This window comes from Pristis pectinata, chromosome 16 (genome assembly GCF_009764475.1).
Source record: "Pristis pectinata isolate sPriPec2 chromosome 16, sPriPec2.1.pri, whole genome shotgun sequence".
NCBI classification, from domain to species: Eukaryota; Metazoa; Chordata; class Chondrichthyes; order Rhinopristiformes; family Pristidae; genus Pristis; species Pristis pectinata.
In genome coordinates, this window is record NC_067420.1 from 27290837 (window position 1) to 27362925 (window position 72089).

Sequence of the window (72089 nt, forward strand, 5' to 3'; positions counted from 1 at the left end):
AGGTTACTAATATATTATATCACCCTTTTTCAAAATGTTTCCATATTTAGGTTTGTCTTCTCTAATCATGTATTGTCTCATTTGGTATGACCAACAAATAACCTTTTAAGCTTCAAATTTGTGTAGGTTTTAATCACCCTTAATAGAAGAATTTTATAAAATACTTACTGGATTTTAATAAGTTACAACTTGGACTATGCAATTCTTTTTATTCCAGAAGAAATTTTTAGAAATTGAAAACATGTGAATTGCTTCAGTGAACATATGTCAAAATTTTTATAAACACTGCATTTCTAATAATGAATATAGTTAAAATTTAGCAAGATTATTATGTCAGACATCAGTTACAGATTGTGTAATCTGTGTTCAGGCCAAATAACCCTCGTCTCTAAACTTCTTAGGTTTGCTAAATGTCAGAGTGATGCGCAGCTAATATAACACAAATCAAACATCCAATATACCATATCAGCATCAAAAAAAATGATCGTGATTACATATCATAAAATTCAAGAAATTTCCTACTACTATATAGCATCTGGATCATCCTAACATCTGCCTATTTATTTTCTTTGTACTGTTTTTCTTTCATAATGAAGAGTATGCAATAATTAAATCTGTTATAATTGACAGTATATGATGCAAAACCTCTCCCAGTTTCCTGTTTAAATACCCCAGCTTTCAGCTTCAGCAACTATCCAACATTTCAGTGGTTGTTTCTTCAAACATTGCCTCTTATTGAAAGCTATCATTTAAGTATTAGACATATACAAGTGATACTGAAAAATGTCTGGCTTCTAACACACACTAAACCATTCATTAATCAAGTTAGCATGATACCACTAAGGGGCAGGTGATATAATATATTGGCAGCAAAAACATAATTTTCTGTATTACCGCAGCAGCTATATTCAATATATGATATTTATATGTGTGGTGTTTTTCTTTCATGAGTAGTGAGAAACTTTTAAAGCTTTTTTTATATCTGGTTTATTAACATCATAGGTCTATGAAAATAACAAATATTCATCCCATTTCCATAGATAAATGAATAGCAGTGCTGGTTTTGCCCTGACTGCTTCTTATATGTACTGTATGTGAAAGGCTGTATGTATAATTGAGGATGTAATCAATATCTTTCTTGGGTCTTGGCAGTTCGATCAGCTGAAACATAACAGCTAGTGATTGTGTATACTGCTTTATTTAGTGGAAATAAGCTGTGGGGTAAAATGTCTCCTCTTTGTGTACTTGTAATCAGTTTCGTACTATGTGGTTTGATGTTATTTAGCACACATGACTGAGTGCTTGTTCACCTAAATGATTTAGAAACTGTACATTCAACAGATAACTTAGTTGAGAAATAATTGTTGACGTCATTAAGATGTTGCTTGGTTTCAAACGTCATGTGTGCTAAAACAAAGATTATTATATGACAGCTGCTGAGTTTTTAAACAACTTTCTATCATTCTTGCTCTTTTCTCAGCTGCTGAGTAATAGTCTTTTTTAATAGAATTAAAAGGATGGAATGATGTGTTTCATGATGTACATAGTTATTTGGTGCCACCTTGTAATATTGTTTCTTTTAAAAATAAGTCAAAAAAGTAATTGGGCTTGAAACTTTGTATATTATGAACTTTTTTGTACATTTTTATTTTGCTGCAACACAAAAACCAAAATCATTAAAATAAATTATGCCATAACCATTTTTAGTAGTTCTGATTGCATTGTCTAGCACAAAAGCACAGCAGAAAATAAGACATGAACTCAATGGCTAGAACCCTACATAATAAGTAATGTGAAGAATATTTGCATATCTATTTGGATAAATATTGAATAATATATAAAATTGTTCATAAATCTTGGATCCCTGCAATGTTATACTATTGGGTAGCTCTGGCAATCAAGTATGTATCCTATGTACTTATCTACTATATCAGAGTGAGAGATGAGTGCTAATCTATGGACCGTGTCAAATATTGTACATTCAGGTTGATAGAGGTTTTGCTCTCATTCTTCAACATTTTTCCCAGTGTTGCAAAATACTAACTTTCCCATACTGTTTATTATCTAAACCAGCCCCTTATTGCACCTTTATGCTACAGTCATTCTTAATAAGATTATCATTTGTTTCAGAATATAAAATATATCTATTATTGAAGAGGATAATTACTGGTCCATTTTTCCCCTCTACAGGTCCTCTCCAAGCATTTGACACTTAAGAATCCAATTTAAATATAATTATAAACAGCTGTAAAGAAAGGAGCTCATCATAGCATTTATCCTGGCAAAATCTGAACATTGTTTTGGGAGTAAACTGAAAAATATCCTAATGGAATGCAATTTCTAATCCTCTTACTTTTATGCTTTCCACTAAATAATATAAATGGGTTAAGTGCATTTTTTCTTAATCACGACCTTGATAGCTTTTGTTTTAGATGTAGTAGACAGGAATTTCTTTCCTTATCAGCTATTTTAATTTCTTCCATCTATGTCTATCATATTCATTTAACATTCAATCGAGTACAACTTCATTTTTCTCCTAACCTGTTTCCATTGACATTTTAAATCTTGTAGCCTTCCTGTTATTTCCTTTAATAATTTTCACATTTCTTTCATATCTTGTATGTGTTTAATCCTTAACCTCTAAATTAGAAAGTTAGTTGCAAAGGGGAACAAACAGGAGAGTGAGATTTGACAAGTTGGATGATCTAATGAAAAGCACAGTTTGTTCTAAGCCATATACCAGTTTATGGATTTAAAAGTATTAGCATTTATACACTTCACGAATCCCAAATGCCTCTACAATGAATGGAGTACTCTCCATCACAACACTAACTACACATTATGGCTAGTGTGGACAGAGCAAGATCCCAAAATATCTGGAAAACATCACCAGAGAGGAAATGGTTAACATTTCAGATTGATAACCTTTCATAAGTCTAATGCTTCGTATTTTTTTTGTTTTATTTCAGGCTTGCAGCATCTACACTTTCACTTTTCAATACCTGTCTAAATAATCTATTTTCTGAAGTTTAAGGGTTACCGATTGGCCAGAAAACCTGGGCCATTCTCAGCATATCAATCACTGCCTTCAGCTCTTTTGTTCCCACCTATGAGGGTAGAGCCTCCTTTTAATCACTCATCTGAAAGATGGCAACTCAACAATACTACATGAAGTTAGATGAGTTAGATGCTCAAGTCTCCAGAATGGGACTTTAAGGTACAACCATATAGCACAGCAGCAAGAGTGTTCCAATTGGCTCAAGGCTGGCAACTTTTTAACAAGTACATCAAGTTGCCTCTATTTATCACAAATAACATTGTAAAAGAACACCTCACTCTTTGGGTCAGAAACGAATAATGATATGATGAAATAATAAAATAGGATGGAATAAGAAAGCACGAGGCAAAGTTCTTAAAATATGCCAATGTGGTATGAAGTCTCTACTGTTAGTGCTGAACTTCAGGATTTAAAGGATGCAGAGTTTCAATTTAGACAAAAAAAAGTGAAGAATGAGCATGAAAATAAGATGAGAGGACAACAAAGGAGGGGAAAAGTGTTCCTAGGTGAAGGATTTTGATGAACTGAGAGATTGGGTATGAGTGGTGGTTGACAGGGCTCGGATGATTTACAGGAGAAGATTCAGGAGGCAGACTTCTGTCTGACTTATGTGTGTAAGATGAAGCACAGGAACAGTAAATACAGTCTGAAAAAGTCAAGTCTGGAGGCAGCAAGAATACATATCAAGGTTTTGGAAGGAGATGTAGTGAGATGGGGTCAGAGGCTATTGATACTTTAAATGTGGATAAAACCTTGCAGCGGTATTCCAAGGCCGGCAGAACACTTAAAATATTTAGTTAAGAAGTTTAAGCAATCCTACAAACTAATATTATATTAAAGTATTTGAGGAAACCAAACAAGATAATTTTGATTGGGAATAAAAACAGAAATGCTGGAAATAATCAGCAGGCTTCTGATGAAAAGCGATTGACTGAAAATGTTAACTTTTTCTCTCTCCACAGATCCCACTGGACCTCCTGAATGTTTCCAGCATTTTTGTTTTGATGTCAGGTTTCCAGCATCTGCAGTTTTGTTTTACTTTTCAATTATAGGTTTCATTCGTGCTAAACTATGGAAAGTTTTGGATTATTTATGACCTTGTATCACTTTGACAATTGAACACAGCTGTTGATATGAAGAATGGTGAGTGGAGAGAGAAAACTGGCTGTTATTAGCATGGGAATAAAAGTTGATTACATGTTTACAGATAATGGATAGATAACAACTATATGAAATGACCATGCTTTAAAGCACAACAAAAATCATTGTGTTTGTGCAGTTGTGAAATCTCACAAATCTGTCCTTGAAAAATAACACAAGATTTGAGCAAAAGTGTATTGAAACCATGCTAAATGTAATGCCGGATTTGGGTTTAGACCAGTATTTGGCAGATTCTTATTATTTTTGTAGACCAAGTTCCCAGTTATAAGAAGGATAACACAGAATCCTATCAAGGAGCTACAGACTCTGTTCTTCATTCATCTAATGAAATTGCTAAGTTGCAAGGATCTTTTTTCACATGGATTGTGATTAGAACATGAAAGGTTTTGACCATTTGAAAAGCAAGTGTCAAAGAAAACTATAAAAGCGTACAGATGAAACATAGGGAAATGGGATCAGAGTAGTTAGTTCCATCAGGTCTGGCAACCTGTGCATCAATCTAGTCAACTTTTATTGCAGCGGAAAAGGTGTTTACCAATAGTCACAAAATTGAAGATTTTACTGACCAAATATTGGTGTGCAAGTAATGTGCATTGTTTTACATTAAATAGTCAGAATTACTCTCTGGTTAATAAAGGATGCTTTTGTTGCTGCCTATTGTAAGGTTAAAGGTGAAAATCTCCCAATGACATATGATTGTGGGAATTTTTCGTTTACAAACCATGACCAGTATACCCTCTGGAGATGATGAGGGATAGAACTCTCCCCTTGGTTTGTGCACTAATTGCCTGAAATAGTTGAGTATTCTCATGGAATTCCACTTTAAATCATATTTTCAAAGGTAGAAGATAACGTGCATAAACCACCATATCAATCATTCTGCATGTGTTCGCAGTCTAACTTTTAATCTGGAATGTCAAAACAACTGGTCATTGCTCTTTAGGACACTTGAGCCCTGGTGATGTGGAGTTCTAAGGGAGTGATTGTATCTCTCAAACATCATAAAACTGAGGCTATATTCAACATGACAAAGATGGAAATGTGGAAATGCACTTAACAGATTTCAGGAAGTCCTGTGATATAGTAGCGCAAGGGAAATCAATATTGATAACAGAAATTTGGAGTTTGGGACAGCGTATTGAGCTGAATTAATAATTGTTTAGAAGGGAGAAAACTGTAGGTTTTGGACAGGACAGATATTTTTATGGAAAAGCTATAAATAGAGATTTTGAAAAAAAGATCAGCAGCGATACTTCAGTGTTCATGTGTAGAGAACTTTAAAGGTGGCACAGAAAATTGAAGAGGTAGTTAAACAAACTTATAGTTTGAGGAATAGAATATAAAAACAAAAGTTCAAGCTTGAACCTTGTGATCTAGGCTTAGGTCTCTGCTGGAGTATTTTAGAAATTTCAGGTAATATATAAAAGGTACAGAGAGGGTTTTCTAGGATTTTAATGGAGATGATGTCACTGAAAGGTGAGCAGACTTGAGGAGCCTTGTGGTCCACTGTTGGTCCTTTCTCTCACATTCTTGTGAGGAGCAACAGAAATGATAAGAGGCTAAAAAATTTATGAATTTATCACTATTTATTGTTTTGTTATGGGTAATCCAAATCTCAGAAGTATACAGAAAGGCATGGATCACTACTGCCAGTAGACCGTGAGCTTTGTGCAAGTTTTGGTTTAGATCTTCAAACAATCTTTTTCATTGTGGCTGTCCTGGCAGACTGAAGATGATGGTAAATTTCATCATCAATGTGTGCCTTCCTTGAAAGATGGCTCCTGATATAAAGGAAGTAGACAGCATATTCTAGGGTCTCATTGTTATGAACCAGCAACAAAAGAAACACACTGAGTCATGATTCAGTATTAAAAACTACTTTATTAATCACTACTTATGATAATAAGAAAAATAAAAGTAAAAGTATTAGTATGTTAGAAGTAAAAATGTTAAACCTTGAACATTAACCCCAAAAACTAAACTCTTTGTGTGTGTGTGTGTGTGGCAAAGTCCCAAACTCCAAGTCCAGGAATGGTTCTTAAAGTTCAGTTCAGCAAGCCGTAAGGTGAAACATGAGCAAAGGCTTCTTCAACAACCACCGTTGTCTGAAGATAAGACGTAGATGTAGAGAACATAGAGAGAGTAATTATGAAATCCAAATGTTCCACGATGGAACCCAAACGACACCTCAGTGTTTACTCGGTAGTGACTTCCTCACCCTGAAAAGCATCCAACTTGTGGTCGTCCACACAAATACCTGTTTCCTTCTACAGGTCAGCAACAAAGTGAACTCCTCCGGATTACTTCCAATTTCCATACGTGGATTGTAGTAACAGACCCAGTTATTGTTTCTCATCCATTAATAGAGAAACTAGCATATATATATATCTCTCTATCTCTCTCTATCTCTCTCTATCTCTCTCTATCTCTCTCTATCTCTCTCTCTCTCTCTCTCTCTATCTCTCTCTATCTCTCTCTATCTCTCTCTCTCTCTCTCTCTCTCTCTCTCTCTCTCTCTCTCTCTCTCTCTCTCTCTCTCTCTCTCTCTCTCACTGACTCCTACTCCTCTTTAACAACGTCATTACGTCCTTTATCTTCTGTTGATGTAAGCACGCCACACACACACAATACTACTATATCTTAAAGGGACATTCACCAAGTCCGTAACACCTCCCACCTAAAAAGAATTTTTTTCCAAAAAAAATTTAACCACGCATACAGTTAGTAGTGTTAATAATTATCATGCTACACAATTACAGAATATCAGATTAGTAAAGATACATGTTTCCCATTTAACATCGGGAAAGACAATCAGTGATCACGTTATCTTTGCCTTTAATGTGAGTTATCATGAGATCAAACTCTTGCAAAATTAAACTCCAGTTTAACAGCCTTCTGTTCTTGTTTTTGACTCGGCTCAGAAACACCAATGGGTTATGATCTGTATACACAGTCAATGGTTTCTGAGCAGTGCAAACATATACACTGAAATGTTGCAAGGCTAAAAAAAGCGACAGTAATTCTTTCTCTATGGTGGAATAATTCTTTTGATGCTCATTAAATTTCTTTGAAAAGTAAACTACAGGATGGTCAATATCATCAAGGTCACCCTTCTGCAACAACACAGCTCCTGCAGCTTCATCACTGGCATCTACTGCTAACGAAAATGGCTTTTCAAAGTCAGGTGATTTGAGCACAGGATGGTAGCATAAAATGGCTTTCAGCTTCTCAAATGCTTCTTGACAAGGATTTGTCCAAACAAACTTTACTCGCTTTTTCAGAAGATTAGTTAGGGGAAGAGCTACATCAGCAAAATTTTTACAAAATTTTTGATAATATCCAACCATTCCCAAAAATCTTTTAACAGTTCTCATACCCATGGGAACAGGGAACTCAGATATTGCTTGAACTTTTGCCTGAACAGGAGCTTGCTTGCCTTGACCTACAACATAACCAAGATACGTCACAGGGGCATGGCCAAATTCACTTTTAGCCAAGTTAACTGTAAGGTTAGCATCAGAAAGTCTTTCAAACAACCTTCCTAACGCAGAGGTGTGATCCTCCCATGTATCATTCCCAGTCACTAAGTCGTCAATATAGGCATCTGTATGTTTTAACCCATGAATCACTGAATTAATCATTCTTTGAAATGTTGCCGGAGCATTTTTCATTCCAAATGGCAAAACATTATATTCATACAATCCAGAAGGGGTTACAAAGGCAGAAATCTCCCTTCCTCTATCTGTTAATGGAACCCTTTTAATAGGTAAATTTTTGTAAGAAATTTAGCCTTTCCCACTCTGTCTATGCAATCATCCACCCTAGGAATAGGGTAAGCATCTGACTTCGTTACAGCATTCACTTTCCTGTAATCTGTGCAAAATCTAACAGTTCCATCAGGTTGAGGCACAATAACACAGGGCAAACTCCAGTTTGAAGCGGAACGTCTAATAATATCACTTTCTAACCTATATTCAATTTCCTGGTCAACAAGTTTACTCTTTTCCACATTCATTCGATATGGTTGTTGTTTGATTGGTTTTGCATCCCCAACATCAACATCATGAGTAATTATCGACGCTCTGTTTGGAACATATGGGAACAGATTTTTAAATTTTAAAACTAATTCTCTCATCTGTTGTTTTTGCAAAACTTGTAAATGGTCCAACTTTGTTTCAAGGTTCTCCAGGATATTTTGTTTTTTTAGTTTCGATGGAACAATATTTGGTCTAAATTGGCCTTCCTCATTATCAACATCAGGCATTCTAGAAACAACCTTCATATTATCCACCATGGCCACAACTGAATCTCTCTCATAATAAGGCTTCAGCATGTTTACATGACAGAGTTGTGTTTTCTTGCATCTATCTGGTGTTTTGATTACATATGTCAAATCAGTTACACGGAATTCAATAATATATGGTCCAGAAAAACGAGATTGTTTCCCAGGTAGAGGTCTAAAACTAGAGGGTATAGGTTTAAGGTGAGAGTGATGAGGTTTAAAAGGATCTAAGGGCTAAATTTTTCACACAGAGTAATTAGTATCTGGAATGAACTGCCAGAGGAGCTGATGGAGGCAAGAACAGTACCAACATTTATGAGCCATCTAGACAGGTACTTGAATTAGCAAAGCATAGAGGGATATGAAATTAATGCAGCCAAGTGGAATTAGTGTAGATAGACATTGGTGGGGCACTGTGGTCGGCATGGACTGGTTGGCCCAAAGGGCCTGTGTCCATGCTGTATTGCTCTATGACTCTATAACACAATGGTTGGAACAGATGCAGTAGGCTGAAGGGCCTATTTATATGCTGCAAAATTCTGTGACTTAATGAGTGCTGTCCCTGAGCCTCTGATACCAGGTCTGTGTAGATCTGCTCACATGTTTAGGCTTTATGTCAGATTTTAAGTTATCAAAAGGCTTCAAGATTTTAATGACATTATTGTGATGCAGAATTATGTGTATGTAGCCTAAAACGTTCAAGAAACTATGTTTAAAGCAGGGTGGGAAGAATTGATCAAGAAATGATATGGTAAATTTTCAAGTATGATTTAACTGCAAGATCATTCTATTCTTGCCAGACTGGTTAGGTTAAAATTACCTGCAAGGTTCCTGTGCACTCTTTAAATCAAGTGATATATTTTATTGATATTCTAAACAGTATCAGAATATCCAGCATGATGGCTCACTTCAATTGGCTCCAGGGTTAGATGTAAGTAAATAGATTGATCTGCTATGCCAATGCAATTTGTCTGCATTTATGTGTACCACAAATTTCAGGACTGCACCAGCTATTACACTGAGTTGCAAATATACCTGCAAATATTTGGTGGACACAAGACAGATGGTCAATTGAGACTGACCTGATGTTGTAACTAGGCAACAGGACCCCCACATGCTAGTAGTCATGTAATGTTTTGGTAGAGGTAGAGGTAGAAGTGGTTTCTAACTGTACTGCTTAACACTGTGGAACCAACATAACTCCATTGCCAAACAAGAGCTCCCTGCCCCACAGTGTTCCAAATTTAAAAATCATTCAAAGCTGACTTACTTAAAGTGAAGGGGACAGGGAATAGCTAATTCCAGATTTTTCCTTCAGCTCTGTAAGTGACTGGTTGTCTTAGCTACCATTTTGAAAGACAGACTTTCTGCCTTGGTGTGGGAGCTGTGTTCCTTCAAGTTCTCCTGAGACAGCACCTTCCAAACCCACAATCTCTAAAAGGACAAGGACATCAAAAGCATGAGGAACACCACCATCTGGATGTTTCCCTCCAAGCCACACCATCCTGACTTGGAAACATATCACTGTTCCTTCATCGTCGCTGGGTCAAGATCCTGGAACTCTCACCCTAACAGCATTGTGGGTGTACCCACACCTCAAGGACTGCAGCGGTTCAGGAAGGCAGCTTACCACCACCTTTTCAAGGGCAACTAAGAATGTGCAACTAAATACTGGTTCAGCCTGCAAAGCCCGTGTCCCTTCAATGAATATTTAAAAAAAGGTGCTAGAGAATATAGATCATTCCAGCATGAAATGCACCAACAATTTGGGAATAGTTTTTTATTGTTAAGCATATGATGTTGCCAGTGCGTATTCTCCCTGATGGTTGATAATCCAACTAATTTGTTCTAAGCAACATTTAAAACAAAATGAATACAAATGATTTCAATGAGTCTAACCATAAAAAAAATTATAAACAACAGAAAGTCACTCCCAGGCAAAGTAGGAAAAAAACTCAAATTGGAGAGCAGGAAAACTGATCAAAATTAGCAGAGAAAATAAATGTCTTCTTCTGAAATTCTGTTCTTGTGCATACTCAAAATACTTAATGGCTAGAGCTCTCGTTAATCATGCCTTAAAATCAGGGAAGCTTCCTGTCATCTCGTCTCTAAAGCTGCACATACTTTGAAATTTACTTCAAAGCAATGCTAATGGAGGCATGTAGTCTGTGACTAACCTTGACCTCAGGAGGATATAGCCATGTGTCTCTTGGGCCTGACCCTGCATGAAGCCGAATTCTTAACTGCTTGAACACTTTTATGTAAAAGTATTCATGTATTTGGAGGATGCAGATAATCCTGGCCATATTCTAAAATTTTAATCGGGGAGAGAATTTAGCATGGGTTTGAGCACACATGGGTAGATTTCTCCCCAGGGCAGAAAAATTGCAGTTGCAACTGGCAGTATAAATGAGGTACAGCCTGACTAGAGCTGACAGCTGCAGTTTAATGTATCATCAGTTTTATAATCCCTTTGCAACCTGGCTGATTTAGTGAACAGCCTCTTGCTCCTTAGATTTGTTATTTTCTGTGTTTTTTTTTACTTTAAGCTTTAAGAATACTTAACTACATCTCTTGGTTAAAAATCCAATTTTATTACTTTCCTCTCCTAAAGTGACTTTTAGGAGCACTTGAGGTTCTCCCATGTGGATCACATTCAGTTCTCAAATGGATTAGGAAGCATATCGAGACTCCAATTGTAGCCCTACCTAGTAATACTGCAACTTATTCACCAAATGAAAGTTGGAAACAGTAAAGCAGTTTTAAAATAAGGAGATAAATGCAGGATGTGAAAGAAAACAACTCAGTATTTCAGTCTTAAAGCAACTAAATTAACTAATGAACATCAATAGATTATAGAAATTTATATTGGGAGCTGACTACTAAGTAAGATGAGGAAAAAGATATGCACTTCATATATTCTCCAAGGCAATAATTGAGTGATCTTTGAATTTCCAACAGAATATTAATTGCCTTTTTTAATGATTGTTCAGTCTTCATTAATACAGGCATGTATATTTGTATCCTGTATGTTGAATCATGCTAATATGTAGGCATAAAGTCAACTAATTGATTATGCTTTGGATGATAATGTTATCTGCTGAGTATACAATGGCTATAACCATCACAAAAAGCTACATTAATTGTTTCTAGAGGGACTGCAGATGATATCAACATTTTTTTATCTGCCACAGCAAACTGTATATCATCTTATAGAAATAATTCATTTGACCGGAGAAATTCTCCCACAGGAAGTATCTAAAATCTGCCATTTATTTTCAGCCTCCCAAAAGATCTGATATATCCTGCATCAAATTTCAAGATCATTTAAATTCTGAGAAGTGCTTATCCACCCTGTGACAGGGAACTCACAAAAATGCACAGCTACTCGCTGCATGCCCATATTTTGAGCTTCCATTGACAAGTAGGGCAATCACTGCACTAAAGAGAAGGATCATCAATTACTTTTAGGTCTGAAGTTGTCGTGTTGAATGAGCCCAAAGACTGGCTGACTTGGAGGACTTTTATTGAACAATCAAGCAAAGGTTGCCTTTTCTAATTCAAATATGGATGCTTTAGTAGTGGTCCAGCTACCACCCCCCACCCCTGCCCTGCTCCCACCACCACCACCACCCACAAAAAAGACCAGGAGTTGCAGGAGAAGGGATGAAGACTGAAGGAGAAGAGAGGGACTTATCTACCCCCCTCCACCCCCAGAGTCTTCTGAGAACTGTTCCCTCACCATCAATTCTCCAAGGAGCAATTCATCCAAGAGCTCCAGCCACACACCTTTGCCTAAACTATTCTACCTGTGCACCTAACAATCAACGTGGGCCTGAATTACTTGCTTCGGGTTCATTCCACACCTGATACATGCCATACTTCCCACCTTGTAGCTCACCACCGCATTATTGCAACTAGAAAGAGGGATTCCGTGAGAAAGAGAAATCATCAATGCTTAACCCCTGCCCTAAGAGGATATAGTAGCATTAGAGGCAGTCCAAAGGAGATTCACCAGGCTAATAGCAACAAGCAATCAGCTGGAGGAACTCAGCAGGTCAAGCAGAATCTGAGGGGGTGAAGAAATTGTTGATTTTTCGAGTCAAAAGCCTGCATCGGGCAGAGTGGAGAGGAAGAAAGCCAATATAAAGAGGAGAGGCAAAGTGCTGAGATGGGCCAGTGAGTGATTGGTAGACTGAGGAGAGGTGAAGGATGACAGGCAGATGGAGCCAGGGAGCAGTGGAGTTGGAAGATAGAGGCAGATGGATGATAGATGGAAGCAGACGAACTTATTAGTATTTATTTCTAGATTAGATTAGATTAGATTAATTTATTGTCATATATACCAGGGTGCAATGAAAATCCTTGTTTGCATGAAGCTCACAGAGTAAACTATACATGTTAATAATAAATATAACAAAAAATAAAATGAAAAGCACAGTTGTATTTGGTTGCTAGTGATTGGTGAACAAATTCTTGTGCATGGTCCAAGAAAACAGTTTAGACCTTGACTTTTCTAAGTGTGAAATGGTACATTGATCTTCCATATTATTTTACCATTGTCAGCACCATTCATTAAATTTCATACAATTGATACAATATTTACTACTATTTAAAAATAAAAAAATGTAAAGAGGAAATACATGTACGTGCAAATAAATTCGTAATTCACAACAGTGAGACTATAATAAGTATACTATATTGTTATGACAAATTTTCTTCAACTGAATTATTAAAGCCATTTTTTAAAACATTATGTTTGAGCCTGGGAGAATTGTCACAGAAATCTGCTTGTAAACTAGTAACCTTGCTCCTTAAAAATGCAAATTCTAATTATTGTATCCATTATTCTATTGTCCTTCTAATTAAACTGTAGCCTATTATTACTGTTGGTTAACACTGAGATACTAAATCTAGAGCTAATAGGGTAATTGAGATCTGCAAATGCACTCTGTTGTGCGATCTGGACTAATGGCGCGTCCTGTAGATCAAAGAATTTGTCAGCAAAGTTGGTAAGTAGCATTATACAGCAAACCACCTCCAAGATTTTCTGATTACATGACTGAGTTAATTTTCCTTTCAAAAGGTTTTCCTTCATCTGCACTGCTTGGTGACCATTTCTAATCTCAGAATTATGACATTAAATTAACATGGTCATCATCAAATCATTAGCCTTGATTACACTAATGTGCTTCATATGAGAAAGTTAGGAAATGGTCCCAGAAGGTTAATAAAGCATTTTACCTTCAGTTTCTTTTTGATTGTTCCCTTTGAATTAAATCATTCTTTCCAATGAGCCTACCCATATCCATTCTTGAAGTGTGACTTATAGGTTGATATACATTGGTGGAATGCATGAGTTTTATGTAATTGTAGCATTTCATACCCCTGTTGGGATAGAAAACGCTGAAAGTTTCTCACATCTTTCATTTTTTGATAGAGCAATTGAGGTTAATGAGGCCAATGTCTAAACTGCAGACTCTTCACAGATGGAGCAGGAGGTAGCTGGAAGGGATGGGTGAGTAGATTGTGAAATGATCCGCTCCTTCCACTGAGCAGTCGTGGAGTTGTAGGATATGGGCCAGAAATTCCCAAAAGTCAATGAGGATGTTTCTTTAAGTACACACTTGAAAGTTTTTCTTCTGCTTGGTAATCTATTCCCACGACAGCGCTCACAATAGAATGTCCATTTCGGGATTCTCAGATTGAGCATGCAAACAATGAGAACTGCCCCGTGTAGCAGCATCGAGTAACCAGGGCCTTGGTGCTGGGGATGTTGCTCTGGGAGAGGATGCTGATGTTGGCTCATTCTTTCCTTCCGGTGATTTTCCAAGCAAAACTGGCACTACACACCCATCTGAGTGCATCCACTGCAATCCCCATTTGATGTTCCAGTGAGAGATGAAAGAGCAGCTTTCCACACCACTGAGGATGCATCTAAATATTCATCATCTTTGAGGCCCAAACAGAAATTTGAGAAATCTCCTGTCTGCAACCACCCATGCAAAAAAAAATATACAGAGGTATATTGCACATGAGGATGCAAAATCCAATCAAAGTATTTTTTCTTTGGCTGTCCAAGCCTTATTTCCAGCCTGGACCTTAGCTGAGCACAGTAAATCCTGTCATTAGAAGAAGACACCTGGTCTGACTACGTGTACAGATCCTAGCAAGTCCTACTAAAGCCCAAGATGTATGAGCTCCAACATTTACTATCTGTGTACCCTCCTATGTTAATGAATGTGATCGGCAGTGAGGAGAGGTTATGCCACCAACAAATTATTGCAGACACTTCAGAACAGGGCTGGAATATGGCTTTACTGACCACTCCAATGGACATTTGCTGAAGCTTCAGACTTCCAAATCTTTGGCCCCATACTAATCAGATCAATGGAGCTTTATTATTATGTCCTGTACTGGCTTTCTGAAAGACAATCCACTTACTTCCCCCTGACAGTTCTCTGTATCTTTAGAATTTCTTTTGCAAATAATAATTCCTTTTAAAGGGGTGTTTTGGATTCTGTTGCTACCACTTTATTCTAAAAACCCTAAATACTAAATAATCAGGAAATTCCTATCTCCAGATTTTTGGTGATGACCATAAATTTATACCTTGCAGTTACAGAATCACCTGCTAATTAAAAAGATCCTTACAAATTGCCTTATCAAAACATTTCAGAATTTGTACTTTAGTTTGGTCTCTTTTTCACCCTGCTCAGGAATGACAGGAAACCCCACCCCTCTTTACTTCTCATCCCTCAGACCATTTGAGTGAATCTCTTCTGTAACTTCAGCACAAGGCTCCTCAAGTGTGTTCCACCATTGAATTAGATCATAATTCAATTATAACTCAATCCATTAATGACTGATTGCTGTATATTCTTTTATACTCCAACTTAATAAATATCCACTTATCTATTGATAAGCTTCACAAAAACTAGACATCATATTTCTAACTATAAGGTAAATAATGGCTTACCTGGATTTAGAATTACCGTATTGTATAATGCCCTTATTATAGAATCGAGATCAAACATATTTTTGTTTAACAGCTTTATTGGCATCTCCCGTCACTTTTCACACCTGAACTCTAAAGTCCTGCTGCTTCTCAATTCTGTCTAAAAGTTTACCATTTCATTATATTTCCTCTTATTATTCCTGTCAAAATGCATCACTTCAAATTTTTTAACATTAGGTTTCTATGTTACCCATCCACCAATCTGAGTGTCTCCTAAACGTACAAACTGTCATCCCCACAGTTAAACATTCTCATGATCTTTCTATATCTCCATTTTAATATTACAGCCTTAAACCCAAATGCAGCTTATTTATGTAGATCAAGAAGAACATTTGACATTATTTTGATGCTTTAGATCATTACCACAGTAAGATGTGAAAAATTTTTTCAACTATTAGTCTCTGTCTTCTACTCTTTAATGAACTTCCTATCTGTGCTGCTGAGTTAAAGGGGTGATCATTTAAAACTGAGTTGCATAGACATTTCTTCTCAAAGAGGGCGATAAATCACTGGAACTCTCTACCCTAAATGGTTTGTGGAGGCTAGATCATTGGAGTTATTTAAAGAGGAAGCAGATAATTTTTTGAAAACTTGAGGAATTCGGAGCTATAGGAACTGGCACAGAAGAAGAATTGAAACCTGGGGTAGATTCGTGATAATCATATTGAATAGCAGAGCAGGCTTGACGAGCCAGGTGGTCTCCTCCTGCTCCTGTATTTGGGTGTCCATGTGTGTTCTTAACGTCTTTCATTCCTTTCCTATTTGCTCAGCTTGCTCACCTGCAATTGTGCATTCTGAATCACTATTTTCATCACATTCAGTGTTAATTTCAAGAATAATAATTTAAATGGACAAAAGGCAGGTTCTAGGGAATGCATATGGAATGTTTGAAATAGTAAATGACCAATCTTTAATTTTATTGGTCAATTAATAACCAAGGGACAATTTATAGCCCCCTTTCCATGCACCCAGATGTGAAAAATTTTTTCAACTATTAGTCTCTGTCTTCTACTCTTTAATGAACTTCCTATCTGTGCTGCTGAGTTAAAGGGGTGATCATTTAAAACTGAGTTGCATAGACATTTCTTCTCAAAGAGGGTGATAAATCACTGGAACTCTCTACCCTAAATGGTTTGTGGAGGCTAGATCATTGGAGTTATTTAAAGAGGAAGCAAGCTTGTCACCAAACTCCGAATTAGCAGGTTCAGCAGCATATGTGGAGAGAGAAATAGAGTTAATGTTTCAAATTTGTGATTTTCTTTACAGAAATTGAGGTAACACCCAAAATCAATGTAAGGAGATGAATGGCTTTGGGTTCCTGAGTAGAGAGTTAGATACCCAATTATCATATTTGGATCAGCAAGGCCAAACCTGCTGTGTCCTGGACCAGATTGGAAAGGCTCTGTGTGCCACCAGGGCCTGATGACAATTAATTGTTTCATGTGGTGGGCCAGGACAAGCACTGTCCAGAATTAGCACTTTTAAGCAATGGTTTTAACAAAAATTAAAACAAATCTCAGTAATTATTTTTACGCTAAGATGCCAGTGTTAGTAAGTAGAGAAAAGAATTTTGAATAAGACCAAATTTATTGAGCTCAAGATAAATATTGAGCTCACCAAAGTTTTCCATCACAATGTAGGTTATTAACTATGAAATTGAAAGGATCTCTGAAATGCTATATTAATATCTGTCAAGTTAATGTAATAACTTTGCTGAGAAAGTAGCTGGTATTGGAAGTCATTTCCTGCTGCACTTAGGTGTCATAGTAATGGAACAATACCAATTAGTCAACAGGAGGTACTGAAAGAACACATCCAGAGGAAGTGACTTCAAATCCTTTCTGGTGATGTGAGGAAATCAATTCAGCCTTTAAGAAAGGGCTAAAATTAACCACAATATTTTCTGAAATATTGTTAATCTCACAAAAAAATCAGCTTCATGTCAAAATCAAAATATATTGTTGGACATTTCAATCAAAGTAGGCATGGAGGTTGTATAATTACTAGATTTTAATAGGCTGATGTATATTGTTATCAGTCCCTGGAGAGGAAGAGCTGTTAAAAGTTTACTTATTTGGTGGAGTCTACCAAGAGTTTCCTGCATGTAACAGCACTAGAACAAAACAAGAAACTTGTAGGACTGACGTGAAAGCACAATGGATGTAGAGATCAAGAAAGGGAAGAAGGTAAGAGTTTTCATAATTTGATATAAATGAGAAATACATGCATGAACATGCTATAACGTCAAATCTTTTAAATCCATTATATGGCAGATACAATGCAGACACACCCACTGTTTCCTTTAGGGAAGCTTATATCCATAAAGCTTCTTTAAATCTTGTTCAGAATTCTGGATGAACAAATATTATTTTTGCAGATAAAATGTATCAATGATTTTTGCTGAAATATTATAGCTTTTCCACCAGCAGGATAAAATTCTGACATAGCTGCAGACCAAAGTGTGTGTGGGTCTTTTTCTAGTCAATGAATTTTAGGGCATTGTTAAGCCATGGCTGAGATTTGTGTTCGTAGCAATGTAATAACTTGGTTTAAGTAGTCTATTTATTCTGTTTTCGAATTTATTCTGGGCTGCAAAAGTTTGTGTGTCATTCATACATTTTCTCAGGACTGTAGCGGGCAGAGATAATAGTGATTGGAGTTAAGTAGTACAGTTTTCTGGTGAAGCTTCTTTGTTAAAATGGAGATCAATTATTGTGTGTTCAATCTGTTGTCCTTTGTATTTGTTCATTCAATGTGTATTGTAAGTTTATGCAATTTTTTAAGGATAAAAGAAGAGTTTCCACTGGATAAGATTTCTAACATTTCTTTCTTGTCTAAATGAAAGATTGTAACTGGATGGCTTGGCTTAAAGTAAATAACATGTCAATGCTGCTATAAACCCATGGCTCCTGGATTTGTTTTAACCGTCCATCATCCCAGAAGACTCTGTCACTTAACATGGGAGGCAAGCTTATGATTACGTACCACCACTAATTAATATGAAGTGTGTTTTACTGGCTTTGATCTATTATTACTTTTCTTTTAGATTTAAAATTCCTCCATTTGTAGGGTGTTGCTGTGGAGTCCAGCATACAGTCGATAAGAGCTTTCTATCAAACATTTTAGGATAAGATCTGTATTTTGTACTACTAGTACTTCTATTTTAAAATATTAGCGCCCATTGTAGGAAAGGAAGGGAAAAGCTGTTTGAGAGTGCCCAAGGGATATGCCCAAGCTTGCAATGTGGAAATAGAAGGCAATATTAATTTATTTATTCTTAAACAGAGCTGATGGCCAGTGCAACTAGACTGTAAAACACACAAATGCTATTAATACTAAAGTAAGCTTTAGATGTCTACAGTCAGCTGAGGAACATTTTGTATGATTCACAGTCCACATACTTGTATAGACACTAGCCAGGTCTGCCTCCTAATAGAAAAACAAAATTAAGAAATCATTACATAGCAAATTTATGGTTTATCTATTGAGATGTCTAGAAGACACTGGCCCTTGGTGTGTCAGTAACATGAGAAGGAGAGTTTATCTATTGAGAATCAAACATTATCAAATCTCCCATCTATGTAAGAACATAAACCAAACAGTGATGTCTGTCCACTTGCATTGCTTCGGGCTAGCTTGACTGCAAAGCAGAACACTGATCAATGGGAAATAAAAGCAAAACCCAAGAAAAGTAAACATTTGGAGGTCTGGATTGTCCGACAAAATGTAAGCTCAACATGATAGTCAACAAGCAAGAGAATATTGGTTTCCATAGTACATAGAAAGTTAAAGTAAATAATAAGTTACTTGGCATATAAAATCTTCAGGACTATTAATTAAATATGGGATACCTAGGTTGTTCCTATTAGACAGGAAGAACTAGCATTTGTATAGTACTCTTTGTGACCTCAGAATATTACAAAGCATACTTTTCATTAGTAGTCACTGTTATGATGAAGGAAAGCAGACACTTCAAGGTTTCCCTGCCACTGGTATGCACTGTCCTCATAAGTATCAGAGCCCATTGTCTGAAATTGAATTTCACTCTTTCTTTGTTACATACAGCAGTAATCAGATACCCCACAAATCAAGAACTGTCCAAAAATATGTTAGAAACGGTACTAGGTGGTTTAGAGTCAGGATAATGCACTAAAATATACAGCTTTGTGAAAAGGTCCTAACCTCTACTTTTGCCATAGTGATCACTGGGAAAGTCATTGAACCTTGAAGGAACTCTCCCTGTGACAGACACAGACCAGTTGCATAAACAGTTGCCATGGAGTTGAGGGAAAATCCAGGGAAGGGGCACAATAACCTTCTGAGGGTGTAGGTACCCATGGGTAATCTTGCACCCTGATTAAGTCCAGTGCCACGAATGGATTCAGGTGATTGTGAGGTGCAGGATGATCAATGAGGCAGAGATCACAGCATGGTTCTGAAGTACATACTATTAAAGATTCTACAATATGTGACATTACCAGGTGCATGACTGATGCTGGAGAAATGTCTGATGAGCTAAAGTGAATTGCTCATCAGAGTACTTGGACCAATTTCTCAATAGGTGAAATTCTACCTAGAAATAAAAGCTATCACAACCTAACCCAGGTTATATGATTTTTATCTGCGATTTGTGTTTAAGGAACAGGTATTTATGGATCCAGATACTGAGCAGAACTCTCCTTCTGAAGCCACATGGTCTAGAAGTACGATATCAATTCAATCTTTACCTAGGGATGTGAACAATAATGTGCAGCCTGAAAACACTAGCACAGAGGTTTAGCTGATTTTAATGCCCAGCTATTCAAATAGTTAGGGGTTAAAATAAACACTGCCTTTTGCAATATCCTTTGAGAACTGATTACTAAGCAATCTAAAGGTGTAACAATAGGGGCAGGAATGTTTCCATGGTTTTTGTTTTGGGATTTTCAATAGTAAGCAGGAAACGTTTTAAAGCTGCTTAAAAATACAGTGACATTTTCGGAAAGAACCTTGAAAAGGATCCAGGAACCCTGTATATCAGCATCAATACAGACAAATACAAGCTTATTTTGTCTTCCATCATCATGAAGACTTCTACAAGTTATATTCATGGTCAGAACATTATTTTTTCTCCAGGGTAGTTTTTGTTGAACAAGCAACCAGTGCTCTACAAGATGCACTGGGTTTGGCAACTTTAGCTCCAGAAGTAACATCCCAAACACGAGAGCATCCTTAACCCTTGGCTCTTACCAGATAGGCATCTGAACTCTTTTCACTCAAGTAAGCATGTGGTATTTATAGCAATGGGCATTCTTTCCCTGTATATTAGGCACACAGAAGCAACCTGTTTGATTTTCTCAACATGAGGGATGATTTGTAATGAATCATGTCAAAGTTCTTGGGTGATGTTGGAGCTTGCCAGTGAATACCAGCCTCTTGCCTACTTACAGCTACCGTAGTAAAATCCACTGAAGTTTCTGATCAATGATGCTGCTGGTCAGGATGTTTATGATGGGAAACTTCAGTGAAATTAATGACTTTTCTTTTTGTAGTTGATCATTGCCTCACATTTGTACACATTGGATATTACTTGCCACTTGTCGACCAGTTCTGAACGTCGTCCAAGTCTTGCCACAAAGGTGCCTGAACAGTTCCAAATGGGGGGGGGGGTTAACAATTCCACTCAGGTCTTTCCTAGACAGCCCAGGCAGAAATTGGTTCCAAAGTCACATCCTCCCTTCTTCCTTCTCCTGATCCTCCTATTCCATCTCAATAACCATCTGCTGTCCGGTTGCTGGCAGGGCCGATCCCACATAGTCACTGAGTCATGGAAGGTGCAACAGACAGCTAGGAAGGGGGTTGTCCAATCTGCACTGTACTAGTGAGTCTATGGTATAGGTTTTCAGATCAATCTCATTGATGACAAAGTGGCTCTTGTTATGTCCTAGTTCTATTATCCAGGTGTAACCTGGTTGAAGAAGAGGAGCAGGTCTCTAGGTATTGTGCATTGGTCATCAATATCTTCAAGGCTTTGTCACAAACCAGCTTCATTTTGAAGAAGTAATGGCCCTTTCTATTTTCTTGGTTCTGGTGTGGAAGATCTCACAGCAAAATGAGATAGTCCACTCTTCTGAAAAATGCACAGGGATTTAAATCGACAGGGATCTGAAAAATCTGAGTGAGGATTCCAGTCTTCCGAAAAATCCACATACATACCATGTCTCCTGCTCTCTCTTGTAGGAAAAGGAACGGAACTTGCCTCTCCTTGAGAAGAGACCATCCATTTTGCTATAAAATGCTGCAAATTGGGAGATGTGAATTATGTCTCCAACATCAGGCTGGAATGAGCTGAAGGCCACTGAAGTTCACTATCATTAACTTGACTGGCATTGACAAAACAGTTCTGGCACTGTTGAGTGGCTGCAGATCTGGCTACAGCATATGGAAACTCATCCTGGTGATTTCTCTGGAGAACCAGAGCCTCCTCAAGGATTGACACTCTGAAATGTTAAAGTGGGGCAATTTGTCCCTGAAGCTTCTGATAAAATTGACCTTCCTCATCAGAGTCCTTTTCTCACCCTTCTCTGTGCCTCTTCTGGTATTCTGTCTTGTCCACTCAACCTTTTTCTTCGCTGCCTTTCATGCTGAGATACAGCTATTAAAGCTTCTGTACACTCAAGTACTGAACTCCTGTACACTCAAGTAAACCTCTTGCATAGAGCTCAGCACTTGTTGATGACTCATTCTTTGAATGTCAAACCAGACCACTGTCCTCCAACTCGCTCCAACTCAAACACCAGCAAAGTAAGTCATCAAGAGTCACTTTGAACTGACACAGTTGGACTCGGGGGCGGGGGGGTGTGGGGCGCGGGATGGTGTGGGGGGTTATTCCTGCTGCTAATTGCCAAATCTCCATGCAGAGTAAACAAATGGGGGCAGTTTGATAGTCAAAGCCCAAACTGATAGAACAGTTAACATATCTGTCCAAGGCTGCCCAATTTGTCAAGCAGCTTACAATTTGCACACACACAACATTTATTGTATATCACAGAGAAAAAGATGGGAAGCAGTCCAAATTTTACAATCCAAGTCTACTGCTCTTTTTGCAATGTTGCCTCAACTGCTGGGCATTTCAAGTATTTTGTTCTGCAGTCTGAGTGGTGATTAATTGTGAGCACAAATCGGTTCCTAATTTGTCACCAAACAACAATGTCTCATTAAAAAATAAAAATAAGTTGATCTACCTGTGCTAGGTTCCCTGTACTGGGCTGAGGCCTGCTCCAAAAATAAGCAATTAAAGTTACTCTTTGACACAACATAACCTAATAATCTGAGCAAAGTTCAAATGTAATATGGCATAAGGACTGATCACACAAATCGTGATGAAAACAAATCACTGAAAGGAAACATAGCTACACATGTAAATTTCTAGACCAAGTCTTTGTAATGATGTTTGACTTGCATAGAAAGACACACTTATGAAGCTTGTTGTCGCAGGAGAACAGAGAAAGCTTTGCTCTGCATCAGAGTGTATGGGACGGATAATTGGTGAAAGATAATGTCTCCTAAGCACTAATATTCTTCACTTAGATGAACAGAACAATAGTTAGTAAATTCCATATAATTTATGTAAATGAGGTAACACACTGAATATAGAGGAAAGTAAATTTTAAAACACTGGATGCATGTTGCTGTAAGTTCCAGGAGAGGAAGAACAGTTAACGATTCAAGTCGGAACTCACTTGGTGGAGTCAGCTAAGAATTTCCTGTGATAGCACAAAGTGACAGGACAAAGCAAATAAGAAAGCTCAAAGTTCAGAATAGATGTGAAACCAAGATGGATGAGAATGTCTAAAAAGGGAAGAAGGTAAAATTTTAATAACTTGATGTTAGTGCACAAACTAGAGGTAACTTCAAATATTTTACAGGTTTTAATCCGATCCATCATAAACATAAATTGGACTTAAAGATGATCACAGTTTACCCCAGGAAATATTCACCAAGGGCAATAGATGTTAACTGTTTAGAAACTCTCTTCATGTATTTGAGCAGAAGATTTGGCTACCATATATGTGAACTTTAGTTGATGAAATGTAAGTTTTTCATGCACCAGCAGCGTTGCCTAATGTGAGTGGTCTGTTTCAGTTAGGTGAAAGTTTCACATGGAATTTTTAAGGAAAATTGAGATTTTGATTTTTCTTTCACTTTAAACTAGTGGAGCTTTCATTATTTATGTGCTTTAGATTGCTACTGGTCAATTTGTTGGTTGAATAATTTATTCTGTACTGAAAATTGGCCTGCTTAGTTTCTGAAATTCTATTATAGTTAAAGAATTTGCAGCATAAAAGACAGTAATTTGGACCATTGCTCTTGCACTGGCATCAGCTCTTTAAGGGAGCTATCAACTCCATTTTCCTGCTTTTACCCACATACGTTTATATTCCTCATTTTTTATACACACACACACTTTTAAATGATTTTGATGATTTCTGTTTCAATAATTATCCATATACTAATAATAGTAAATATTTATTTTGATTGTCCCATATTCCAGCAAATAAGGAGATGTTATTGAAGCTGTTTTGCACATGTAATGTGTATTGATAGATTGGTTTTGTCCTACAGTGGTAAAAGGACTGTGTTGATCCCTTTGAGACTGACAGCCCATGTGATTAGAATTTTTTACAACTTCTCTATGTTATAGCCTTAAATCATGATCTAATTGAAAGGAAAAACAAATAAGTGGCTGACTGTTTCCATCTTTTAGCACTACATCTTGCTGAAATAATTTTACAATAAAATCTTGCTCAGCATAGACTAAATATGTTAACTATTTGCTACACGTCTATTAAAGCACATGAATTAATGTGTCAACTTTTATTTATGAAGAATAAAAAGTAGTAACTCAGAAAATAGCCTGTAAACTAAACTTTTAATGACTTCTTAATATCATTGCCAGCTGGCCTCAGTCTTGCTCCTGAATAGAAGAATGTACATTTAAGCCTTAATCAGAATTTGAACAGATAATCTAGGCCAAAAATTCAGTGCAATTTAGTGAAATCGCTACATTGCTTGAGCTGAAATCTTGCAAAATTCAAAATTCCTGGCCTAATGAAAAAAATATTCTTTCAGTGCCTTAACAAGTATTTTCCCAAACAATTCAACACTGGTCATGCAACTCATAGGACCTTCCCATATCCAGATTAATATGTTTAACAATGCTTCAAATGTAACTCACTGTATGTGGACTACAGCACAATAAACTGATAGATTTCATACACTGCTGTGAAAACGTTATTTTTCTCATAATGCCCTGAAGTTGATTATGCTCCCCAAAAATAATTAATCCTTATTCAAAATTCTTTCCACGTAGAGGTTTTAAGAAGTTTTATGTAAATCTATTGCAATTGTCCTGAAAATTGCACAGTAAAAGTAATGTTACTAAGGCCAATAATGGAAGGCAGAAATGAATTCTTTGATAATGTGTGACATTTTATGATAGTTACTATAGTTGTGCTGTTACTTCACGAGCAGAATGATGAATCTATTACATTATATTGTCACTGTTAATGGTCAGACATTTCTATCGTCTGCTATAGTTTTGTTCACACACGTTTTTATTATATGCTATAATACATACATTATAATAATATTATGAAATATTAATACTTTTAAATAATGTGTAAGAAAGTGTTTGTTTAGAATTGTTTTGCCAAAATAGTTCTTTCAAGAGAATTAGATAACTGATCGAATAAGGCAAACATCATAGGATATGAAAGCAAGCAGGCAAGTGAGATTAGTTTATTTGGCAAATTTCCCAGTACTACAGCATTCTATAACTTTTATGATGCCTTGCCTAGAAGACTGCTTTGCTTTTACTTCTGAAATGAAGCAAATCATCCCTCCAGAGCCTACTTGAAGAGGTAATAAGAACAGCCTATTTTAAAGCTCTGATATTTGCATTCTTCATGTGATTTACAGGGGTTTGTGTCTCCTATCAAACGGCTGGTGTTTCCAAAAGCTGACAAGAACAGGAGACAGCAGGACAGAAGCAGTGTGTACAGGAGACCACTGCATTCTATCCCCCTCTTCCCTCCAGATTACTTAATAGATCCTGAGCTTCTGCTGCATGATTATCTGGAGAAAGAAGTCAAAGTATGTTTTTTTCTCTCTCTCTCTCTCTCTCTCTCTCTGTCTTCTTATCAGGCACTAAATAAGTTATCCTCTAAATAAGGTACTGTTAGGATTGGAAATAAAAATATCTAGATTATGAGAAAAGAATAATATGATATCAGAATAGACAATTCTAACTGATGAACCAGGATTGGCCAGGATATGAAGGGTCAAATAGCCTCCTATGTTATAATCTCCATGATTCTAAGTAAGAACTTAAATCTGTAATATTATAAGTAGCTAATCTCTGTGACTATTGACTCTTTTTCCTGTCATGTAGGGAGGGACTGCTGTACCAAAAATAGCAGCTTGAGCAGAATCCATTGTGCAACAAATAATTTTAAGAACAAGATGGCATATATTAGAGGAATTAGATAAAAAGAATGCCTTTTATAGAGAACTGGTCCAGGTACCCAGGGCAAATGTTATACTTTTTTTTTGATTTTGCTGTTTGTATTTCCTTTTTGAAAGGAGGAAGTTTACAACAATGGACTGATTGTTGTGGTACGTGGTGGGATTTGTTATTGTAAGGTGGAGCATAGTATGATTTACTATTAAAAGTTGTGCTACGTGGTGTGATTTTCTATTGGAAGGTAGAGAGTATGGAAATATTTTCTGGACAATTGCTGGCTATAATGAAACCCTGACAAAGATACATCATCTTTGTTCACACTGTTACATTATACCCATTTATCAGAATACTTCAACAACATTTTAATCAAGCCAGAATGCTTTATTTGTAGCTTCTGGTTATGAACTGGTCTTAATAGTAAAACAAAGTGCTATTTCCATTGTATAGCACAATGAAGTTGAATTGATTATGTAGAAGAGGGAAGAATAAAAGCACTTCTATGCCACAGTTATTTGTTAACAGTTGCAATTTTTAGCATAAGGATTTAGTCAGATATAAATTGTTATTTGGTCAGAATCTAGATGTTGCTGATTAAATTTTTAATTAATAATTTTTTTTTAAATAATGAAGATTTCAACTGGGCCTGAAATCTCAATAGAGTTACATGAAACTTATAGCAAAGAAGCTGGCTCTTCAGCCCAGCCATAGTTTATGAGTATGAGTCTTCTACTATTCTTATCTACGTAGACAACATACATTCTTACTCAGTGAATGCATGTACACTTGGTCAAATGGTAAGATGAAATGAAGTCTCTGAAGTTTTTATTTCTGCAATATCTGAAATGCTGATTGATTTAACAGAAAGCACATTGCTTTCAATTCTTAAAACTTCCCTCCATATTTTAGCAAATAACCAAATTTTAATTGTTCTAAAAATTATAGTATACATTTGTCACTGTTCAGAGAAAGACATAAATTGATATCCATTAGGTTATGTTTGTTTGTTATATTAACAATTGATTAACTGCACAAAATTCAAGTTTGTGAGAGTAATTTTAAAACTAAATTTCACATAAAATATCATGTCTAGAATACAAGCAATGAAAATTTATTTCAAGTGGAGATAGGGAGCAACACAATGATGCAGCAGTTAGCATTGCTGCCTCATAGCTCCGGGACCCCGGTACAATCCTGACCTTGAGTGCTGCCTGTGTCCTCACCATGACTGTAACTTTCCATCAGGAGGCCTGATTTACTCCCATATCCCAAAGATGTGCCAATTGTTAATTGGCTATTGCCACTTATTGCTTTGTGTAGGTAAGTGACAAAAAAAGTCAAAGTAGCGTTGATGGGCACGTGAGAGAATGCAGGGCTACAGGGAAATAAGGAGGGGGAAATGGAACTGATGGGATGCACTGCTGGGAACCAGAATGGACTGAATGTCCTGCTCCATGTCATAATGAACAAGTAAATCCCAGCTACTGTTCAATAGATGGGAATGATAATAGATATGAACTCTGTATAGATTTTATTTTTATAGTCAAATACCTTCCAAACACTTTCCAAAAGAGAATGGAAGGGTGAAGGTTAAAGCATCTGGCATTTCCAGGAAGGATGTCCACTGCATCATCTTGTGAACTGATAACTGAATCCAGTTTATTTAAGCAGGAAGTTTATGTCCTTTGCAATCAGCACTTACTTTTGTTTTAGCTTTTCTCTCATAGAGATCAGCACAGTGATGTCAATGATTTTTACATGAATTGTGAAAATCAACTTCGTAATCAGAGCAGATGATATTTTTGTTGTTTTGTTTCTATGCCCAATCAATAAACTTTCCCCCGAAATTCGTCATATGCCTTAAAGCCATCAAATCATCAGTCAGATTTTTTTAACCACGGATAGTTACACAAAAGATTTTATTCGCCTATCTCCCAGTGTCTAAAATGCAACCCTCTAGTTCTAAATTAATTATTGGAATTTCAAATTCTTATTTTAAATATAGTTACCTGCATACATTTTAATGGATTGGTCTCCAATAATAAAAGTAGTAAACTTTTTCTTTATTTAGCACATGGATAACCTCCGCAATGGGAACAAGTGACAGAGATTCTACCAAGTGGCAAAACGTTATACATTAATGGAAACCAAAGCAATTCTAAGATGCCAATTCAACAACACTGCCTTTTTGGAGTCAATTGGCATTTTTCACTGAGCACTTTTCCCCCTTAACTTTTCATTAATACTATTTCCATAAGCACTGTTCTCTTCAGGCCATTCATGTGATATGTACTTAAAATGACCAAGCCTCTGAACCAGTGGAAGTGGAACTTGCTGTGTGTTTGTGCCTGCAGATTATATATAATAGAATAAGCATTCCCCAGCATGTGTGTTCTGGGCATATGATTATGCTGAACTTCCTTGATCATATACTATTGTCCATTAATTCTATTTAAACAAACGGGTCTTGGCTCTTATAATGGCTGCACCAGCGCACTGATTTGTGAGTCCAGCAATCATAGTGGTTCAAAGCGTATGTGAAATAAAGCCCAAGATTTCAGGCACAACATTTTGTTTTGGAAGGAGTTGATTTTGAAATTTCAAATAACTTTTGAATATTTATCATCACTGGGTCCTGCACTATACTTTCTGATTTTGCTTCATTAGCATAAGTCATGCGAGAAATTGAAAAACTTTCACAATGCACAAAATTAAACCTGCTTTGCCTAGCACACATATATAAGTAACAGTGAGCTTGAAATATAATTATTTATATTTACAGGGGAACATATTGTGTGGAATCACCACTTATGTCCCAATTGCTAACATTTTTTTCTGATTGTTTCCAATCACTTTTACATTATAGCAAATGTTAATTAGATTGACAGGGAACATAGACTTTAACAGCATAGGTTCAAAGATGAGTGCAAATTCAGGCATAAATCCATGATTATATGTCTCATGAAATTCAACTCCAGACAGTGAAACTCCACCGCATTAGTATTCTTATTTTCAGATTCTAATTAGTGACGAAAATGCACTTAAATCTCAGTGTATGTATCAGTGCTGGTGTGGTAGAAAAGACTGAATAGGTGTAGGAATAGGAAGAAGGGGGCAATATCTCAAGAACACTCCAGTTCATGGAGATGTTAAGTGGCCTGAACCAGACTGAGCTGGCTGCTTTGAAGGAGGGTTGTTTTGCTACATGGAGTCAACTTGAAGAATCTGAAGATCCCATGCATGATGGTACCTCAGGGATGGGGATACTGATGAACAACAGAGGCTGAGAACCATGATGAATGAGGTTCGTGCACAGGAAAGCATCCAGAGAGGGAAGGCCAGTGGTGACAATTTCTAAACTTCAAAAAATTGGCCAAGGAAAATGAAAGGCCCAGTATCCATGAGGAGCCAAGGCGAGAGTTGTGATATTAAACAGAGTACGCATAGAGGCAAGAAGATGCAAAGCATTAAGAAAAATTTATCTGAGGAATTACCGTTATTGGGTTTGTGATATTTGGAAATGCTTCAGAAGCATTTTATAACTGCAATTACTGCAGTGATTAATGGGATCTGTTAAGTTTTAGGAATTACAACTGAGGTTGAGAAAGGCCTGTGATGTACTGTATTCATCACTTAGTATGGTTAAAGTAACCCTTTAATACAAGATGTGAGATTTTTTACAGGTAAAGTGAATTACAGAAGTCATTTGTTCAATTTATTATGTTTAAGAGAGGATGCGAGTCAGAACATTGAGTTCCGAAGTAGCAGTACTGGTATCAAATCAGTGTTGCATGCAGGTTTAGTCTTATGTTATATCTTATACATATAATGACACAGAGGAGACAGTTCAACTCATAAGGTTCCTGCTTCCTCCCAGAGGAACAATAATGTTTGTATCATTCCCCTATTTTATTTCCCTTATCCCTACAACCCCACTTTGATTATTTTTGCCATTAACCTATACTTACAGATAAATCACAGTTGACAATTAACCTAACATTATTTCGTTGGGATGTGGAACCCAGCAGAAACTCACAAAATCAAGTGGTGAACATTGCAGAGGTTAATGAGTCGGGGATTGAACTCAGGCAGCAACATTAACTGTTGTGCCACCATACCACACGCCATTACGGGAGTGTGGGAATGGGATGTGGAATTAAAATGGCTGGCCACAGGGAGACCCTGCCTGTTGCGGCGAACAGAGCAAAAGTGCTCGACGAAGCGTTCCCCCAATCTTCGTCGGGTCTCACCAATGTAGATTCCACTCCCTATTCCCACACTGACATGTTTGTCCACAGCCTCCTCTCCTGCCACATTGAGGCCAGGCACAGGTTGGAGGAACAACACCTCATATTCCATCTTGCTAGTCTCCAACCTGACGGCATCAATATCAATTTCTCTAACTTCTGGTAACCACTCCCCCAATTCCGTGCCGCCCCCCCCTCTTTGTTTTCCCTGTCTCTGTGGCCCCTTCACCTCTTCTCTTTCCCCTGACCCACCCTCATGACCTGCCCACCTCCTTCCCTTTATTCCATTGACTACTGTCCTCTCTTATTAGGTTCCTCCTTCAGCCCCTTTTTTGCCTCTTCCATCTATCACCTCCCAGCTTCTCACATCATTCCCTTTTACCCCCCTCCCCCTACTACCTACCTTCCCCCTCTCACCAGGACCTATCATCTGCCAACTCATGCTCCTCCCCCTCCCCCTACCCTTTTATTCTGGCTTCTGCCCTCTTCCTTTCCAGCCCTGATGAAGGGTCTTGGCCCGAAACGTCAACTGTTCATTTCGCTCCACAGATGCTGCCTGACCTGCTGAGTTCCTCCAGCATTTTGTGTGTGTTGCTCCAGATTTCCATCATCTGCAGTCTCTTCTGTGTCTCCAAAGCTGTTACAATTGCCTGCCCAATCATCCTTACATGCAAACTTTGCACACCCCTCCCTTGCATCCCTGCATTAGACTCCTATTATATGAAATGAAAGGTTTGGGTTGTGTGCTCAACCCTTTACCATTAAAGAGAAATTCTGTTTGGGACTGTCTTTATAATTCCACTTAGTTGTGTAAGAATCTTTGTAGCAGGCAAGGTTGGTTTCATTTCATTAATCTCGTCTACTCTTGAATTGACGTTGCAATGGGAGAAGACTTAGTTCATTATTCAGTCACAATGCTAGTCAGTTCGCTAAACTAAAGGCTTTTTGATTAGCTACTTATGAAATTCAGTAATTCTGTACACCATGAGCTAACTTCATCCTTAAATGTTTTTTTTCATCAGTTTTTAGGCCACTTAACATGGGTATCATGTTCTTTAAATCCAGCGAGCAGAGCCGAAGTACTACAGCTCTTGGATACAGCAAGGGTAAGGGACAAGTACCAGAGAATAACATGAATTAGATAAATATTAGTTATGCACAATTAGTATGACAGATCCAGCAATGTCTCATAAACAGCAAAATGACCAGGTAAACTGTATTATGGATTCATGCTGATTAGGATAATGGGAGAATTCCCAACCTCCTCTTCAAATAGTACCTTGAGATCTTCTGTCATCCAAGAGAGCAGGCAGGGCACTACTTCAACATCTCACCCAAAAGGTATGACTTCTGATAATGAGGTATTGCATTGAAGTATCAGCCAAGATTATAGGTTGTTCTTGAATGCTCCTGATTTCTTAAGAACTGGTGCCAGGCAAGTAAATTGTATAATCATATGTTCATGTTTGTATTTTAATAAGAACTAAGATTTTAAATAGAAATAATGCAAAAATTATGATGTTTTATTGTGATATTATCATTAATGGAAAGCCAGATCTTATCAGTAGATCGGGATAAAATTACAGAATCAAAATTTCTAATGTTCACCAATTTCTTGTTAATCTTGATTTGGAAAAAGAGTCCTTTTAGGAGGTATACTTTGTTTGATGTATTATTTTCCAAAGAGAATACAGTTAGGTTCATCAATTCAAAACCTGATTGTTAACACAGAAAAATTAATAATGTAATGTATGGAAATTGCTCGTATTTGCTTATAAATGAAATGTTATCAATTCTGTTGTTCAAAATAGTTTATTTCTTTCATCAACTCAAGAAGTATTTTCTTTTTAGATGTAAAAAGAGTTTGAAAAAAACTAGCTTATACAAAAGGAGGAAGAAAATAATTAAGAATAATTAAAATATACAGAATCCTTTTTACAGCAACAAAAACAACTGCCTTTGCAAACAACTGCAGAACAGGACACCATCCTGAGTTTGTCTGCACGCTGTCTCCTCTTGACGTGGAGGGATAATGAAGAGCTGATCCTGAGAATCCCAACCCATGAGATAGCTGCTGTATCTTATGTCAGGGATGATGCATTGCATCTACTCATTCTCAAAACAGGTATTCAAAAATTTTTACATTTCAAAAATTCAGTGCAAAAACATGTTTTTTTAAACTCTTTTTAGCTTTACACAATAACAATTCAGAGTTAATCCTATAAGACTTTCAAATATTTATGTCCGTTATGCCAACTGAAGTTCAGGATTATACATGTCTGAAAACCTTCTTCTAAGTGATTAATACTGTGGTTAGAATCTTTCTCCCTTACAAACAACCGGCATTATTGTGGGTTAGTCAGCAGCTTGTAGGACCTGAGGAAAGGATTATTTTCCATGTGAAATAAACTCTGACACATTCCTGATAGGCAGAATGGCCTCTGTCAGTGCCTTAATGATCCTATGGACTCAAAGAATTTTGACAATTGCAATTCAAGGCCCACCATACAAAACTGCCTATAGGTGCCATCAGTCAAAGAGCCCTCAGGATGACGATCTAAGAATAACATACCAATCTGGTACAATTAGACTGACCGTCTCTGAAATTGTAGATGAGGCCCAGTATTGGAGCAAAATCTACTCAGCATTTTGGTAGGATTTTCTCAGACCCCCATCCACATGTGATGATATTGGATGCCTGAAATGAAAAATATTCCATACCCCAAGACTAACATTCTTCTGACTTTAAATGTTAACTCTATTTATGTTTCCACTGATGTTGGCTGATGTGCTAATTGTTTGCAGCATTTTCTGTTTTTATTTTAGAATTCCAGCTTCTGCAGTTTTCTTGATTTTCACAAACAGCCTTCCCTTTGCTACTTTGCTTTGAAAGTCTTACATCTGGTAAATATTTGTAACATCAGAACTTCTATACCTCCAAAACCTGCTCATTGGACAAAAAGGCATTGCTACTAATATTCAATTTGGTTTGCTGCAGAAATTTAAATATGATGTTAATTAATATGGTCTGGAGCATGTAGACATGTCTTCGTTTAATTTAGGTGCATAATTTAGAGTAATAGGCTTTTGTACTGATATGTTTATGAAGCAAGCTAAACCACATGTAATATGAAACTTAAAACCCAATAACATTTCAGTTCAAATCACTCACCAAACCACCTTTCCAATTCAAGTCATATTACTTAATCATGTTCCCTTTCCTCTGCACCTTGGTACTTGATATCAGTGTAAAATTAACTTGCTGGAAGTAGTTTTAAACTTCGCCTGCAGCTGTGCCAGATAAAGAAAAAGAATGCAAGATGTTCCAAAGATGTAACCCATCTCAAGGTTAAAATGACATTAATAAATTACTTGAGCTTTCCTCTAATAGTTGGTGACACTATCTCAATACCTTGTTGTGGAACTGTTGAGCAATACATACAACTGAGCTTTTATCTTTTCCAATGAATATTAAAAACAACAAATTGCTTCTCAAGTATTCTTCAATTTAATTCACCAGGTTTTTTATTGCAATCGCACTTGAGCTTTGCAGTCCCTTTAATTATTTTCATATTACGGAAAAGTCCATAACCTAGACCTGGTCACATGAATGTTATGATTATGTATCTTCTGTTAGGTCTTGGGGTGGCTGCTGTTGCTGCTGGCGGCAGTCTGGAACGGAGACAAACAACTGGAGCTCTGCTTGATACACAGGAGGCTGTGCCCAGTTCAGAAATGTACTGCAACCTTGTGATACTCGCAGTGGACAGCAGAGTGAGTACTTCTTGTAACACCAGTAATGACAAGTTTTATCAGCACCTTCAGCAGATGCACCCTGAGATTAATAACCTCTATTTGTTTTTTTTTAATTAGGATTCAGCTGAAGAATATTGTGCTCTTATCTGTCAAGTATTTCGTATCATTTATGGAGATCAGACAATAGACTGTGTGGATCGTGCTGGAAACAATTATACCTCTACACCAGACAGACGGTGGTTAATGGAGAGAAGTATGTTTCAGGTTGAAAGTGCAAGAACATTCATAAGAAATAGAAGCACAAATAGGCCTATCAATCCTTTGCACCTAATCCTTTATTTGATTAAAATCTCTATTGTTACTTTATTGCTAATATTTTTCTTCAGCACCCCTTTCCTGCACTTACTCCATTTTCCTTTATTCTATTAATTTCCAAAAATGTATCCATCTTTATCTTAAATATACTCAGTGACTGTGCCTATGCAGGCCTCTTGGAAGAAGATTCACCACCTTTTGCTGAAGAATATTGTTCTCATCCAGGTCCTGAATGGCTGGTGCCCTTATTTGAGACTGTGACTCCTGATTCTTGACCTCCCAGTCAGGGTAAACGTCATCCCTCCACCGAGCTTGTCAAACCACATAAGAATTTAGTATGTTTCAATGAGATCAACTCTTATTCTTTTGAATGCAAGTAAGTTAAGGCCCAGTCCAATTAAATCCTCGTCATAGGAGAAACTCTCCATCTCGGTAATCAATCTGGTGAACCATTGTTGCACTCCCTCTATTGCAAGTAAATACTTCCTTAGCTACAGAGACCAGACCAGTACACAGTTTTCCAGGTGGGATCTCACTATGGCCTGATATAAGTTATATTACTATTCAAGGCTCATATCAAGTTTGCTCAGTTCTGTTGACTGCACATCTGACAACAATCACAACACTTGCAATATTGCCATCAGATGACAACCATTAATGACAATTTCTGTTGTGTTTACAGAAATGGAAAATACATGGTTAGATCTAAAACTTGTGGGTTGTTTATTTCCAATTGAATACGTCCAGAAATCCTAGCCTAACTACACTGGTCTTAAGTGCAACTTTTACATTATTGATTGCACAACTCTGGTGTGTGCCAAACATACACACACATGCACCCAAGGGAACATGTACAGAGAGAGACAAAACTACATCAGTGACAGAATCAACTGCATGTGTCCACTTATTCCTGTATTACCATTGGTATTGAGACAGAAAATCAGTACACACCCCAACTATGACACCCTAATGCATCCCCAAACTTAAAACAACCCCAACACTAAAATATCTCCCAAATCTAAAACAATCCCCAACCTTAATACAACCACCAACCCTAACAGAGCCTTCAATCCTAAAGCACCGCCATCAAATAAACAATCCCCAACCCTAAAGCAACCACCAAACAGAAAACAGCTCCCAACCCAAAAAGAATCTTCAATCCTAAAACGAACCTCCAATCCTAAAACAATTCTTAGCCCTAAAATGAACTTTAATGCAAAAGCTACTCCTGATCCTAAAACAACCCATAACCCATAAGCTTCATCCTAAAATGCTCCAGAGCTGGATCTTTTATATGAACATCTTTCAGGAATCTGGCACATCTGTTGAATCTAAGTCTAACCCCAGTGTGACCTAATGGTAATTAAAATTGAACAAAACGCAATAGAAGTGGTGTAGAAAAAAAGTACAAAATGTCAGCTCTGAAACAAAGAAATGAGAAGTGAAAATGCAAATGTCAAGAGATACAATGATTCTGCTGGCTTCAAACTTGAACCTTAATTCTACCTCTGGCCATGACCCTTGGCCAATTTACACCCAATCCCAAACTTGCTGATCCTAGCTCTAAATATAGTCAGATTAATGGTGTTAAAAAATCTGTATTTTTTTGTCTTTCAGCAAGCAATATCCCTGGTGGTTAGATTAGGTGATGATTTCAGCTATAAATTGCATGTAATGATGACAACACTTCAGAAGCATCTAACTGACTTTAAAGCACTGGAATTCCTGAGAGATGTTATATGAGGGTAAAATTAGTCTGTGATTGTAAGCAAAAGGGAATAGGCAACCTGTTTCACATCCTGTCTTCATTGTTGCCTGGACTTGGGGACCTGAGTTACAAGGAGATGTTGCATGGACTAGGACGTTATTCCCTGGAATGTAGGAGATTGAAGGGTGACCTGATACGGGTATGCAAGATCATGAGGGGCATAGACAGGGTGAAAGCATATAGTCTTTTTCCCAGGGAGGGGTGCTAAAAACAAGAGGGCATAGGTTTAAATTCAGAGGCAAGAGATTTAAAAGGGACAGCAGGGGTAGCTTCTTCACACAAAGGGTGGTGCATATTTGGAATGAGCTGCCAGAATTAGTGGTTGAGGCGGGCACATTAGCAACATTTAAAAACCATCTGGATAAGTGCATGAATAGTAGAGGTTTAGAGGGCTATGGGCCAAATGGGGGCAGATGGTACTAACTCGTTGGGCAACACAGTCGGCATGGACGAGTTGGGCTGAAGAGCCTGTTTCCATGCTGTATAACTCTACAACTATGAGTTCATTCCCCAATAATTGGTCTTCCCACTAGCTGCAATCTGCAGCTTATTTCACCCACTGACTGACTTGTTTCCAAGTGGTTGTCAATAATTTTTCTGATCATGAAGATGGTTTGTTGAGTTAGTTTTCTATGAACCCACTTGCAGTTATGTGCTCTGGTCTACACCTTCCTACATTGTTTGCAAACAAATTCTCTCTTTCAGTCACTGCTGTTTCCCATGTTTCTCTAGCAATAGCTTTTCTTGCTGCAGTTGACAATGCTACATTTCAAAGTTCCCACACAGCAAAAGATGCCTGCAGCCCCACAGCAGCCAACAAATCCATCCCACCAGTATCCCAAACTCTCGTTTGTATGTATGGGCTGTACGTAAATCAGACGTTTGTAACTTTGGGGGGGATCTGGATAGAACTACCAAAAAAATGTCCTTTATTGAAGGTAGTCAATGCCCAGTGACAACAATGGCTATTTCTGTGCCATAATACTCACTAGTAGTCCAGTCAGCTGTAAGAATCTCCCAGTGATTTGTGTCAATGCTGCACAGGTTCATTCAACACATCTTTAAAATATTTCCACTGCTTATCATGTTATATTTGAATTCATTGTCTAAAATACTCTTGGCAAATCTGCTGTCAGCCATCCTGATAATCTGCTCCTTCAAGCATAGTTGTACCTTAATTAGCATTGACCTAGTGTTGGTCTGTCATCAGTAAATACCTCTCAATGATTTGTGCCAATGCCTTGTCCAATGCTATCGGATTCTGCATCATTCAGAAACTTACAAGTAAATGTACAGGACCTTCATGGAAAACTTACAGATTAAGTACCTGATAGAGTCTTTTGCATTGGATAGAGGTACCAAAAAGACATTTTATTATTGAAGGAGTTTATACTCATCCAACAGCAGAGTCTGGTGCAACAAAGCTTATCAAAAGTCATACCTCATGTTACAAAAGTACATTCACAATCATACATACTACATAGCTTCTTAAAGAAAAAATAACAAGCCTATGCAAATCACCACTATCTGCATACATCCACTATAACTATTCACATACAGGCAATTAAATACTGTTAAATGTTTACATATAAATAGAGTTATCAACAATAAACTTAGTCATTCTACATGTATTCTTGATCTCTGAGATCTCAACTGCAAAACTGTCATTATCAACCCTGAAATGTCTTTTTTAGACACCCTCAATTCTGATGGATTACCTCCTCCACTAGGCTGTGTGTCATTTACTTGATTTTGGGTTGCTGGTGCCTCTCTTGTGCATTAATGATATTATTTTAAAGTTAATCCAGTAATTTGACCACAGGCTCAATCTACCCATCCTTTTCCTGATAACCAACTGCTTGCATATTGATCAATGTGAACTTCTGACATCTTCACTCATCTTTACCATTAAGTCCTGACTCACAGGATTTCTGCAGTTTCCTCATGGCTCCATTTATCCAATCCTCATGCCTGGTTGTCGGTGTACTCTCATAGTGTCATTCACGTTGTAAAATTTGCCACACCTTTGTTTTTTTTTATTTTGCTCTGGTTTTCCTTCCAAGTTGGGCTGCATGAAGGTCACCCATGTTGACAAGCAACAACCCTTCAACTTCTCATCTGAAGAATACCTTGTTATGGAATGATAACTGACATTGACCAGGTCCAGATCTGTTGACGAATATCATTCAATGATTTATGGCAATGCCCTGTCCAATGTGATTGGTTTCTCTATCATTTAGAAACTTGCATGTGGATGGGGAAACTTAACAGACTGAATGGGAAAGTCAGTTTATAACAAGTGTGCTGTGCCTATAGGTTTTTTTGCATTGCTGTTCACTATAAAAAGTAACATGGATAAACAGAACAATGTTAGCTGATGTCTATTGGATGACTTGGATCCTTTTGTCCTATAATTGTTGCTTTCTTGTTTCCTTTGCCATAAGTACAGAACATTCAACCTCCCTATTAGACACTGGAAGGTTACAAACTGTGGACTATTATCAGAAACCAATTCTTCAGAAAGCCCATATATGCTAAATTAGACCTCAAAGCAGCTACAGTTCATTTTGCAAAGGTGATCAGAAAACATCATCAATGATCTCCAATTGAAAAATGCCTTGTTCTAAATCAGATCTTGCCTCTATATAAAGCAGTCAAGACAATTAAGAGCTTTCATTCCATGTCCTTGTACCAGACTGTACATAGCATTTCCCTGAGAATCTGCAAGACTTCCCCAGAGTAGATCCCCAGAAAAGTACTACAGCTTACCAATGGAGTCACACTGGACAACAGCCCATACATTGTCATGCAACATGCAGCAAGTCTGTGTCCATGGTTGTGAATGTGCTGTAATGTTTGTGACGGTCCAGTGTACTTGAAGCATCCTATGGATTACTTCTTCAAGACCACCATAGTTGGATTTATCTTTCCCATTTTTTGGGTCCTTATCAGCCAAGGAATTCTCACTGCCCTCAACTTCTGTGATTACATAATACAATGTTATGGACATAACGTGACCTACTGCTATTACCACTCTCTCTCTCGTGCAGCCCCACTCCAGAATTGCAGCCTCACATTCTCGAACATCACCTCCATAGTAATCATTCTGCATTTCTCCTCAAACACTAAATAGGTTTGGCTGAATTCTCTCATCAATAGCTCCACAATACAAATGATTGTGCAGCGTGTGACCCACAAAAGTCTTCAAATAACACCTCCTTAACTGTGTTTTTAGCCTGACCACATATTCACCATTCCTTCTGGACCCTCATTCCGCATGACAAAGTTGTAGCTCTCAAAAATCTCTGAAGGCTCTGAGTTAAATATCCTCTTCTATAGTAAGTGGCACTACTAAGCTCACCAGATATCTTTCACATCTCTAGCCCTACTGCCAGCAATAATATTGCCTTTCTTCTTTTACCATACAAGGCTGTATTACTTTGCTCTGTGTCCTCCCTGGGACCTTGAAGATACTGTTTGCTCACAGGAAGATCTCTGGTCATTCCATGTATAGTCAAAATGGCTAAGTCTGATCAGATTTCTCCAGTTAGCTGACAAATCTACCAAATCCTCTGCTTGCTATCATCACTGCTCTGCCTAGAGAACACTGTTGCCTGTAAACTTGATTACTTCTCTGTGACTTCCTCAAGCAGCAACATCCTAAACTTAATGCCAAAGTAGTGTCCATAAGCACTGGTCACTATGACAAGTAAAGACAGGTCATCCCATTCCTAAGAACTGTTCCTAATCCAACAGAACCAAGTTCCCACACAACAAAAGATGCCTGCAGCCCCACAGCAGCCAGCAAATCCACCCCACCAGTATCCCAAACACTCATTTGTATGTATGGGCTGCACGTAAATCAGACGTTTATAACCTGGGGGGGACCTGGATAGAACTACCAAAAAAATGTCCTTTATTGAAGGTAGTCAATGCCCAGTGACAACAATGGCTATTTAGCAATGAAACAAACATCATTCCTGATAATGCACAGTGCTTGAAAGTATATTGACATTCATATATTCTCCAAAAAGCAACCCCACATGTCCAATTTTCAGCATTTTCCAGACACACAGAACAGAATCATAATCCACAACCATTTCCCTTGAAATTATAAACTTAATAGAGTACAGTAGGATAATAGAGACTGCTTTTGATTTTCTTCATTATTTTCTCCTTCCCCTGCCTAAGCAATTATCAACTGCAAGTGTTAGATTTAAAGGGATGAATCTTGCTGCAGTGGCTGACATTCCCATTCACATAGAGGTCCCAGATTTCCATGCATGAATTGTGAGTCCCAAACTCACTGAGTCACAGCTGGCATCACACCTGTCACTATGATCCATCACTGAATTACATGTGAAGACCAATTCTACTGTAATACTTATGGAATTACCACTCAATTCCTACAACTACTCAGTCCCACATAGGTTCTGGAACTCCTATTTACTTCGAATGGAGATGCTGAGCCAGCAGAATGGAAGCTGAAGGGGAAAGGAAGACTTCTTTAAATTATATATTTTATGTTAATTATTTCTAGGTATTTTGTATTTTTATTTAACTTTGGAGTTACTTTTATTAAATTCAATATTAATTTTTTCAATGCATTTAATGTCAGGGACTTTGGAAAGCATTTATAAATGCTATCTAGCTTTAACAGGAGATGATGTTTTACCTTCTGTCCGTGCGGTACGGTGTTCCGGGGGAGGTCTCTGTATCGCACTGTCCCCATGTTGCACTGTCCACAGCCCTGTTACCCTATGGATCTCACTGCCCAACTCAGAGGTGTGGAGGGTCAGTAAACCCAACCCTCTTCATCCAGACTAAGTATGAGAAACCAGCAATTCCAGGCTGTGGGACAGATCCCAGACAATCCAGCCCAAAGCATCTGAATAATAAAAGAAGAATACAGCCTACCTATTAACAGAAGTAGGATCATCTTCAGCCTTTGAGGAAGAGAAATAAATTTGCCTTTAGCATTCTCCTAAACACACTTCCTCATTAGTTGTAAAAGTAGTCTGAATAAAATGCTGCAACTTGACAGAAGAAATTGATTTTTAGTCTCAGGTTTGTTTTACTGCATTATCAGTCAGTTGCTTCTCCTTAACAATCACAATAAAGCAAGGAAGTAATTGAAGATTTATTTAAACCAAATACTCACATGGCTTTTTAAATATTAAGTGTGAATTGCAGCAAGGATGTTGTTTACTTCACAAGAATTAATGGGAGACCTCTTTGGTTAAAATATCAGCAAATTGTTAAGATAATGAAATTATTTGTAAAGTGCAACCTTGGTGAAATAATACTGTACTGTGATGTTAACCTGTCACTTTACTATGATTTTTTAAATGTAAATGTTGCAGACGTGTCACTGATTTAAAACATTGTGAATTTAAACATTAGGCTGGGCAGGCAGAGGGTGAGGTGATACCTACACAGCACTCTGAATGTCACATTTTGGTGGGAAGGTTGCAGTTTCAATGTGTGTTATGATACATCATTTCTGCTTCTGGGCTACTTGATTGGTTATTCAGTTTCACCATGTGCTTCTTGTGTAGAGTTACTGATAGCTTCTCATTTTAGCTGTTTTGTGGCTGAAAATTCATCAGAGTCCAAAGCTATGGAAAATTTCACAAACATTATTGGTCTGTTTCACAAACAAATTGGGCCTACTTGGCACAATTTCTGTTTAAGAATCAATAAAGACGCAAGGTAAGACAGAGATGCTTAATAATTACAAGTGAAAATATTTAGTTGCTGTTGTTAGATTTTTTTTAACAGTGAAAACTAGGAAAGAGGAAAACAAGTGGAGGTTTAAAAATATTCCATCACACAGAAAAGCATTTCACTGTGTATAGTGACCAAGGTTAAAAATATGTTTAGACTATTACAAAACCCAGCTGTAGCTGGACACTCGTATTCCTTTTCTGGTGATGCCCAGTAACTATTTCCAGTCCTCCAACAATCTCCTTTTCACTGATTCCACAGGTGACAGTAGACAAACAGCTGAGACCTATGGCTATGAAGCAGATTTTAGCTGCTGCAGTTCTTTGTAAGTATCCTTGACTTTGGAAGGGATTCTGCATAAAACATCAGTAATGGGTTTTCTTGTTTGCCCATTTCAAATTGAATTCCTTCAATCAACTCTTTTTTTTATTTTTTGAGAGCAGTGATGGATCACAGGACACATTTGATCCTTACTGTTGTGGCAGCTCTTCCCCCTCATGCAGGGAATCACAATTTAGCCAAGGCACAGTCGGTAGTGAGAGTGACCAGAGTAACTCAGGAGCTGATCTGCTACAGGATTATATGACAACAGTAAGTAAATGCTGGGTGAATTGTAAGCGACACATTTTAATCTATAATCATCAGAAGTCTTCTTACACTGATGGAACTGCAGAAATGTTCAATAAATCTTCCTCGCCTTATCCTGTGTTTGCAATCCACTCGTATCTGTGTCACAGAGGCTGGTCAAACATTTCAACACAATTTCTAAATCACAACTTTATCCCAGCCAATGATAGCTCTTTTTTTAAACCAACAATACCCTTACCCCTTCTTGGTTTGTAGCTCTGTGCAACCTTGGTTAACCTGTCAATCTTCATGCCTAACTTTAGGTGTTGGCAGCTGGCATCATCACAGTTGAATCTAACCCAGCTTTCTTAAACTTCCTTGCCTGCACAGTATGCACAAGGTAACTGCTGAACCGTGATCATGATCATAAATCTGGGCTGTTTTTCCCTTTTCTATTGCAGGTTGCTGAGATCAGATATCAATGGGCAATATCAACCAGTTAGAGACAGGAACTTCCTGCCTTTATGTCCAGTCTTACATACTTTACATACTTATCCTTTGAGGCAACCTGGAAATTGAATTACATGTTCTAAGCAACTCTATGCCAGCTGATTGTATTTTTCTTCTTTAAAGTTCATGGGGGAGAAATTTACTTTTGGTCACCAGTACCAAGTGCAGAAAATACTTGAACCACTCAACAGGTCAAGCAGCATCTGTAGGGAAAGAAACACACTTGATGCTTTAGGTCAAGGACCCTTTGTCAGAAATGAAAAAGTGAGAAAACAAGTGTGTGTTTAAGCTGCAGATAGGGGTAGGGGTGAAGTGAACAGAGGTAATGTCTGGTATAGGCTGCAGTCCTATAATTACAACCATGTTCTGAGCAATGAATGCAATGCACTGAATTGGAAAAGTTACAAGTAAATTGCTGCTTCACATGGAAGGACTGTTTGGGTCCCAGGAAGGTGAAGAGGGAAGAGGTTAAACAAAAAGGTGTTCCATTCCCTGCAGTTGTTTGGGAAAGTGCTGAGAGAAGGACAGTGGCTGGCAGAGATGGAAGAAGGACCAGAGACTCACTGAGGGAAAGGTCTCTTTGGAATGCTGAAAGGATAAAACAGTGTTTCTGATTGTGGAGTCCGTTGAAGGTAGTGGAAATTATGGAGGATGGTCCATTGAATGTGTAGGGTGGTAAGGCAGAAGCTGAGGTCAGGGAGCACCCTATCCTTGCTGGGAGGAGAGGGGCAGGAGCAGAAGTGCAGGAAATGGAAAAGCTGGAGGTGAGAGCCCTATCAACTATATTGGAGGGAAAGACGTGGTTAAGGAAATAGGAAAACATCTTGAAGATACTTTTGTGAATAATCTCGTTATCACAGCTGATACATTGGAGATGGAATGGAGGGTAGGAGGAGGTGTGTGATGTAGGGGGATTATAAATGTCCACAGTGAAGTTGGGTTTGTTGGGACAAGAAAACTGTAAACTGTAAACCATTAATGTAGTGGAGGGCATTGGATGTAAGTGGGAAGGGACTAGACAAGGGGAGAAAGAATAGAGTCTAAATAGTAAGGCATAAGTATTGGGTGGCGAGGGGAGGCTGAAGATGATCTGCTTGAATCCTGCTTGAGGATCTTGGGGAGGAGGTAGAAGCAGACTGTGCAGGAAGTAGAAGCAGGATGTACTGGAGGCTGTGGAGGGAAGATCTCTTGAAAAATTAGATTGGTCACTGATATTCGGTGACGGCCCATTGAGAGTTATGAGGAGGTGTCCAGGAGCTGAAGTCCTCCCCCATTTTGATGGTTTCTAGTTTCCTGCTTCCTAACAGCTCATCTTCACCATGGATGTCCAATCCCTCTGTACATCTATTAATGCTGCATTAAGTTTCCATCCTTTCATAAAACTGATTGTGTAATAAGTTTTTTTTTAAATTGCAAGATCTATGCATACAGGTAAATGGGAAACATGAAAATTAAGAATGCAAAAGTGAGAAATGTCTGTTTTGCCTGCCCTATCCACTCCATTATTTCACTACTCAGGCTGTTTTAGTGATAGGTTTTCTGCATATGCCAGGGCACTTTGTCCATGTGGAGGAAACATCATTATGTAGACTGGCTGTGCTGGGGGGCTCAGATATCCCTGAATGACAGAGGAAAAGATGATCAGGGTTCTCATTCCCAATCCCAGCTAAAAATATCTGTGTATGGATATCATATAACAACTGGATGTGGCAAAGATTTCATGCCCTGTACAAATGAAAAGCCTGCTTGCACATATTATATCAGGAACACATGTGAATAGTGGCCAGTGACTGAAGCAATGAGGGATGTGTAATGCACATTGTAATGGGGAATGAGTAATGTGTACAACTGTGCACAGAATGGAGGCAACACCTTTAGGACAGAAGAGACAGTTCACTGCATTTATATTTTCCTATCTTTTCTTTGCTATTCATGCTCTTTTCCATTGTTGAAATTTGCTGTCTTCTCCCCCTTTCCACATACTCAAGCTGGTTCCAACCTCTTGTCTCCCTCTTTGGAGTTTGCTATCCACATCAATAACCAGAATAATCTGGTTGTTGTAATTAAAGCCTTCTCTTGTATCAAGATTCTACGGCAGGAAAGGGATTGTGATGCAAGACAGTTTCTTATAGGTTAGGATACAGATATTTACTACCTTTATTCTTTTATTATAAAATAAGGTACAAGTGTAACACCATTCGTTAGACGCACATGAGCTTCTGAAACCTCAAATGCCTCTTCTGTAACTGATGGTCTACTTATCCTGAATGAACTATGAAGTAAATGTACACCACTGTCAGTAGAGCATGACAAAAAGGATTCTAATGTAGCAGTTGTAAAAAAAATACTTCATCTACCAAAAAGACTGTTGGCATGTCCTGGTGACTATGAAATGCAGTTAGAGTACTGCATCTCCGACCAACATTGCAGAATATAGCTGTGTATCTTTTACTTAAGTAAGTCTTGGATTAGCTCCAAGTAGTAACTCTTCCAAGTTCTTTTTATTAAATGTTCAATAAGAGCAGGCGTTTACATCACAATGAAGAGCTGGAACCCTTACCCTCCCAATAAAACCTGCCCTCGGCAACACCATTGACAGAATTCACTGGCAGGAAAAGTTCCTTCTGGGCACAATTTTGATATAAGGCAGAATATTTGTTTCAGCTGCACAATTTCTACCAGACTCAGCAGTGGGAATAACAACATTCATAATTCAGTGGAGGAGAAAATGAATGAAAATAATTGTGTTGTTCCCAGCACAAGGACAAAGATCTAAATCAACAAATGAATGAAATTCACAGCTTATCTCTTCATATGTTTAAACAAGTTTCAAAAATCTTTTATTTCCTCTTTCCTGACCTTCCATGCTTCTTTGACAAAATAAACATATTGATCCGTGTCACAGTGCAGGCTGCTCCATTTATCAAGGGATATTTTTGACTAGCAAAAACACCAAATGCAGTCCAAATAAAGAATTGTACTTTAAAATGCAGAGATCTTTTGTCTACTATCACTGCTTAGACACTATCACTGAATTAATATATCAATGTTTTAAAAAAAATTCCAGACATCAACAGGAGTAGAAAGGTTTTGCATTCCAGACATATATTGTTAATGAACTTTCAAGGGTATCTCTACCTGTGTTTCCTCCTTAAAGAACCTCCTAAAACCTCACTCTTTGACGATGCTTTTCATCACCTGTTTTTGAATCTTGTATATGGCTCAGCAACAACTTTTCTTTGCTAGCATTCTCATGAAATACTTTAGGATGTTTTATTATACTGAAGGTGCTTAGACAATAGAAGTTGTTAATATTATATCCACAAATACCAGTAAATATTATCCAGAACAACAGGATGAGTCATATGGTTTTTCACAGAGTTAATTGTGTTTTCTTTCATTGGTTATAAGCTGAGAACAAAGTTGACACCTCAAGAAATTCAGCAGTTTGCTTTGCTGCTCCGTGAATATCGAACAGGTGCTTCAGTTGAAGATTATTGTGCGGAACTTCTTCAACTTTATGGAGAAAAAAGAAAGTTCCTCCTTTTAGGTAAAAACTTTTCCATGTAAGTCATAACTGATTAAATCACTCTTCAACTGCGTAGGCTGTTGAGACAGTTCTCTTCTGGCAGAAGATATTTAGAAGAGTTGCATAGAATTATCAGAACAAAAAAATACATTTGGCTTTGTATCTGAAAATTTTATACCGTTTGCCTTTATTGTCTTTTGTCCTGTCCTGCATAAACCAACTGAATTATTCAAACGCAAACTGTTCACATACAGTTTGGTCTCCTGAAAGAATAAAGCACAGCATTGGTTAAACCAAGACGGAGACACAAGACTGCAGATACTGGAATTTGGAACATACCAATGTAATCCTTGTAGATCACATTTGATTTACAACTCATAATATTGTACTCCTTCTACATAGTCAGTGGGAAGATGATTAATTAATCAGCACAAGCAGAACAGTGACTTGACTTCAGAATTACAATGACGGTGCAAATTGCATTCAATTTAACAGTAAGCTCACTGCCTGCAGTTTTCCAATATACACTCCCAGTGGGTGAAGCTCTTCACTACTGGTGCAGTCTTAGAAAAATATTCCTTCATTAACTTTCAGATTTAAAGACCAGTTCATTTCTCTGCAGAGACAAATGAGCATCATTCTGGTATATTTCAAAGAGTTGGGGAAGCAACAATATTTGCTTATGCTGGGTTGATAAGATTATTCATAGTCATAGAGTCATACAGCTTGGAAACAGGCCCTTCAGCCCAACTCGTCCATGCTGACCAAGGTGCCTGCCTGAGCTAGTCCCATTTGCCTGCAGTTGGCCCATATTCGTCTACATATCTCCTATCCAAGAGCCTGTCCAAATGTCTTTTAAACATTGTAATTGTACCCACATCTACTACTTCCTCTTCCAATATATCCACCATTCTCTATGTGGGAAAAAAAATTGCTCTCAGGTCCCCTTTAAATCTTTCCCCTCACACCTTAAATCTATGCCCTCAAGTTTTAGACTCCCCTACCCTTGGGAAAATATTGTGACCATCCACTTTACTTATGCCTCTCATGATTTTATAAATCTCTACAAGGTCACTCCTCAGCCTCCTTCCTCTCTTATCTCTGTTTTGGGTCCCTGAGTTCTAAACTGAAATGCTGCTGGTTTGTTGGCTTAATAGTCTTTAACATTTGGATCACACTGCAAAAAAATCAACTTGCCAACTTTATGGTGGGCAGATCATAATAGTCTTGCTTTACATTTTTCTTCTAGTTCTCTGGAGGGGGAGAAGAGGTTTGTTGATCTGTATGTTTATTATATACAAGAGAACATTGGAAAACCAAACAAATGTGGTTGTGGAATGTGGTCTTTACTTTAACCATGATAACAATATAGCAAAGATTGCCGAAGTGTTATTTATTAGCATGAGGGCAGGGAACTTGTTCAAGCAAAACAATGGTATTAATGACAAAAGAAAAACAACCAGGACAATAAGGTTCATATCATATTACCAAAATTCAGCAAAGGACATTTAATACAGGAGAGATATCAGCTCTCCTAGTGTTTGTACAGAGCATAAAATCTGTTTGAAATATTGTATTTCAGCAGCATTTTAAGCTTTACATCTCCTGTCCAGAAACCATGATCTAATTTTTAATGATAGTTGTGTGTCTATTTCCCAAGAATACAACCCTAATTATGTTTGCTAGTATTGTACTTCATTTATTAATAGAACCTGGTGACAAAAAAAAACAATTGATTCTTCAGAAGTACCTCGTAGTCTAATCTTCCTCCTCTCCCACCTAGGTATTTAGCAAATGCTTAAGTTACTTTGCATTTCTACTGCTGTAACCTTGCTCAGAAACCTATTACTTTGTTGGTTACTCTTCGTTGGTCATCTCTCAGTCATTTCTTCTCAAAGGTCACCTGTGAAGCTCTACATTTCCCCTGCCATTCAGAATGCAATATTATCTGAGCCTCAGGAATCATCTCTTAGCGAAGGCAGACATTGATGATGAAATTCATCTTCACTTTAAGTGTGCCAACACAGCTTTTGGTCAATCGAGGAAAAGGGTATTTGAAGATCAAGACCTCAGTGTTAGCACAAAACCTGTGATATACTGGGCAACAGCGATCCCTGTTTTCTGATATGTTTCTGAGACCTGGACTACTTACAGCAGAAAATATTGGAAAATATACTTCCAATGCTATCTCCATGAAATTCTCCAAATTTACTAGAAGGATAAGCAAATTAATGTCATTGTCCTCTCCCAGGCCAACCTTCCCTGTATCAAGGCCCTTGGTACACTCAGTCATCTACATTGGGCAAGCCATTTCATGCACATGACCAACGTCAGACTTCCAAAACAGTCACTCTATTCAAAGCTCTGTCATGGCAAGAGGTTACCAGGAAAATAGAGGAAAAGACTCAAGGATGTGCTCAAAGCTTCCTTGAAGAATTACAACCCTGACCTTTGGGGAAACTCTGACCTCTGAACACGCAATGTGACAAAGAATCATTCAGGATGGTACTGAGAACCTTGAGGCCGTGTATAAACAGCAGAAGGAGCAGACCACCTCACAAACCAGCTACCTGCCTGCCCATTTGTGGAAGAGTAGGCAGTTCCCACATTACCTCATTAGCCTCCTCAGAACCCAGAAAACTGGAGGGGAAGTAGGTCATCAACTCTGAAGGACTGCCTAAGAATATTACCTGCACACCTCCATCATTTGAACAATTAGTTTGTAAATCAGTGACCAAAAGTAGAAATAATGGTGCGGACAGTAAAGCATAATCTGCCTCTAATGTCACAATTTGGTCTCAACCTGTCAGAGATACTCCCTTTGTTGTATCCATCTTCTTTACAACTTAAAATTAATTTGTTTTCTCTCTTTCCCAGTTCTGATGATGGATCTCAAACATGACGTGTTAACTCTGTTTCTCTTTCCACAGATGTTGCCCAACCTGTTGAGTCTTTCCAGCATTTTCTATATTTATTGCAATGGTGGAGATTTGGTCTGACCAAGTGCATAGAGGTCAGGTTTTGTATTGCTTGTTGATGGAATATGTTCCCACTCAAAAGATATATTAATATTCTACCAAGTAATTTTATTTATAAAATGTACTAAATACTGAAATGGCCATTTAGGAGAAGCAAATTCAGTGTTTATCGAATCAAGGCATCTTTTTCACCAGTATCTGCTGAATTCTCTTCATTGAGTTCCTGTTGATGCTTCCAACCCACTAACTTTCAGAGTAGTTACTTCCAAGGGAGGTGAAATTAGCTTTTTGATACATTTGTAATTTCTGCAGTTCTTGCAAGAGAAACTTTAGGCTAATTAACAAGTGTCTCAATCTTAATGTAGGTATGCGGGCCTTCATACCTGATCAAGATGCCAGCTACTTTGAGGGCTTTTTAGAAACCATTGGAATTAATGATGGAAGAGGAATACTGACAGACAGTTTTGGAAGAATTAAACGGAGCATGAGTAATACATCAGCATCTGCAGTCAGAAGTTATGACAGCTGGTCTGTGCCTTCAGAATCAGATGGTTTTGAAAGAATGATTTCAAATATCACACATGACATTGAAGCTTTAGGATGTGACGTGGAGGATGATTTATTGTGATGGATGTAAAGTTGCCTATTCACTTTGTTCAACTTTTCTAATTGATAAATTTACTTCAGTCACTCAGTACAATGGATGTAAAAATCCACAAACCTTCTTGAACCTTACGATTAAAAAATGTACTGTGCTAAATGTTTAGAATTTTCCAAATGTTTAAAAATAGTCAATGCTTTGATAAAAATGCAGCTGAGCAGCATTATTATACAAAAATTTAATACACGTATTAAAATTATCTCTCCCCCTGCCCATCATAATAACCAAAACTTTGCTCCAGACAGGCCAATATCTTCATGAGATTTTGCACAGATGAATTTCAAACATCTGAGGTAAGCATTCACACAAACATACAGCTCATGACATTTTGAAGTTTATATGAGAGGCAGATTTTTTTTGCCAACCTCCACAAAATTATAATGTTATTATGTAAAAATAATTTGAATTGGATTCCAGAATTCTTTGAAAGCTGAGAAAAATGTCCAAAAATGTGAATAATAAATGTTATTTAAAATGTCACACCATATGATTGATGTTATTATAATGTTAAAGTATAATGAAATGAATGGTGATTGCACTATCTGTTTCGAAGGCCTTGCTATGATTCTTACAATAATGGTGTAAGTGCAATAATGACTCTTTTTTGGCACACAGATGAAATCACTGATGAGAAACTAAAATCATAAACAAATTATGTATATACCATAAACCTGCTTTATTTCCACTGAATAATTATATGTTCCTTTTCCAATTTCATTTCCTTCCCTCTCTCTATCTCTCTCTTGTTGCACTACCACATTCCACCCCCAACTTTCTGTGCTTCCTGTATACTCTATTGTAATTATGGTTTTACCTCTTTCTTTGTGTGAGGTTTGCTTTTAACCTTTCTCATTTTTTGTTTCTTCTTTTCTCTTTCTCCTTTTTGTCTTCCAGTGTCTCTCACAAATGTTCCATTCTGATACACAATACTCCATCAATGTGCTATCTCTTAAATTTGATGTAGCCAAGGTCAAAAGAAGTACTCGAGCTGGGAGATGGTGATCTGTGCTGAGGTTTTGGAAATGATTTGGGTAGGCAGTTTTGTAGTATTCGAGGAGGTTGGTGAAAGGAAACAGGGGCCTGCCAGAATTTTGGCAAGGTACTGGGTGAGATCCTTCCATTAGGCAGAAAATAGGAGAAGGGCTGGGACTTGATGACATTGGCAGACATAGGGTCAGGTCTGGCAATGCTTACCTCAGGTAGGGAATGTTGTTGATCAGTATTGACATAAAGAGCTAGAAATTCATTGGTGCTAGGGAAAGTATTATTAACAGTTGTTGCCCACCACACCAGTGAATATTTTGGTCATGAGCCAGTTGCAGCAAAATTCAGCATTGCCCAAGTCATTAATCCTTGTGTATTTCCTTTCATGTTCTGTGCCATTATGGAAGGCAACTGAGATGCTGCATGTTGGGGCTAGAGTAGTGTGACATTACTGAATTATGGTTTGGGGCCAAAGCTGGGAGGCAATGGGAATTCAGAGATCTTTGAGTGGAAGTGTCTATGAGGCTGGTCTATAACCGTGGTATGAACTGCTATGTGAGCGATACCATTAAAACACATTTGCTTCAAAAGTGCCCAATAGTAGGCACACCTCAGAGCAATGCCACCTAATTTCTTGGGTAATACTCTCAAGCATTACAAGGAGTTTGATGTAATTCCATGTTTAACTTATACGGAAGTCATATCCCTGACGCAAGTAATGATTGCAATTAGAAGAGTCCAGTCAAATTTCTGGATCAGCAAGATTCAAAGTGGAAATCATCACAATTGCACTCCACTCTAAAAATAACTGATGTTTATGCTAAAAATAAGTGCTAAAAAAATAAGTACCAATGCATTTGATTGTTTAGATTGAGGAATCTGGCAGCACTCAAATTAGTTCTGGGACTATTGGTAGGATGTGGATTTAAGGATTTGACAACAGAGAATGAAGGTTCAGGTCAGGTAAGACTCATTAATGGTGAGGGAGGGATTTGGAAACATAGCAGGGAAGTAATGAGGTACTTGTTTAGTGTAACATTTTCCCTGAATGTAACTAATTAATTGATTTAAATGTTCTATTTATGACCAATTATCAGTTAACAAAAGGTAATACATGGTGTTTTCTTTTAATTAATAGGATATCTGAATCAATCATGATTTACTTCATGCTTCCATTTCACCTCATGTTAAAAATGTGACAAACAAGCAATAAACATGTTTATAAGTAAAACTGGATATTTTTCTGCTAACATTGACAACAAATCAACTCTAGAGTGAAATGAAAAGCAGAGAATGCTGAAGAGGCAGTTAATATTAATAAAGTGTAAAGTTACATGCCTGATTTTTGTGTCGAGTTATATATCGGAGACGCAACTTCCTCACACATAATTGTCTTTCATTTCTGAAATGGGCCTAGAGTAGTGCTGTTGGTTTAGAAGGAAAATTCGGTGAATTTTGATTTAGCATGGATGCCAGATTGGCCAGGTACTGTCTTGAAATGAAACTACACGTTGAACTTAATTAGGGCAGTGCAGTGGCACAACTAGTGGAGCTGGATTCAATTCTGACCTCCAGTGATTGGGGGGGGGGAGTTTCCTCTGGGTATTCCGGTTTCCTCTGGGTATTCCAGTTTCCTCAAACATTCCAAGGATATGTGGGTTGGTCAGTTAATTGGCCACTGTATATTAGATATTTATTTATTAGTCACATGTACATCGAAACTCACAGTGAAATGCATCTTTTTGCATTACTGAGAATGTATTGGGGGCAGCCCGCAAGTGTCACCACTCTTCCAGCACCAACATAGCATGCCCACAGCTCCTAATCTGTAAATCTTTGGATTGTGGGAGGAAACCGGAGCACCCGGAGGAAACCTCCGCAGAACGTAGAAACTCCTTACAGACAGCGGCGGAATTGAACCTGGGTCGCTGGCGCTGTAATAGCATTATGCTCACCGCTGCACTCCCCAAGTGTGTAGTTGGATGGTAGAATCTGGGGGGAGTTGATGGGAATGTGGGAAGAATAAAATAGGATTAGTGTAAAGTAGTGCTTGTAGATTGGCACTGACAAAGGGGTAGCTTCCGTGCTGTCTGACTCTAAAATTCTTTTTGCAAGATGATCTGTAAATCTAAAAGGTAATTTTCTGATCCCACAAAATGTATTCACAGAACATACTGTTCAGGGTATTGGGATTACAGTATTACAACCCTATCCTTAATCTCTTTCTTGACAGAAGCCTGCAATGTGATTATAAGATTATAGAATGTTCATGTGCACTTAGGTTATAGTTTCCTCCCTCCTCTCTTGATAACGCTGATATATCCTTTGGCACAATCATCCTTCTCATTTTGCCTCATTTTACCTCAGTCCCAACATGAGCCAATAACGTAAGTATTGGAAGGCTGTTTTCTAGTGGAGTCAAACTTAATTCTTTTTTTTACACACAGTAAGCTTTCCATCGGAGATGGACAGGAACTGGACTGAGACGTCTCTTCCCTCGACTGATGCCAGTCAGAATACTTACATTTGAATACCAGCTGAGATTAGCTAACTCAGTAGAGATAGAGCTCATAACTTGGGCCTGCCTCAGTTTGTGCAACTCAGTACTATTCTGGGCAACAAATGTGGTACAGCACCAACCGCTGAATCATAATAGTGTGTTGTTGAGTGATCTACCAAATTGACTTTGATGTATTGACAGACAAGAGTGAATGAAAATAATTGTGTTCTCTAATTTAAAATTAATGTAAAATTTTGCTGTATTAAATAATTAAATGTCGTATAGATTCATTAGATTGATGCCTGAGATGAAGGGGTTTGCCTATGAAAGAAGATTGAGGAAGATTGGCCTGTACTCATGGGAATTTAGAAGAACGGGGATTTAGAAACATGGTAGTGTAGCGGTTAACGTAATGCTATTACAGGCCACTGTCTGTAAGGAGTTCGTACATTCTCCCTGTGCTTGCTTGGGTTTCCTCCAGGTGCTCCGGTTTCCTCCCACATTCCAAAGACGTACTGGTTAGGAAATTGTGGGCAAGCTATATTGGCGCCAGAAGCACGGCGACACTTGCGAGCTGCCCCAGAACACTCTACACAGAAGATGCATTTCACTGTGTTTTCCGATGTACATGTGATTAATAAAGATATCTTGTATATCTCATTGAGACAGACAAGATTTGGAGAGGGACTGACTGGTAGATGCTAAGAGGCCCTTTCCCCCAGCTCGAGAGTCTAGACTAAGGTAAGAGGTCAGCCACTTGGGTTTGACATGAGGAGAAGTTTCTTTCTGCAGAGGGTTGTAAATCTTTGAAATTCTTTACCTCTGGGGGCTTGGATCCATGTTATTCATAAATTCAAGGCAAAGGTCAATAGAATGTTGTTTACTAAGGGAATTGAGGTTATAGAGATGAATGACAAAGTGGATGGAGCATAGGATCAACCATACTCTTGTTGAAACTGCTGGAGCAGTCTCAATGGGCTACTTGGCCAACTCCTGTTTCTACCTCTTATATCCTTGTATTAGTTCTGGAAAAATATTAAAGCTGATGTTGTATCAACATATTTCACAGAATTGTAACACACTTCAAAATGTAAATTATTAAGTCATATCCTATATGCTAAATGTTGTCACTAAATCATTTTGCTTTTGATATTTAAATGCTTTGATTTGTATATTTAGGTTAATGCATAGTTCCTTCCTCAGTAAGCAATAAATTCCTGTTTCTTTGAGGACAATTGACCTGTAGTCAAGGCTCTGGCCTAACACTCAAGCACAGTAATATTCTCCTCTTGTGCCTGAATGTTACTGTTTAAGTGCTAGCAGAGACACAGTAAGTTGAAGAATGCTAAGATGCATCTATATTTAATTAGGGCTGCCTCATTTTAAGGCCGCAGTAGCTATAAATAGGAGATCTTGAAGTTAATTACTGCCAGTGAGGAAACCCTGCTGATTGACAGATGCTTGTGAATTTCAGACACTGGTTGAGATGTTTTGAGTGTCAAATTACTACATTTTCCCTTTTTTGAAATAATGTGCCTTTTTTATATAGACCAAATGTACATACAAAACTGTACTCACCTTGTACTTCATGACAACTTTGCATTATAGGTTCCGATATTTATTTCTATCATAAAATTATAATGCTACAATTAATTGTTAACCCCAGTGTTCAGACTTGTAACTTTTAGAAAGTGACCAAATTACCTAATTCATTTATCCTTGAGCCTCAAGTGCAATTTTACCTGAAGATTACTCGAGCTCTTGACTCCATACATGAAGCACACAGAAGACTGATTATCCTCGATGTATGCAAAGCAAAGATTATCAGTTGCTGGAAGGAAAAACGCAATGTCTGCAATAACTTACATTGCTGAAACTACAAACAGTGTCATTAGAAACCTGCAAGATTCAATTCACCACAAAAAAGTGTATCATATTTGAAATTAAGGCCCAAATTTCAAGTTAGCTGATGCCCTTCTGAATAACATACCTTCAGATTATTGCATTGGCTCTCAATGTCTCAACCCCAGCTCCTGTAAAGATTGCAATCTCTATTTCTCTAAGAGAAAATATTTCTGTTTGGTAATCTCACTTCCACTCTGACCTCCCTGTCCTCGCCATTCCTCTCTGTTCCAATAAAGTTCAATGTAAGCTTGGGGAACAGCATCTGATCTTTCTATTAGGCACCCAACACTCAGACTCAACAGCTTTAATAACAATTCTATTTTTCTTCCCACTAACAACACCTTTAGATGGGTAGGTAGGAGACATAAGAGTAAAGCTCAAAAAAAATCTGGAATAAGAATTTGAAAATGCTGGAAAAACCAAGTCAGGCAGTACCTGTGGAAACAGAACTAACATTACAGGTCCAAGACCCTGTGACATCCAAGATGTCCAAGTCATCTTCCTCAGCTGCACTAGAAAGAAATGGAGGGCTTGTGCTGAGGAACGGATCAGGAACATCCCTTTTGAATCCCAAAAAGGAAGTTAAGTGTTTGGCAGTGGCATCATGGTGCTCGGGTGGGAAATGGCCAAGTATGACTGAATACAAGGTCTGGTAGGGTGAAAGTTGAGGATAAGGATTGTGGTTATGGGAGTGAGGGAGAGATGAAAGCAGAAGAGCAGCAATGGAACATCACAGCAAACAAATGTTCAGCTGTGCTAAAAAGAAGGCAAATCAGAAATACAGATATGGAAGACAGCATGTTTTAGGACAGAACAGATGGAGAAACAGGGATTGGAGCCAGTGCAATCAAGGTAGCTGTAGGAGGCTGTATACCTACAATGGGCAAACTGCTTAAAAAAAAATTGCAGATAGCACAAGAGGGTTCACTAGCAAATCATTAAAATGTAATTTAATTGAAAGAACAGAGTCAGGGAGCCAGAGCGGCCTAAAAGGTTTTGTATTCACCAAATTGATAGTCTCAATTTTTGTTATCACTATTAATCTATACAAATAGAATTTATGTTGAACATTACATCTTGGCCATAAATTTGTAGGAAAAGTAGGTATAGCTTTAAATTAAACCAAGATCCAAATTCAATCATAACGGGTACTGTGTTTAATATTAGTCTTCTGTTAATATATTCTAATTCATGCAAACATATAGTGAATCTGAGTTGTGCATAGCCATGAATTAGTGAGGCTGATTGAATCGATTACCTATAGTCTTGCAGCTATTTCAAGCTGTTGATAAAAGAATATTTCCATGGGTAATTTAGCTACTCTGCTATACATGTGAACTGTTCAATTGAAAAATGATCAGTAATTAACAGCTTTCTGCAATGTCTCATTGGTTTATAGCTGGAAGCACAATTACACAATGTATTGCTGTCCTTATTTTTTGCTACACTTGTGCTGTGGCATTGTATTGACTGGGATTTATTCTGTGATCATATATGAGTTTCATTTGTGGGGCTCTGATGACACTTTCCTGCAATCACTGTGCAACACACATCCAGGAAAAGTGGTAAGCAAAGAAGGATCCAGAAGCAAAATACTGCAGATAGTTGATTTTTAAATCAGAGAAAATGCTGGCAATTCTCAGGTAGCATTTATGGAAAGAGAAAAAGAGTCAACGTTTTAGGTCAATGGCCCTCTTTCAGAATTGATTTGGAATTTTAACTCAGTTTCTCTCCCCTAAGTGCTGCCTGACCTGCTGGGTATTTCAGCACTTTCTGTTTTTACTTAATAAGATCAGAGATTTGAATGCATGTTGTGGAAGGAATAGGTTTCAATTCATGGAGCACTGGAACCAGTACCAGAAAAAGAGGGAACCGTTTAGTTAGGATAAGCTTCCATTGAATCGGGCTGGAACCAGTATTCAAACAAATAGAATAACCAGGACAGTATAAAGGCTTTAACTAAATGGTGGTGGGAGGGTTCTGGTGAAGGAAGTCTGTTAGGAAGAGACAGAGCAGACAAACATAAGAGTATACCTCCAATTAAAATTAAAGCAGGAAAAAAAATGTACAAAGACAAAACTGGAAGTTCTTAATGTATGTAGCATCTGAAACAAGGTTCATAAATTAATGAAACAAATAGAAATAAATGCATACAACTCACAGTTATTGTAGGGAAATGCTTGCAGAATGACCTAGATTAGGGATTTGATATTCCAGGATACTTTTAGAAGAGCCTTTCAAAATGGAAAATAAGGTGGCTTACCATAGATAATAAAGAATAATATATAGACAGAGGAGAGAAACAATATTTGCTCAATAGAATCAATTGGTAGAATCAATTTATGTGGAACAAAGAAACATCTAGGGGCAGAAAAATTAATGAGCCTTATCAGCAGGCCTCAAACAATAGCAGCAATGTAGGGCAGAGTATTAATCAGGAAATTAGAAATGCATGCAACAAGGTTAATACAATAATCACGGTGAACCTTTATCTACTTTTAATGAGCACAGCAAATGTGCATTGGTAGTGTGGAGGACAAATTCATGGAGTGTAAGAGATGGCTTTCCACATCAGTATGTTGAAGAACCAATGAGTGAATTGGCTATTTTACGTCTAATTTTTGGTGATCAGAAAGAGTTAAATTAATAATCTGATAACAAGGGACTTCTAAGGAAGAATGATAATAGCATGATAGAATTTCAAATAAAGATTGTAAGTCATAAATATCACTGAAGGAAACCACAAGGGTATGAGATATAAGTAAGCTATGGTAGACTTTGAAACTATTTTGAAAGGTGTGAGAGTAAATGAGCAATTACTAACAGCTGAAGAACTAAATACATGGCTTACAACAAATATCTATCCCTTTAAGGCACAAAACTCCAATGGGCAAAGTTATCCAACCACAGGTAAGAGGAGATGTAAATGAGCATATAAATTAAGAAAAGGAATTGGCCAATTGATTCGTCAAGCCTGTTTCATCATTCAAAAATTTATGGCTCATCAGACTGTAAACTCAACTCCACATTCCAGTCTACCCACAGTAACCTTTCACCCTCTTGTTTATCAAGAATTTATCTAGCTCTACCTTAAAAATATTCAAAGACACTGTTTCTGCCACTCATTGAGAAAGAGAGTTCTGAAAAAACACCTTATCTCAATCTTAAATGGGAAACCCCTTATTTTTAAAGGAAAAGGTTTATGTTGTTAATGTAAGAGCAGTAAAATCAAGGATTGGGAAAATCTAAGAGGAGGATTGATAAGGAAAGGGAAAGCAGAATGTGAGAGCAATCAGTTCAGAAAAATAAAAATAATAAAAGAACTATAGCTACATGAAAAGGAATCAAGTAGCAAAAGTAAATATGAATCCCTTACAGACAGGAGAAATTATTTTAGTGAGTAAAGACATGGCTGAGAAATTAACCAAATATCTTTGGTCTATCTTCATGCAGAAAACCTGCTGGAAACAGTGAAGATCAATAGAACTATAGTGAATGTGGAACCAAAAAAAATTAGCATTGGTAAAAGAATTGTTTTGGAGGAATTAATGGAGCTGAGAGCAAATAAATCTCCAGAACATGATATTGTACATAACAAAATTTTGAAGGAGGTGACGACAGAGATAATGCTGTACTGTTTGTTGTTCTCCAAAATTCCATGAATTCTAGAACAGTCTCCACAGATTGGAAGGTAGCAAATGCAAGCCCACTTAAAAAAGGAGACAGAGAGAAAACAAATAACTATAGAACTATTAGCCATAGAGAAATTGGAAAATTGTGGAATTTATCTTTAAGGAAATGGTGGCCGGCTGCTTGGAAATATTAATAGGATTGGACAGAATCAACATGGATTGAGTGTTTTGAGGTTAAACTAGCAGAATCCAATAGGGCAACCAGTGGATCAAATGTATTGGGACTTTCAGACAAAATCACACAAGGTTAGTTAGCAAAACTAGACAGCATGAGCTTGTACTGGCATGGGTTAAAGACTAGTTAATGCACAATCAACAGAGTAGGAGTAAAACCTTCATTGGGTTGGGATGTTTTGAATAGTGGAATGATGCAGGGATCCATACTGTGGAGCCAGCTGTTCACAATCTATAATCAATGATTTGGATAATGAATGGGACCAAGTGTAATGCATCCAACTTTGCTAATGATCCTAAGCTGGTGGTAATGTGAGTTGTAAAGAGACTGCAGAGAGGCTTTAATGGGATATTGATGGGATAAATGAATGAGCGAGAACATGAGAGATGGAATATAATGTGCAAAAATATAAGGTCATACACTGGGAGAAAAAATGGAAAGGCAGAGTATTTTTAAATAGTGACAGATTGAAAGGTGTTGATGTTCAGAGGGACCTGGGTGTGTCCTTGTACATGGATCACTGGAAGTTTATGTTCAGCTCCAGTAAGCAATTAGGAAGGCAGGTGGTATTTTGTTCTTTATTGCAAGACGATTTGTCTGCAAATATAGAGAAGCATTATATAGTGCCTTCTGGACCTGGAATATTGTGTACAAGCCTAGTGTTGCTATCTAGGGAAGGATGCATGTGCTAAAGGGATTACGCCAGGGTGATTCCTGGAGTGGGGTTATTTGTCCTCTGAGGAGAGATTGAGCAGGTTGTTCTTTGCTGTCTTGAGTTAGAAGGATAAGAAATGATCTTATTGACATCCAAGAGGCCTCTGTTTTATGCTGTATTGTAAAGGCCATCTCTTTGACTGCACATACTGTATATTCCAGATGGCCAGACATGCTGACCCTCCAAAGTCATACTGCTGTTCTTCTCCTCATAGCCCACAGCCTGCATACAGGGCCTTTCAAAATTTGGTACTCAAGCATAATGGGAAGTAAATTTTTCAGTCAATTTCTGGATTGCATAAACAACTCTCTGTTTCTGTACATCACCCATACACTCTCGTTCGACTGATGTCTTGGCTCCTCAAGAAAATATTAGTTTAACTCTGCTTACCCAGTTCCTGCTGAGCTAATACTGCATGCCTCAATCTTTAGTTGTCATCTGGCAACAGCATTAGCCATTCTATTCCATCTGTTTCCGACATAAGCCTCCACAATCAATTCTCACATAATGAGCAATTGTACCACAACCAGAATATATAAACACAAGAATTTCAATATTCGTGCTAATTTCCCACCACAATGAACTGTCCCGCATTGGAGAGATCCCCTCCTTAATTCGCTTACCTTATGTTAAGGTGTAATGATACTTTTGTGAGCAGTTATCTTGTTTCATCAGCTTTACCACATGTTTTACTAAGTCTGGACCTCACCCTGAACCACATACAGTGGCACTGAGGTCAAAGATCAGCCATGATTTCATTGAATGGCAGACCAGATGTAAGGAATTGAATGACCTACTGCATGTTCTCATGTTTACGTGAGTCCAGAAATGAAGGATTATCCAAAATGGATTCCTCTTCTTTCATGTCAGTTCCCTTCTTCTCTTAATGTTGTCAATAATCACGTACCCCACCAATCCTTGTGATTGGACCACTACCTTTTGCTGCCCTCCCTCCCACTTATCTTGATTCTGACCTAATCTTCTTACACCTCCCCAAATCTCTCCGCTGCCCCCCCCCCGAGTCTCTTCTTCCTCTGTCCAATCTTCTCTGTTTGCCCAACCTCCTTCCAACCTCCATCCAATCTCCTCTCAACTGCTGATCATTACACGAACTATGAAAAAGGATCTCTTCTGTTTACATGTGCAAGGTCCAGAATTTCTGGCATGATGCCCAAGACAGTGTGAGCTATTACAATAACTACCTGGAAACAGAATTGGCCAGATAGTTACTGCTGTATCCCACAAAGGTCAGAATTTGCAAAGATGATGCTTCTAGAGGCAAGGTAGAGGCTTTTGCAGTAGCTAATCACTTGTAGTCCAGCTAGCAATATTATCCAATGTACTGAGAAGGGAAAATACAGTATAACAGGCAAATCCATTTGGTTCTCACATGTTGCAGAGACTAGAAAAGAAAGCAGCTCCCTGAACTGAACACATGACTCATGATATAGTGATATAAATCACTGACGGTATGGTGATGGTGCAAATATTTTCATCTGAGTTCCTAACTTGTGGGATCCCACCAGTGAATCCTTAAGTTATAGGCACACATCCATTTTAGTATCATCTGTCAGGTAGTAGTAGAATAATAATTCAAGCATGTTCAAAATAACTCCTTTGTGTAATTTAACAATAAAGTATGTTGGTATAAAGCAAATCAGAGAAAAGAAACTGAACATCAAGATGCTAACACCACTACACAGGAAAATAACAATCACAAGAGGGATCTATCCATACATTGAATCTTCTTAATTATAACTGCTTTCCTTGTATTTTAGGTACTTGTAGATCCATACAGGCACTTAGACCCAAACAGTCACGGAGTGCTGTAAGATAAAGCCAGAGCATTAAAACTTCAACAACTTCCAGTTCCCTGGCCCCAACGGCCTCATTTTCACATCAAGTCTGTACACTTCCATCCCCCATCAGGAAGGCCTTAAGGCTTTCAGTTTCTTTCTTGATAACAGACCCAAACAGTTCCCCTACACCACCACCCTCCTCTGTCTGGCGGAACTGGTACTCACCCTCAACAATTTCTCTTTCGGCTCCTCCTACTTTCTCCAAATTAAAGGTGTAGCCATGGGTACTCACGTGGGCCCCAGCAATGTCTGCCTCTTTGTCGGCTACGTGAAGTAGCCCATGTTCCAAGCCTACACCGGTAACACCCCCCAACTCTTTCTCCGCTACATCGACAACTGCATTGGGGCTGCTTCCTGCACCCGTGCTGAGCTCGTCAATTTCAGCAACTTTGCCTCCAACTTCTGCCCTGCTCTCAGATTCACTTGGTCCATCTCTGACACCTCTGTGCTCTTTCTGGATCTCTCTGTCTCCATCTCCGGAGACAGATTAACCTCAGACATCTTCTACAAACCCACTGACTCCCACAGTTACCTTGACTACACCTCTTCCCACCCTGTCACTTGTAAGGACACCATCCCCTTCTCCCAGTTCCTCCCCCTTCCCTGCATCTATTCCTATGATGAGGCTTTCCATTCTAGGACATCAGAGATGTCCTCCTTTTTCTGTAACTGGGGTTTCCCTTCCATCACCATCAATGCTGCCCTTACCCGCATCTCCTCCACTTCCCGCACATCTGCCCTCACCCCCTACCCTCTCCCAAGATAACAGGGACAGGGTTACCCTTGTCCTCACCTACCACCCCACGAGCCTCCACATCCAACACATCATTCTCCGCAACTTCTGCCACCTCCAAAGGGATCCTACCACCAGGCACATCTTCCCCTCACCCCCTCTCTCCGCTTTCCACAGGGACCGTTCTCTCCGTAACTCCCTCGTCCACTCGTCCCTCCCCACTGATAACACCCCCCCTCCCCCCCAGCACTTATGCCTGCAACCGCACCAAGTGCTACACCTGTCCCTACACCTCCTCCCTCACCACCATTCAGGGTCCCAGACAATCCTTCCAGGTGAGGCAGCACTTCACCTGTGAGTCCAAGGGTGTCATTCATTGCACCCGGTGCTCCCGATGCAGCCTCCTGTACATTGGTAAGACCCGATGCAGATTGGGTGACTGCTTTGTCAGCACCTTCGCTCCGTCCGCTGCAACAGCCAGGACCTCCTGGTGGCCACCCACTTCAATTCCACATCCCACTCCCATACTGACATGTCTATCCATGGCCTCCTCCACTGCACGTTGAGGCCAGATACAGGTTGGAGGAACACCTCATGTTCTGCCTTGGGAGTCTCCAACCTGATGGCCTCAACATCAATTTCTCTAACTTCCGGTAACCCCACCCCTTCTTTTTCTTCCCCCCCCCCCCAACTCCTTTGTCTTCTCTTATTCCCATGGCTTCCTTCCCCCACCTTGATGACTTGCTCATCTCCTCTCCTCCCCTCCTCCATCCTTTATTTCATGGTCCACTGCCCTCTCCTACCAGATTCCTTCTTCTTCAGCACTTTGCCTCTTCTACCTATTACCTCTCAGCTTTACATCTTCCCCCTTTCCCCCACCCACCTACCTTCCCCCTCTCAGTGATGCTGGAAGAATTCAGTTCCTCCAGCATCACCGTGCTTTTCATCTAGATTCCAGCATCTGCAGTTCTTTGTTTCTCTACCTTCCCCCCTCACCTGAACTGTGTGTGTTCCTCACTCTCCTCCCACCTTCTTATTCTGGCTTCTGCCCTCTTCCTTTCCAGTCCTGATGAAGGGTATCAGCCCGAAACGCCGACTGTTTACTTCCCTCCATAGATGCTTCCTGACCTGCTGAGTTCCTCCAGCACTTTTTGTGTATTGCTCCAGATTCCAGCATCTGCAGAATTTCTTGTGTCTGCATTAAAACCCTTGTCAATTTTCATTCTCTGCATGAATCACCCTTGTTCGCTCTCCATTTGTATCTAAGTGGATAATTAACATTAGTCAACATGCATATTTCCTCTCCAAAACCTTACTTCCTGCTGTCATAACCTCTGACTACTCCTTTGCAACAGCTTTTACCATTGCAAATTGTACAGCAATGATCTCTATTTAACTCTCTGCATAAACCTGCTGTGATGTAATTGCAGGCTCTTAACCACTAGGTGACCCTATGCATTGAACTTTTAAAGTCACTTTTTATTCACCATCTTGTGTGTGAATACACAAAAAGATTTTCAAACTAACTACAGATAATAAAATGGTTGCCTTACTAAGTTCTTTTAATGTATTTTCAAGCAATTCCCTTATAAAATATATTATTGATGCTATTTCAATTGCAGTGCTTGGTAGAGAAAAAAAAATCACATCCTAATTATATTTACTCTCCATAATTCCTCAGGCTTGTGCTCAGGTCAGTTACATCCCTCTGGCTCACAAGCACTTATCTACACATCTGGGGACTCCTACTAGATTCCATCACAGTCTGCCTTCCCAGCTGAGGAAAGGGCCAATTTGGATAGATTTGGTTTTTAAAAGATGAAGACGTTTTCCTGTGTTCAGTTTAGTTACCCGATGTGGACCTCAGACATGTTTATGGAGGTCAGTCTACCCATGTTCACTTGTCATTCTAGCCACCATAGAAATGCTGAGTCGTCACTGTGGTTTAGAAGTCAGAAGGCCCAGCTTAGGCAGACAAGCAGCTGAATCTGTCCTGCTGATAACATTAAGCAAGTAACAGTGAAGAGACATTCTTCCTCTTGCAAGGCAGCTGGAAAACCCTGCGGAAACAGTGTTGACTTCCCAAAAGTGGATACCTGCCTTTCCCAGCAAATTTCACCAGCTGCTTATGGGATTTAAAAAGAAAGTCACAGACACCTGTGAGGAACTTCAGTGCCTTTAGCTAAAGCCATTTTATCTAAATGTTTATCATGTTCTTAAATTTAAGTCTTATCATTGAAAGATGTTGTAATAAACATTAACATAAGAAGCTCACCAGCAGGACAGTTTACAGTATGATTAAGCAGTATCAACTCCAATAGTTGTATGTAACAGTTTCCCTCTTTTTTCTAAAATCTGTTTTGATATGATATACGTATCTCTACCACAACAACTCTCACCTTTTCTCTGCGGGGAACAAAAGCATTCACAGCTTCTCCAATTTATCCTTATAGCTGAAAACCCTCATCTGGCAAACAGTTTCAAAAGGCTGAGAATGGCAACATAGTTGGAAAATTGCGAGCAAAAGCTTCCTCAGAGATGATTAAGATGCTTTGTTCTTTAAAGCAATTGTGTGTATGTCCCGCAAAAGCAAAATACAATGAATGGTTAAAATCTGAAATTAAAACCAGAAAACGTGAAGAAAGTCAGCAGGTTAGGCAGCATCTGTGGAAGGAGAGGAAGAGTGACCTGAAACGTCAACCATCCCTTTGCCTCCACAGATGCTGCTTGACCCGCTGAGTTCTTCCAGCAGTTTGTTTGCTGTGCCAGATTTCAGCATCTGCAGTCTCTTGTGTCTCTAGTGTTCTTTCATTATACCTGTATGATCTCATGAGTAGAACTCAGGAGTATCTAGCTGATTCATAAAGTTATTCAGCACCGTAACAGGCCCTTCAGCCCAACTCATCTATGCCAACTAAGGTGCCTTCCTGAGCTAGTCCCATTTGCTTTCATTTGGCCCATTATCCCTCTAAACCTTCCTTATCCATGAACCCATCCAGATGTCTCTTAAATGTTGTAATTGTACCCACCTTTCTCTGGCAGTTCGTTCCATGCACCCACCACCCTCTGTGTGAAAGAGTTGCCCCCTCAGATCCCTTTTAAATCCTTCCCCTGTCACCTTAAATAATGCCCTCTAGTTTTAGACCCCCCCTACCCTGGGAATAAGACTGTGACCATCTACCCCATCTGTGCCCCTCATAATTTTATAAACCTCTGTAACCTCAGCCTCCAGGAAAAACAGTCCCAGCCTATCCAATCTCTCCTTGTAACTCAAGCCCTCCTGTCCAGGCAACATTCCTGCGAATCTTAATCACATCCTTCCTATGTTCATTCTAAGTTCCCCTCTACATATGTTGTGAGTGTGAAAGCATCTTTTAAGAATTATTTGTATCTTCTGGTGTGACTTTTGATGCATTGTTATATCCTCCACTGCTGCTTCTTGAGTGTTGACTGCCCTCAATACTTGTCTTAGTGAACAGGAACACACAAAGGAGGCTAAAGACACCACAGTAACCACAGGCATTAAGTCACTGAAATTAGCTACATAGAGGAATTTAATACAAGCATGCTAGGCATTCTTTCAGGGATGAGGCTGGTCAAAAAAGCTATGCCCTTACAGAGCAGGCTGCAAGGAGACCATAGATTTTCCAGTCAAGGCTTCCTACTCGGAGGTGTTATAAGAGACAATATGAGATCATATTTCAAGATTTGTTTTATTTGTTGAATTATTGGTACATTCTACTGATTGTTTTCTTTATTAGATAATAATATGAAATTAGTTAGATAGATTCTTAGATTACATTAATGTTTGTTTGGATTTCCCTTTAATATTTAGAGGATTTTCAAGAAAAATATATTTCCTTTGCAGAATATATTTCCTTTCCGCAGAAGGCAAATGGAACCATGGTATTATTTCCAGAGTACCTCTGGGAGCGTGTTATATGTGAATGCATTCCCAATCATGGGGTTACCTGGGATCCTCAGGGATGTGTCAGTATTTACATAGGATAAGATGGACTGTTGTCCTTAATTGCAGGCAATTCCTGGGAGGGCATTTATCATTATGTGAGAGAGATATTGCACAGAAAACCATTGCCAATGACAAATGAAATCTCTTGCATTCTTAGACAATTATCTATTTGCATATAATTAGTCTTAACATGAAACAATCTTAAGGTAGTTACCAACAGAACTCCTAAATGACTGTGTCAATGAAATCCATGGACCAATTAAGAACTATTTTAATGTATCTGTTTCAGGGTTCTATGGTGTTGAAGATCTTTCCTTGAAATTGAAACATTGGCTATAAATTGCTTCTTGTAACATCTCCTATATAGAATTGTTTGTATAGACTGGATTTCAATAATTGACTCATAAGCATTAACCAGAAAGGGAGGTATTCATCCCTCATGCTCAAACTAGTTATTCCACTATTGTGTATTGACAGCTCACTATTTAGTACACCAAAATTACTTAGTATGATCTGCTGAGCACTTAATTCCAATCTAAAAGGTTTGTTTGAGTACAAGCTGGTTTACTTTACATCAAACAACCTGGAAATCCCTGAATGGGGATTTCATGGGAAATTTGTGTATTGACAGCTCACTATTTAGTACACCAAAATTACTTAGTATGATCTGCTGAGCACTTAATTCCAATCTAAAAGGTTTGTTTGAGTACAAGCTGGTTTACTTTACATCAAACAACCTGGAAATCCCTGAATGGGGATTTCATGGGAAATTTATTTGCATGATTACAGGGAAATACCAAAGGAATGAGGTTGACTGGATATGGCTCGACAGGAACCATCACAGTCTTAATGTGTTGAATGATCTCATTCTGTGTGGTAATGATTCTGATAATTTGCTATCATCTTTATGAACCACTGCTCTCCTATTGTATTAGTGTAAACATGGTAGTTGATGCCACTGAGTGGCTTTCCAGTATAATCAGTTAATCACATTGTAATGGATTTGAAATAGATAAGTCAAACCAAGTAAGGCTGACTGATTTCTCATCCTGAGCAACATTAATGAATGAAGTAAATTTTTAGAAGGATCAAGTAGCATCATAATCATCGCTATAGATACTTGCATTTTTGTAATTCCTGATTACTTTGCTGTGTTGGGATTTGCACCCATGATTCCAGAAAGTTAATCAAAAACTGTGAATTAATAATCCATTAATTTGACAGCAATGCAATCATTTCCTCATGGTGCACCAGTAACTAGTGTAAATTGAGACACAGGAGGTTGTATTTAATAGTCCTTGAAAAGGAAACAAGGATTAACCCACCTCCCATTGATTCTGATGCAGACAGTAGCCCAGCTTTGTGCTACCTGCTCATTTTAATGTTTGCTGTTTGCAGCCAGTATTAACTGCTGCCATCTTGGCTTTGGACGTGAGGTCAGATGTGCATTTCAGTGTTGCAGGGTACCTCAGCTCCTGAACAGACACTGCTGAGATCATCACGTAAAACTGTTAACTCCAGAGATGCTAACTGACCTGTTGGGCAATGGCATTTTTAATTTTTATTTCAAGTTTTCACTGTCTGTGTTATTTTGCTCCTCTATAAGGCTGCCTTGGCATGTTGTGATCTGCAAAATTTGCGTGCTTTCAGCAGACATTAACTTCCCACACACCAGCACCCACAACAATATTAAGTCCGACGTGACTGGCACCACAACTGTGCATTCCCACGTCAGACACCTAACTGAGGCTAATACAAAATTCATAGCACCCAAAAGGTGCCCTGATGAATCAAATTTTGCAGCTACTGTGCCACTTAAAGTTAAATAATGTCTTTGAAATTACAACCCAAAAACTTTAGGAAGTAATAACATTTATGAGAGGAATTTTCTCCTATTTCTTTGCAATTATTTTGAAAGCTGTCAAAATTCTGCACCTCTATCTTATCAGGATTATTCCCATCAATTATTTAATGCATCATTTTATTGTTCATTGGTTTAATTTAATGCCAGTTTCTGTGCTTTGACCCTGTGCATTAAAATGTAAAAATCTGAATAATCTTGTTTCCTTTCCCAGCAAAGTTTATGAACAGAAATAAATAACTATCGTTATATTAACACATTCACATCCATATGGAGAAAACGACAGAGTCAGCATATTCACACAACCTTCACATCCAATCTTTCTATCTCCCCTCTTTCTTTCCAGTCCAGATAAAGGGTTGTGACCCAAAACGTCAACTGTCCATTTCCCTCCATAGATGCTGCCTGACCCGTTGAGTTCCTCCAGCACCGTTGTGGGTTGCTTCACATCCAACACCCTGGCTTCTGCTCATTTTGATTTTCTGAAGTTCTGACCCTTTAGGAAAGGCAAGGAAACTTAGAGGAAATGAAAAAGCTTCAGTACTGAATCAAGAATTACAGGGGAGGAAATCTAGGAAAAAGTTTGAAGAGACAGGATTTAGGAAAGTGTGTCACAATAAAATGAAGAGATCACCAAGAATTAGTGCAAAAGTATTCACTGAGTGGATTGTGGAGGAATGCTTCACAAGTCAATGACGTTATCTAGTGACTTATTAACTTGATGATAAAATCAATGATAACTTTGGAATTCCGATGAGAACTGCAGTCACTAAGAGTTTTGAGTATGTAATTGAATATGTGATTTCTTTACCATTGTGTGCTAACATCTGCTGTTGATCAGTACCATTACTTACATAATATCCTAAAAATTTTAAATGGAGAAATAGGATTCACTAGTGTATATTTCTCATGTTCAAATGATATTTAAGAGTGATTTTATCCCAGGTAATTGTCCTACTGATCATTTTAAGGTGAAAATGCACAAGTAGGAAACTGGCCCAGGCATTGTGAGTGACATTTAACTTAATGTATCTGACACTTCCCAACATTAATCATGCAACATCATAAGTCATTCGTCACACATTCCCTCTTTACCAACATCACCTGGAGCTTTAGAGTGCAACTTACAACCATTACTGACCACTGCAGGATAGATTGAACGACATTGCATTTCATTGTTTTGATGTAGACTGACATACTGTCTGCTGAGAAATTTGGCAAATTAAATGTAATGAGGAAAATAAGATGTTGGTAGGAAGAATAGAAATGGAGAATATGCTATGATTGGTCAGATACTACAGAATACTGTGATACAGAGAGATCCTGATCCCCTTGTAAATGAAACTATCAAGCTACTTGCTATCAAGCTCTTTTGCTATCAAGCAGTGAAGTGGACAACAAGCAGGAAAGTAGAGCTAAGGCCAAAATCAGATCAGCCTCCATCTTATTGAATGACAGAGCAGGATCAAGGGACTACATGACCCATTCACATTCCTATTACTTATGTTCTTATTATCTGACTGAGCACTTTCACAACTAAGTGCAAGCTGCTCAAACACCTTCCGCAGATCACAGAGTGGTTAAACTAACAGGGAGTGCTTCCTCCAGCACCTAGCTGCTTATGTATTCATTCAATGGATGTTTTATTGCTGGAAGTTCTTCATTAGCAATCTTTTTGGGTAGGTCAAGATCTGCAGCAATGCCAGCCACTACCATACTCATGTCAATTATCTCTGTATAATAAGAGATGTTATTTATGCAAAAGCAGATGCATTTCAACATTACTAGTGTGTTTAGAATCTTTATACAAGAAAAATTAAATGATGGACACATCAAACGTCATTTTTTAGTAACATTGAACACTATGGTGCCCTTGCAATTTCACTACTTCACATGTGGGTTTCAAATTCTTAGAGTCACTGCAGTGTCCCCCTGTGTGGTTGCAATTGGGCTGCAGAAAAGATGCTTCCTTTGAGTCCATGCAGATATCCTTAATGATCCTGGATGGGCTGGCTTCAGACTGCTGTTTAGAGGCAATTGATGCAGTGGTCTGGAATGGATGGCAGTGGGACACAGGAGCATACTATCTGAAAGCACATGGGAGCTGTACACTTCTCAGAGGGCTGGGTGAATAATGGTACAACAATCAGCTGAAACCCAGACTGCTTCACCTTCAAATTGGAGCTGAGCTAGCTGATAGATGCTGAGTCACAGGTCATCCCGGTACTGAAGAAAAGCAAGGTAACATGCCTCAATGACTACTGGCCAGTGGCTCTGATATCCACCATCATGAAGTGCTTTGAGAGGTTGGTCATGGCACGCATCAACTCCAGTCTCCCAGACAATCTCAACCCACTGCAATTTGCCTATTGCTGAAACAGGTCTACAGAGGACGCCATCTCCCTGGCCCTACACTCAGCTCTGGAGCATCTGGACAGTAAAGACACCTGCGTTAGACTATTGTTTATTGACTACAGCTCTGCCTTCAGTACTATAATCCCAAGCAAACTCGTCACCAAACTCCGAGACCTAGGACTCAACACCTCCCTCTAACTGGATCCTTGACCTTCTGACCAACAGACCGCAATCAGTGAGGATAGGCAGCAATACCTCCAGCATGATTACTCTCAGTACTCAAGGCTGCGTCCTCAGCCCTCTATTCTACTCCCAGTATACTCATGACTGTGTGGCCAGATTCTGCTCTAACTCCATCTACAAGTTTGCAGATTATACCACCGTTGTAGGCTGTATTTCAAACAATGATGTGTCAGAGTACAGGAACGAGGTAGGGAGCTTAGTGGAATGGTGTCATGACAACAACCTTTCCTTCAATGTCAACAAAACAAAAGAGTTGGTCATTGACTTCAGGAAAGGGGGCAGTATACATGCACCCGTCTATATCAACAGTGCCGAGGGTTGAAAGCTTCAAGTTCCTGGGTGTGAACATCACCAACAGCCTGTCCTGGTCAAAACACATAGATGCCACGGCCAAGAAAGCTCACCAGTGCCTCTACTTCATCAGGAGGCTAAAGAAATTTGGTCTGTCCCCTTTGACACTCACCAACTTTTATCGATGCACCATAGAAAGCGTCCTATCTGGATGCATCACGGCTTGGTATGGAAACTGCTCCGCCCAGGACTGCAAGAAACTGCAGAGAGTTGTGGACACAGCCCAGAACGTCACGGAAACCAGCCTCCCCTTCTTGGACTCTGTCTTTACCTCTTGCTGCCTTGGCGGAGCAGCCAGCATAATCAAAGACCCCACCCACCCGGGTCATTCTCTCTTCTCTCCTCTTCCATCGGGTAGAAGATACAGGAGCCTGAGGGCATGTACCACCAGGCTTAAGGACAGCTTCTATCCCATTGTGATAAGACTATTGAACAGTTCCCTTATACAATGAGATGGACCTCACGATCTACCTTGTTGTGACCTTGCACCTTATTGCACTGCACTTTCTCTGTAGCTGTGACACTTTACTCTGTAGTGTTATTTTTTTACCTGTACTACCTCAATGCACTCTGTACTAACTCAATATAACGGCATTGTGTAATGAATTGACCTGTACCATCGTTATGCAAGACAAGTTTTCACTGTACCTCAGTACAAGTGACAATAA

The 72089-nt window shown here is 38.4% G+C and overlaps 1 protein-coding gene across 2 annotated transcripts; it reads left to right on the forward strand.

The window, feature by feature from the left end:
- The first annotated feature begins 17533 nt into the window (after positions 1-17533).
- On the forward strand, positions 17534-50448 carry ccm2l (CCM2 like scaffold protein). 2 transcript variants are annotated; one of them, XM_052031382.1, is made up of 10 exons: positions 17534-17705; positions 25480-25653; positions 31290-31373; positions 32209-32392; positions 33905-34041; positions 34141-34276; positions 42095-42158; positions 42277-42424; positions 46322-46460; positions 49783-50448. In XM_052031382.1, the coding sequence occupies exons 1-10, from the start codon at positions 17676-17678 to the stop codon at positions 50043-50045; spliced, it is 1359 nt and encodes a 452-aa protein (XP_051887342.1). In that variant the 5' UTR covers positions 17534-17675; the 3' UTR covers positions 50046-50448. The 2 variants fall into 2 exon arrangements, with proteins under 2 accessions (XP_051887342.1, XP_051887343.1); XM_052031383.1 differs by lacking the exons at positions 25480-25653; positions 31290-31373.
- The last annotated feature ends 21641 nt before the right edge of the window (positions 50449-72089 follow it).

Excerpts from the sequence above, each read along its gene's own strand:
- ccm2l (XM_052031382.1), top strand. The coding sequence starts at position 17,676 with ATGGATGTAGAGATCAAGAAAGGGAAGAAG. Across the intron at positions 25,654-31,289 it reads ATCTGGAGAAAGAAGTCAAA|TTTTTAGGCCACTTAACATG; the intron begins GTATGTTTTTTT and ends TTTTTTCATCAG. Across the intron at positions 34,042-34,140 it reads TACTCGCAGTGGACAGCAGA|GATTCAGCTGAAGAATATTG; the intron begins GTGAGTACTTCT and ends TTTTTTAATTAG.